At 32.5% G+C, this 58,157-nt stretch overlaps 6 protein-coding genes across 14 annotated transcripts; all 6 read right to left on the minus strand.

Moving 5' to 3' along the window:
* Positions 1-1,559: 1,559 nt before the first annotated feature.
* LOC137807886 (uncharacterized) lies at positions 1,560-5,555 on the minus strand. Of its 2 annotated transcripts, none has more exons than XM_068608720.1 (5): positions 5,339-5,555; positions 4,916-4,977; positions 4,164-4,279; positions 3,298-3,744; positions 1,560-2,330 (listed from the first exon to the last, which is right to left on the minus strand). In XM_068608720.1, exons 2-5 carry the CDS (start codon positions 4,940-4,942, stop codon positions 1,916-1,918), a joined length of 1,005 nt encoding a protein of 334 aa, XP_068464821.1. In that variant the 5' UTR covers positions 4,943-4,977; positions 5,339-5,555; the 3' UTR covers positions 1,560-1,915. The 2 variants fall into 2 exon arrangements, with proteins under 2 accessions (XP_068464821.1, XP_068464823.1); XM_068608722.1 differs by having other exon boundaries at positions 5,458-5,488.
* A 5,127-nt stretch (positions 5,556-10,682) lies between these two features.
* Positions 10,683-21,005, minus strand: LOC137807887 (protein MODIFIER OF SNC1 1). Of its 7 annotated transcripts, none has more exons than XM_068608723.1 (11): positions 20,714-21,005; positions 19,150-19,225; positions 18,518-18,601; positions 18,384-18,428; positions 17,908-18,283; positions 17,405-17,507; positions 15,575-15,646; positions 14,200-15,505; positions 13,849-14,113; positions 11,061-13,769; positions 10,683-10,980 (listed from the first exon to the last, which is right to left on the minus strand). In XM_068608723.1, exons 2-10 carry the CDS (start codon positions 19,179-19,181, stop codon positions 11,166-11,168), a joined length of 4,887 nt encoding a protein of 1,628 aa, XP_068464824.1. In that variant the 5' UTR covers positions 19,182-19,225; positions 20,714-21,005; the 3' UTR covers positions 10,683-10,980; positions 11,061-11,165. The 7 variants fall into 7 exon arrangements, with proteins under 7 accessions (XP_068464824.1, XP_068464827.1, XP_068464825.1 ...); XM_068608726.1 differs by having other exon boundaries at positions 17,908-18,271; positions 20,714-21,004; XM_068608724.1 differs by having other exon boundaries at positions 19,150-19,228; positions 20,714-21,004.
* Positions 21,006-27,075: 6,070 nt separating this feature from the next.
* On the minus strand, positions 27,076-29,010 carry LOC137807889 (uncharacterized). 2 transcript variants are annotated; one of them, XM_068608732.1, is made up of 3 exons: positions 28,651-29,010; positions 27,829-28,160; positions 27,076-27,762 (listed from the first exon to the last, which is right to left on the minus strand). In XM_068608732.1, the coding sequence occupies exons 2-3, from the start codon at positions 28,029-28,031 to the stop codon at positions 27,321-27,323; spliced, it is 645 nt and encodes a 214-aa protein (XP_068464833.1). In that variant the 5' UTR covers positions 28,032-28,160; positions 28,651-29,010; the 3' UTR covers positions 27,076-27,320. The 2 variants fall into 2 exon arrangements, with proteins under 2 accessions (XP_068464833.1, XP_068464832.1); XM_068608731.1 differs by lacking the exon at positions 28,651-29,010 and having other exon boundaries at positions 27,829-28,440.
* A 399-nt stretch (positions 29,011-29,409) lies between these two features.
* Positions 29,410-33,047, minus strand: LOC137807888 (CRAL-TRIO domain-containing protein C3H8.02). Its single transcript, XM_068608730.1, has 6 exons — positions 32,800-33,047; positions 32,480-32,632; positions 31,804-31,950; positions 30,992-31,144; positions 30,752-30,874; positions 29,410-29,868 (listed from the first exon to the last, which is right to left on the minus strand). The coding sequence occupies exons 1-6, from the start codon at positions 32,923-32,925 to the stop codon at positions 29,791-29,793; spliced, it is 780 nt and encodes a 259-aa protein (XP_068464831.1). The 5' UTR covers positions 32,926-33,047; the 3' UTR covers positions 29,410-29,790.
* Positions 33,048-37,358: 4,311 nt separating this feature from the next.
* LOC137807890 (probable apyrase 7) lies at positions 37,359-39,942 on the minus strand. Its single transcript, XM_068608733.1, has 2 exons — positions 38,443-39,942; positions 37,359-37,926 (listed from the first exon to the last, which is right to left on the minus strand). Exons 1-2 carry the CDS (start codon positions 39,575-39,577, stop codon positions 37,379-37,381), a joined length of 1,683 nt encoding a protein of 560 aa, XP_068464834.1. The 5' UTR covers positions 39,578-39,942; the 3' UTR covers positions 37,359-37,378.
* A 1,018-nt stretch (positions 39,943-40,960) lies between these two features.
* On the minus strand, positions 40,961-43,038 carry LOC137807891 (plant UBX domain-containing protein 10-like). The gene is made up of 4 exons (XM_068608734.1): positions 42,283-43,038; positions 41,697-41,870; positions 41,410-41,592; positions 40,961-41,316 (listed from the first exon to the last, which is right to left on the minus strand). Exons 1-4 carry the CDS (start codon positions 42,823-42,825, stop codon positions 41,074-41,076), a joined length of 1,143 nt encoding a protein of 380 aa, XP_068464835.1. The 5' UTR covers positions 42,826-43,038; the 3' UTR covers positions 40,961-41,073.
* Positions 43,039-58,157: the final 15,119 nt, after the last annotated feature.

Raw genomic sequence — 58,157 nt, forward strand, 5'->3', positions numbered from 1 at the left:
CCTTTCAGGTTTCGGTCCAGACCTTTCGGTTCTAATTTATCACTTTGATTATTGGACATGTAGTTCTCGGCCTATACCTCTCGGTTTTAGGCTACCAGTACAATACCTATGATAACATGATAGAGTTGTCTAACCAATCTTATCTCGCAAACTTGATATAATAGTCTATTGTATTATTATTTCTTCCAAAACCTTTATCATGATTATTGACTATCATTTTTTTTTTTGTTAAATATGTTCACAAAGATAATCACACGTAATTGGAAGAAGTGCAGCAAACACAAACTCTATAATCAAGAACTTAGGAACAGCATAGTAATAACACAGAAACGTCCAGAGAAAGAAGAAGAAGCAATAGAGTAAAAAGAGAAAATGAAATAGTTTCATTAATAAAAAAGTGTAAATGTGAGAGGTGTTAAAAAAGCAAATATAAAGGAAAAAGAAAAAGGGCCAAGCAGCCAAGATGAGAAAAAGCCTAAAAGACAGAAAGCCCAAAACAAAATAGATCCAAAACGAAATACATTTTAGGCAGTTTCTTCATGCACCCCACATTTTTCTTCCTGCACCCCCACAAGGTTGCGCAAAGGCAAAACTGTCCCTCTATAAACTGTATATTTATTTTTTTTATTCCGGATTATGAAATCCGGTAAATTTTCGGATTGGCGTTTCCGGTAAATTTTTGGATTGGCGCATCCGGTAATCTCTCAGATTGATGCTTCCGATAATACATGAATAATAGTGTCAATTCAAAATAAAAAAATGAAAAACATTCATAATTGAAAAAACCATTCTGGATCCGCCAATCCGTAATTCAAAATATGCATTCCCGATTCAGAAATCCATAATTAAAAAAACTCATTCCAGATCCACCAATCCATAATAGAAATTAGGCTTCCGGATTCAGCAATCCAGAAATCAATAATTTATGCAAACTTTGATTCTGGAACACCCCCTCATCCAGAATGCACCATGATTCACTTCCGGATTGATGAATCCGTAGCACACTCCCAAATTCCGAAATTGTGGGGGTCAGTTTCGAAATTTACAAAATTGTGGGGGTGCAGGAAGAAACTGCCTACATTTTAACATCTGTTTTCGCATACAATCAAAATTGGCCTGTAAATTCTGTATTGCGAGTTCATTTCATTCTCTTTCTTTTTTCTTTTCTAATATGTTATATGGTAGTTAGAGAGTCAAGAGAACTATCAATAATTTTTTTTTTATGGGCAAGAGATTATCAGTCAAGGCAGGTATCTTTTTTATACTTCTAAACTGTGTTTCAAGTTGAGTTAATCAACTTTGAGAATCAAAATAAACATTTAAGGTATTCTAAATTTGAAAATCATGATCATACACTATCATTTTTGTAAGTAGACTCGGGTGAGAGGACTCAATTTACTATTTAGCCCATTTTTGACCTTTTTGTTATAAAAAAAATATTGTTTTCAACTTAATTATTTTTCTATTTTAAAAATGAGACTCCTGTAGATAGTGGGAAAAAACATAAAGTATGTTTAAAAATTAATTTTTTAAATAATAAATTTAAAATTTTAATAATGTTAAAATCAATGTGAAAACTATTCTTAATTTAAGACTCCTTGTTGTAGTAGCCATATACATAATACACAACTTGCACAAGAAAAATGGTGGGGTGTTAAGGTTTAAAAAGAACCCCGCCAATGAGCCAATGATCAATTATGTACAGAATCAATTAGGCAGCAATACAGGTACAACCTAACCTAATACACAACCTCTGATACTCGCTCAAAACACCAAAACCCCAGCATAAAATGGGATTGGCCGACTCTCACTTGAAATCACAATCACTTCCTGCAACTTTCCCACCCCACCCACTAATATTTTTGCTAAGTCTTAACCTTCAATAGAAACACTAATCTTCAAATTACTTTCAACTTTAAATAAGATTAGCCCTCTTCAAAAATCTGATTGTCCGACAATAGTAGGGCCATATTGATTCCACAAAATCTAGATACTTCTCTACAATCCATTCTGACAATTCTTTCAACTTTTTTCTACCCAGCTGTTTATAATCAGTATTTGTTATGCTCAATGTAGGCTGCAAAATATGAGCATCGAAGTCTCCTTTGAGCTTGCCACAAAAGACATAGCTGTAGGCCAACATGAAGTAAGAGGGCAAATTCTTAATTACTTTGATAGTCTGCTTGAAGCTGAAGACATAGAGTGCACATAGCCACCGCCCCATCATGATGAAGAGAGCAACAATGAGTGGCCCCAAAACCCATAAAGGAGTTAAGTCCTTCGACACCTCAGCCCCATAAACTGCATTAACAGCCAAGTAGAAAGGAGCACTGCAGATAAATACGGAATCAGAAGATGCAGAAAAGCATCAAGCATTATTATTGTACACTGCAAACTGTTGACATTGCCAGTTAAATACGCTTTAATATATAAGGGAGAAAACGTTGGTGCTTGAATACATTTACTCTCTTTGCATACAAATAATCTGTCTAAAAGCAAGTACGTTTTGCAGTTTTTTGTTATATATCAGACTTCAAAGTGTTCCATGAGCCTCTATAAGAAAAAAGCAAACAGCATTAAAAATGGCAACTTCCTTTTTTTAAGCAAGCTTTCTGTGCTTCAAGAAAAAAATATTTCTTTCTTTTCTTTTCCAACATAAAAAAGATGTTCAAACATAAAAAAAAAAAAAAAAAGCTAATTATACATTCAAATGAAAAAAAGTCTTTAAAAGGAAAAAAAAATCCTATCAAAAGAATATACAAAAATATCTTATTCAAAACCTCGTCCAAACAAGTCCATTTTCTTTCTAGTTGACATTGTGTCCATTTGATATTGGCATATTGCATATATATTGATCCAAAGGATCCACCTGATAGTATCCTACCATTATAAAGGATTTCTATAAAACCCGAGATCAGAACCCTAAAAACAACTCTAGGAATTGTTTAAACATGAATAATGAAAACTTTAACATTTCTAAATTCTAACAACCAAGAAAAAATCACTTGTATAGAAGGTGTACAATTCTAATCCTAATTACCATTAAATCGACCACGTGAGTCATCCCCACCCACTTTCCCTTTCTTTATAAATTCTTATAACCTAAAATTTGTTTCAAACTAAAAGTCCAAGTAGACACCTTGTTAAATTAAATATATGCTTACTTGACAGCAATGCATATGATACACAATAAGAAACACCAACACATCCTTGTTTTCCTCAAACCCAGCAAACACGTGATGTAGGGAGAGGGGCAAATAACTTTGAGTGCAGGGATGGAAAAACTATCGTACTTACAATATTAAGAAAGGAATCTTTATTGTAGCGTCCAGAGCTAGAAAATAGGACCATGCTGCCTTCAAACTCTGACCTTTTACAGTCTTTTGCGTCCCTTGTAAAGAATTTGGTAAAACATCTGTAGGTGGTTCTCCCAAGATTTCCTCCTCCCCTTGATTTGGTGGTAGTGTGTGCAACATTGTATGCCACTTTTTGATAAGTTTATGAATACCAGATGATACTGCAAGGTTCTCATTTGCTTCAGAAGCACAAGAGAGTGGAACATTGTTGGCCTTTGGAAATTTTGATTTGACTTCGCCATTCTCATCCAGTCTGACAGAGGTCATGGGGTTGGGGACCTGCAACCCATTAGCACTGGTTACTGAATCATCACTTCTGGCACTGCCTTGGAAGCCTGAAATCTTCAAAGGTTTCAGCTTGGATCCGCAAATGTGAGGAGGCCCTACACTGGAAACAAGAAATCCTTTATCTTCATTTTAATGCAGGTATATAGCTGAAATTTTAAAGCCACTATGTAAAAGAATCCTAGGACATCTAATCAGTCTCTCTATCCCCAAATAGTATTTCGTTTCATAGTATCAACCTCCAATTCTATGAGTAGAAAACTATGGCCAGATGGCAACTTTATTATGTTAAAAATAATATAAATATAACTACATCAATCATGACTCGAAAGCTTTTTAACTCTTATTCAAGGAGGCTCCTTAAAGTGGCATTTTAAATTGACTTTGGTAAACCTCATACGATATAATCTACGACACTTCTATCATTATGTAAATATGTTCCACACATTTTTAAGTAATTGAAAACAGTGACCCGTATAACAGATCAAAATTTGCATCACAGTGGCACAACAAACTCTCCACCTTAGTATGTAATGCCAATCAGCTCTTCCAATCAAATGACATTTTGATAAACATTGCTTCAGCTTCAGCCTTTTGCTCCATAACAAATGCCTTGAGGAAAATGCCACAAACAAGCCCTGGGAAAATAAAAACAAATTATTATATTTCATATATCCTTATATTTGAAATCTTAACACGGAAAATCTCAATTGTAAACACAGAACGCCACTTAAATTAGACGAAACGCTTATTGAACTTAGTGTGTTTGTATTGACCAAGAAAAAGAATTTAGGCAAAATTGAAGTAGTTTTCCTCTCAGTAACCAAAGCTTTGGAAATTTTGAAACAGTGTTTACCAAAGAATACCAACAGAACTTTAAAATCACGGAAGAATTTGAGAGAGAAATAGAAATGTGCTGTAAAGCTTCATCTTCAAGTAAAATTGAATCTTCTGGATGACTGATAACTAATAAATGTTGACAACTCTCGGATGTTCAAATTACTAAATTTTATGTAACAGTTCAAGTGTTGCCACCAGAAAGCATCACTAGGACAGTAATAATACTACTCTACTGACTATACAAAATACAAATAGCATTGATACTAAAATCTGACAGCATCATAACACAATGTAAATTTATCCTAAACTCCTTAACCCTTCAATCGGCAAGTGATCATGTAAACAATCCTCAACATCCTTTAACAACGATAAATCCATATAAGGCTAAAATCATGATGACAATCCAATAGGAGGTCAATTTGATATGTAAGTACCTGCTGTTGATGAGCAACACAAGCCATTAGTCTTTAACCACCAAATTACCTACTGATAGGACCTATTGCCAAAAAACAAAACAAGGAAATCAAAGATAAATAAACACAACCAAAACAAGGAGTGACTCACAAGAAATCTTTAACAAAATTTGGTAAGTAATGTGTAGCACATTGACATTTCAACTTTGGAAGTTGAATGTCTTCGTCCAGCATACAAATTGTCATATAATTGAAAATGAATTTTAGAAAGCAACAGATTAAAATGTCAGCGACACCGACTCCGACTCCGACTCCGACTCCGACTCCGACTCCGGTGCTTCGCAGGGTTTCAGATAAACAAACCATAAATAGAAAGTAAGAGAAATTCACGTTACGGAAACAAAACGAGCTAGAATTAGCGAAACGAAACGATTGAGGAATTACTTGCAGGAATGGAAATAGAGAATTATGAATCGAATTTTGAAGCGGTGAAGAAATGAACGGAAATCGGAACTCTGGAAACCCTAAACCTAACAACGCTATGAACGATGGATGAACAGTACCACATGCTTATCTTTCATTTCCTAAAACTTCATCACATGTCAAAATTGCCGTTTGGCAAAGTTTATTAAGTTTATTTTTTGATAAACTTTTATAAACTACTTTTTACCAAATGAACTTTTTTTTATAAATATTAATTTATTTTGTATTTTCCCATTTAGTCTACAGAATATAACAACTCATGAAGTTATTTGACATGTGTCAACACCATAAAAGTTGGACAAAATAATTTCAAACCACCTTGTGATGATCATTTACTATATATAGATTTCATATGTTTTTGTATGTATGTTGTGTGTTTCATTCTATGTGTGCACATTCTCTTTTACTTGTCTCATCCTTGTGAAAATGTTAAATAAGTGTTTCTTCTCAAAATTCGACAGTTATCATAGAAGGCAACACAAAGGTTTTGTTTGAAATTTCGAGCCAAGTTTTCAACCATATTATAACATTTATATGTGTTCAGTCTTCGTCCCTATTTCTGCAACACCTATGAAGAAGCAATAAGAAAGCAAACGAGAAATAAAGAAAGGTAAGTATTGCACTATTTTTGCACTATATATATCTTTATTGGGTACTGATTTTTCAAAATATGTTCGCAAAATAGTTTGTAGGAATTGACATCCCACTACTCAATTCGTCCTTGTTTTTGTAATGCGTACGCATATACCATTTTCATATACGCGTAGATGCTCCTAATCGATTCACCATGTGCTTAGACCACCAGCGAATAACTTAGTCAATTGGTTTGCATGGATAATACTATATAGATGTGGAAGCAAATGATTCTCACTTACCTTCTTTCAGTGTCGACCACAAAAAAGATTAAGATCTCAAAACACTACAAATGTGGAATCAAAATGTCCAAATTTTGAGAAATCGTTGTTGTATTTTTTTTTTCTTTTTTTTAATGTTTTCTAAAAACGTGTACTGGGATGGACTTCTTTTTATTACTAATTTGAACAATTGTAAAGTGTTATTTAGTGGTTCATTAACAAATTTTTTCCATTTATTGTGTATTGATTTATGCATTAAAAAGTCTATGACCTTTCAAACCATATCATTCTATATACAAGTATTATATAATCAATTAGATTATCTAACTTATTAAACAGACTTTGAACAACCCACATGTAAAACCAATTAGACAATCTAACTGATATATAACAACTATTATATAGTCTAACAATGCATTATATTGATAATAAAAAGGGGTTAAAATCATCACTTGAATTGCCCAACACATATATGAGTGTATAAAGGGATTAAACGCTCTTCAAAAATCTCATATATCATCACTTAGACTATTTAGCACATATCACAATGTATAAAGACATTAGATAATCTAACAGTGTATTATATTGATGAAAAAAGGGACTAAAATCATCACTTGGATTGTCTAACACATATCCTGGTGTATGAAGGGATTAGATGGTTTTTAAACAACCACATATATCATCGGTTAGACTGCCTACAACATATCACACTTTATAAATGGATTAAACAATCTAGGTATAATTACCTTATTCGTCCCTACTTTCTGGGGCAATAGTCAATTTAGTATAGTGATTTTAAAAAAAAATCAATTTCGTCCCTATGTTTGTTTAAATGTGTGCAAAATGGTCCTTTCTGTTAAGTTGCACCAAACGTCGTTAATGGTTGCTTATGTGGCAGAGAGAGGTGTTCATGTGCACTGTGAATTTAAAGACACATCAAATTAGGTTGGTGTGAGGTGGTATGAAATTGGGTTAGGGTTTCTTCTTGTGACTTTGGATGGTGGGCTATATGATTTTAGGAGTAATAATCGTTTCTTAAGTGTAGAAGAAAGCATTGGCGGTTGTTTGCAATCATCTTCCCCATATCACCTTACTGCCATGGCAGATGAGATTTCTCTCATTTTTCTTCAAACCAAACACTTCCTTCTCCTTACAAACCCATTACCCTTCACTCTCTCCATAGTTTTTCTGAAACATTTATGGGTCTTCTCTGGCACCGTCTTCGGCACGAGACACTATCCACCACCCTCGGGCGCCCACACACGTGCGAACCCCTTCTATGCACAAACTCTGCGTCTGATTCCAACCGAGACTCACATACGTTGCACGCACGGGCACACGTGTGTCGCTCACACAGATTCACATCTCGAAAGTTCTCAGATCTGGTATGGACCTAAGCCTAAGGCCTGGGACTACTTCTTCCTTATCGCAGGAGTATTGCATCGCCTTTACTTGAAAAAAGAAATTGACTGCGTGCAAGGGTGAAGTGTGAATGAATTTGTGTTTTGTGAATGAATCTCATTAATTGAAGGTGTGAGATGAGACTTTGTGGCATTAGGCGAGGGTTAAATGGCCTAAAGAACACCCAAGAGTCTTCTTGCTGCCACCCCAATTGCAAGTCAAAAAACCCTAAATCTCCAATTGATTTTTCCTTAATCTCTCAACCCTGCTTATAATTTACAATTAAAAATTCATAACTCCTAATTCAAATTTCAAAAACCCTAATCCCCAATTCATTTTTCACTAAACTAATTTAACCATCCACGTCACTTGACACCTCACACCTCACACTAAACCCAATCACACTTCTCTCTGCCACATAAGCACTAGTTAACGTCGTTTGGTGCAACTTAACAGAAAGGACCATTTTTTATACATTTAAACAAGCATAGGGACGAAATTGATTTTTTTTTAAAACCACTACACTAAATTGACTATTGTCCCAGAAAGTAGGAATGAATAAGGTAATTATACCAACAATCTAATAGTGCATTATACAGATGAAAATAAGGGATTAAAATCATAACTTGGATCGTGTAACGCATATCATGATGTATAAAATGATTAGACTGTCTTTAAAAATTCTCATTTATCATTATTTAGACTATCTAAAACATATCATACCGTATAAAAGGATTGGACAGTCTAACTTTGTATTATACTGATAAAAAAAGATTAAAACTATCACTTGAACTAACACATATCTCATTGTATAAAGGTATTAGACAGTCTAATTTTGTATTATATAATGAAAAAAAAGATTAAAATTATCATTTGGACGATCTAGCACACATCCTTGTGTATTTTGGACTCGAGACCATCCAAATTTTTTACTTGAAATTATTTTTATTTGATTGAAATAAACATTAGATTGAATGTCATTCAAGTTCTTGACTTGAAATAGTTTTTATTTAATTAACTCGAGTATTGGACTCAACACCATCAAATAATTTTAAATGATATGTTTCTCTTTCGATGATATGTTTCTCTTTCTATTACTACACCATGAAAAGAGTGAAATTAAAACTATGAGGTTGGGAGCAAAGTTGAAAAAAGGAACACCACACACTAACAATTAAGAATGAAGAAGTATTGTGCTTTTCATACCAAACAGTTTCAAGGATTCCTTCCTATATCCAACGGACTTGGAACAATCATATAAATTTTATTACAACCGTTTATAGAACCAACTCCAATAATAGTCGTATAGAAAATATTTGTTAACACGATTGTCTTAAATTAACCATAAATAAAAGTTAAACTAATCATGGTAATGTATTTATGGTAAAATTTGCATTTTATGAGATCTTGTAAATTTAATTTTGAAAAAAAAATATAATGATCTCTAAAATAACATAATTAAAAGTTTTTTTAGACACAATAAATTTCAATAGATTTTTTTGTCTATTCATAATATTTTAATGAATTTTTACTTACATGAGTCATAATTATATACCAAATTCATTTTAATATTTAATTAATGTGTAATACTTTATTAATGTGAATTATTATACAAAAGAAAATGTTACATACATTGTAAGAGATGATATCATTGCAAACCAAACCATGGACTATATAATGATTTTCCATATTCAAAGAATTTTCTATTACGAGATTATGAAATAAAATTTAAATATATAGCATTCATACATTACTAACTTTTAAAAGTTTGGAAGTAAATTTTGGATAAAAGAATATACATGAATAGTTACACTCAAAGTGAACAATCCCCCCTAATCACATTTTTATATTTATGTTTAATTTTATTTAATACACTCGATTAGAATTCCATCCGATAAGAGTTGATGAATTTCAAATGTAATGAATCCAACCAAATCCAACTATACAATATATATATATATATATATATATATATATATTAATTAATTAAAAATAGTATATCTAATAATTTATATTTACGGTATGAGTATTATTTATGTATTATAATTAGCTAATAATTTATTAAAGAAACATTAGAAATATTCATTTTAAGATATTTTTTCGTAATATTTTTTTTCAAATTACGGAATGAATGACCTAACTTAACTCAATTTAATTCTAAAGAAGTTGAGTTGCTAAATAATATATATAAATTCACTCAGCTGAATCCAATAAATTTAATGAAGTTAATTAAAAAATTATATGAAACTCAACCGAATACAAATATGCCATCCTCATTTGGATTAACCAAGATATAAATAATGCATCTTTTTAAAATTATACATTATACATTTATATTTATATGCATATATAATCAAAACTATTCTTTAAAATACAAGCTCAAATAAAGTTTTATTCTAAAATACAATTTAAATAAAATCGTATCCTACAACATTAGTATATTTAAAATCATTCTAAAATTATTAAAATAAATTTCATTGGAAAGTCTAAGTTTATATAAAAGAATTTTAATTCCAAAATTCTAAATAAAATCACATAAATTAATAAAATCAAACTGAACAACTTTTATTGATGTTTTTCTTGTTAACTTGATTTTGTAATAAATTACATGAAAGCTTTTATATATATATATATATATATATATATATATATATATATATATATATATATATATAAACATACTCACAAGAATGTATAAATAAATCCCATTAAAAAATACGTAACTAAAATACCTAATAATTGCATATATACATTAAAAGTTGGGATAACATGAACTAATTCCTGCTGATACTATCTCATTGTATCCCTCCTATACACTACACATACATGTCCTACTTACTATTTTTCTCTTCATACCCATCTCCATTTTAAATTACTAAATGAAGTTTTCTGATTTAGTTTCAAATCCAGGACTTGAATCATTTTTACTCTTTTGAATAAATGTCCAACAAAACAAAAACAATACAATATGAACAGTATTTGGTAGCTTACGTCTTCGCTGAATTACTGACCAATCATTATCTCAACTCAAATAATTATATTTACTCAGATTGCGCAAAAGCGTGAGAACATATCATATATTTTCCAGCAAAAAAACGATGAGGAAAAGGGCACCGCAGAACACACGTTCTCTCTTTGGTATCCTAGTTATCCCTAGCAATAGACACGACGAAACATGTGTCAAGTATTCCATACTTCGATTAAGAAATAAAATGCCATCAAATTACTAATTTTCAATCAGATATCCTGGAAAAATAACAATCAACCATAGGGAACTCTATCCACGAAACCCTTTTATGCCCCCAGCCCCCCACAAAAACGGGGACATCATCTTCATCGCTCCTAGCCCTGCCGAACACATACAGATATCAGTACATCATTGATGTGACTACATAACGCAAGATATATGGAGTCTAAATTGCATGTACCTGAAAGCCCGGCTTAATATAGCAGCATAGTTGATGGGTGTGTGGCTTCTGAAGGAAGACAAAAAAGACTGCCTTAAGAAAGTATCTCCACTACTGATTCAGCGTCTAATCGTAAGATTCAAAACCACCCTGGCGTCCGTAAGAGTTTCCCCCACCTCGGCGTGAATGAGTTGGGCCTCTCTCCCTGAATCTTCTTTCACCATGGTTACCATTTTTAGGTCTTTCAAAGTTGTCCGATTTGCCATCATCACATGGGCTAAGAGGGTGATACTCGTGATGCATGCTTGGGCCCTGCCTTTCCCGGTTAGTAGGTTGATTATAATGTCTGTTATCCTGGGTTGGTGGCTTCAAATTTCCATGAGAATCATGTCCTCTTCGAAACCGATTCTGGTTCGCATTTTTTCCAGACCCAGACGATGGGCGTTGGTCCTGCAAAAGATCTGCACTTGTTGGGGCCTGCTCAACTGAAGTAACAGAAGCCACATTTGGGGAGTAGTGATGCCTTTTTGTTGGAGCATTTCTTCTCTCCTTTTTACCCTCTTGATTCCCTAAATGGTGAGATTCCCCAGCCTTGCTTTTCTCAGGGACTAGTTGATCATGGAAAGGTTGCGAGACGTGAGCATTGGAACTCTTGCCACGGCTCACTGGAAGAGATTCCCCATCATGAGTGGGATCCTTTTTGTTACCTCCAACAACTACTGAGCTAACATTTTGGTCACTTGATATATTCCATCTGTGATTATTAGATGCTTGAGATTTAGGTTGCCATTGAGACATCAAACGTTCACCCACACCTTGATTCTCTTTAGAAGCCATCCCAACATCTGGTTGACCATGCTCAGAGGATGAAATAAGGGTTTCAACTTTCTCTGCCTCCCAAGAATTTCTTTTGTTATCAACGTCACGGTTACCTCCTGCGCCCTTGTGTCCTCTGAAAGGAGCCCGCCTCCCTCTACCTGCATGATCTTTAACAGGACCTGAAGCCCAAGCAGCTGAATCATTACATTTATAATTGTTTGAACCATCAATTTCACCAGAGTCACTGAAATGCTTGGTTTGCCCTCCTTTCACAAAGCTTACTTCAGACTTCTGGTCATGATGATGCTCTGTTGGTTTCTGAGCACTTGGTTCAGAGTTTGAATCATGATCCAGTTCATCATGCACATTAGTTGATTCAGTTAGATTTCGTTGCCGCCATGACCCTTTTCCCTGCTTAGTATGCCTGCCGTCTCTAATTTTAGACTCCATCCCAGAACCCACTTTTCCAACAACTGGATTAGTATGCTGAATGACCTGAGGGCCCTGTGACCCAGAATCAACTCTCACAATGCTATCATCAGTAAGAGCCTGACTGCTTGATGAAGCTATCTGTAGTATATTCCCTTGCTGAGCCATTTCTTTTGCAACAGGTTTTGGAATATATCTCTCCATTTCAGCCCTCTTATTTTTTAAATTATGCACCTGCTGCTCATTCTTTACAGGATTAACTGCCTCAGTTTTACTTTTCTCCACCAATTCATCCATGACCTCACTCTTGTTCTGTGGTTTAACCGGTGCCCACATCACAGCATCAGTCCCATGGGATTTCTCTGCCGGTCTATTGGCCTGCATATTTCTTGGCAACCTGCGAGAATGCTGTGATTTCCACTGGCTATTTGTTCTACCATGGGATTCCTCATTTGCTGAATGTCTGTGTTGCTCTGGAAACTGACTTGGATCTTTAGACAAGGGTGCTGGCTGAAGTACACCCTGATCTAACTCAAAGTCAGAAGCCTTGGACTTGTCACTTTCAACTGAGCTTTTGAAAAGATTGGTTTCTTTTGGTATTGGTAGTACAGCCTGAGTAGAACTTTCTTCATGTTTCTGTTTGTTTTTGCTATTCCTAGTATTCTTCTTTTTCAGGTTTGCTGAAGACTCAAACACAGCAGCTGAATTCATGGGTAAGTCAGAGCCACAGGCTGAACCAACTTCGTTTGTAACCCCACCAGAAGGGAGAGAAACATCAACCCTTGCCTCATTCTCAACTTTCGGGGCAGTTGAGGTGGTAGGGACAACCTTGTCACTTGATGTTTTCTCAAATGGAAGATTTTGCTTCTGTTTATAGCTCATTCGCTTCTGCTTTGAGGCAACACTGTTATGAGCATGCAAGGGATTAGTATCATCAGCATTATTAATATCCTGATGCAGTGCCCCAACTTGATTATGCTTCAGAATAGGCTCTTTGCCAGAATTTTTAAGTGTCTCAACAGTTGGTTCACATGGCAAGACTGGAGATTTTTCCACTCTATTAATGCTAGGGCCATGTATCTGAAACATGGCATCACAATTTACAGCAGAATTGACAGCTGCAAATTTGCCTGCTGCAGTTTTTGACTCAGAAGGTTGTAATTCCTCTGGCATACTCTGGATGGCAGGATTTGTAATATACTCTTTCTGAGTTGATCCATCCCCTGCTTGAGATTGCTCATTTAACTCGTCCAACTTCGCAAGAGCTTTAGTTTTTTGCTTTCTTGTCCACTCCTCCTCTTCTTCCTGCTGTTGAGGATTTGTAATATACTCTTTCTGAGTTGATCCCTCCCCTGCTTGTGATCGCTTGTTTAACTCATCCAACTTCATACGAGCTTTAGCCTTTTGCTTTCTTGTCCGTTCCTCCTCTTCTTCCTGCAGTTGTCTAGTCCGCTGTATGGCCAACTCTTTCATTTTGGCACGCTGGTGTTTTTCAAAGTATATCATGTAAGTAATAAATGCAGAGTTAAGCTAGCAAGCACAGAAAAGGTACCCACGTTACCTGTGCATGGCTGTCACCAGAATCAGACAAGGTTTGAACAGATTCACCAATGTGCCTTGCTTGGTTATAGGATCCGGACCTGTCATAGGTCTGAACAGATATTTGATGATCACCCACAAGAACATTAGATGCTTCCAACTGTACACCCAATGAGGCTGAAGAATCTTCAACCACAGATTTCTTTCGCCAACCATCAGCATCTTGATTGTTTGATCTTCCTTTGTTACGATGGTCACCTCTACCTTGCATTCCATGAGCAGATTGCCTGTGAATAAGCACTTTAATACTTTTTACCAATATAAATGAACCATGATTACAGTAATAGACACCAAGTAGAAGTTTTTGCCAAACCTGGATGTGGCTGTTCCACTGAAAGATAAGGATTCAAAATTCTTTCCAGCACCAGCAGCACCCATTTCATGATGGGCAGGATTTATGATTTCTGTGGCATGAGTTCGTGCTGGAAACACGACATCAGCACCGACAGTATTTTCCGCATGGTCTATTGCAGCATTACTGGTATGAAATTTACTCCTTTGCTCCTCTCTAATTCTAGCAGATGAATTATCCCTGGCTTTTGCATTTAAACCCTCTATCTTTTGAATCAGACTGGCATCTTTAGGAGCAGATGGTTTAGGGGAGACTTCTAGCATACCAGAGGCAACACCATCCAATTTCCTTGCTGAATTATCATCAAATTTTATGTTTCCTGAACTTTCAGGAGTTTTACCCTTAATAACAGAAGAACTGGATACTTGATTTTCTGAAGTCTGAGAAGAAACTTCACCGTGGGTACTTGTCCTTAAATTCAACTCTTCATTCTTTCTGTAATTTGATCTCTGCTCATTCTCCCATACAGTCATCCTCGGTTGGCCCAGACCATCAACATATGCTGCATTTGTTTTCTCTGAATCCTCCCAGTTTGCTGATTCATTTTTCCCATCTGATTCAGGCTGCTGCTTAAGAAGAACTCTGTATGGTCCAGCAGTATCAGGAGGATGGCCAGATTCCACTTGCTCTGAAGTTAATTGCTTCCCAGCATTACCATATCCAGCTGATCTACCTTGTGAATTGCCAGGTTCAGGAGGATTAAGATTTGAGTACCTATTATAGACAGGTCCAGCAGCCATTCCCATGAAAGGAACATCTCGCTCATTTGCATTGCAATAGCCCATTGGAGGACTGTAATATCCCTCATAAGCCATTGAACCAGGATAAAATCCAGGTCTCATAGGAATGCCTGGACGAATAAAGCCATCGGCTATATGAGGCCTGTAGACATCTCCATTCTTATGGTGCCCTCTTGGTCCAGCTCCAGGAGGGGGAACTGGGGGTGGGCTCACAAGACCAGCAGGGGGCATATGTGGACGGTAATATGGAAATGGATCCATTGGAAAGCCACTTGGAGTAACAGGATTTCCAAATGGGGGACCACTGGGAGGACCCCTAAACCAAACACAGCCCTGAGGGTTATTTACTGGAGGACCATGCCAAGCATCATAGTGTTGAGGAGGAATACCGGCATTAGGATAATGCTGGGAGTTTCCCTGCCATTTCTCTATGCCTGGCCTCACACCTTCCTCGTTATAAACCTGATAATCTCTCCTCCAAGAATTTACAGTTCCACCCTTAATATTTGCATTTACATGATCATCATCTGAAAACACAAAAGATCATCAGAAAAGGAACAAAACATTAGTGTAAAGGCAAGAGCATGAATACATACCAATAACAGGGGTCTCACTTGTCTCTTTCCTGAGTTCAGAAGATGAGTCAGGGTGAGCTTGAGAACTTTGGTCTGCCATTGGTTGATAAAAAGAAAATTTATTAAAAAATCATTGGAAAGACCAGTAGTATGCCTAAAGATACTAATATAGTTTCTACATTGTATATTTTAAAGTAAAAAACTGACAACACTATATTGCAGTAAAACTATTTAACAATTAACAATAAAATTACTACAATCACGCTTAACCAACCTTAAAGCCAATGGGGCATAGACTGTAGGAGATGAATTACACACTCAAAACTTGCACAAATCACTCACTTTAACACACTTAGTGGTTTAAGAGATCTTAACTTGGATTTCACTGTTTATTCATGTTCATATATATTGTGTGTGTATACATACATCCATATATATACATACATATATATATATATACACACATATATATATAAGGATGAGAAGCTTAAGGAAAGAGGGAAAAAAAGCTTAAGGATTGACCATTAGCAATAAAAGAAGTCATATCATGAATTGTCTAATTGAGAAATGACAATTTATGGGAAGAATCATAAAGTCTCTGAATATCATTTGGAAAGATGCTCTAAGCCAGCTTCCAAAAGGATTTACATGTTTGGAATGTTGAGGGTCCCGAATATAAAAGGTTCCACATATTTCCATGGCAGAGCACAAAGTAGGAAGTCTTCTTCCACTGTTCAACACTTGATGATATTTCGTTGTTGTCCTTTTCAACTGATCATGTAAACCTTGGCCAAGAAACCAACATTCAACAAAAGCATACCAAGATGAATAATTGTTATCATTCAGTTTTTCTGAAGTAATTATTGGAGACCCAGAGAACAAGTGGGCAGGTCCAGCACATAAACCTTTTATGGCTCCAACAAAAGTCCAAAACAAATAAAAAAGGGGAAAAGCCACCTAGGGTTAAAGAGAACCTATACGTGAACAATGTCAAAAAGGAAGGTGACGATCAATACAGAGAAAGAAGATGCCAACTTAACCAATGGACATGGCACAACGATGTTTCAATGGCTGAAGAGCGATGCGTCAACTGCACGTTCTTGACAAAGCCACATAGAGAAGCATCGCATAAGGAAGAACTAGCTTTCACAACCGATTGGGCTGGGCTTCGCTTAGAGAGGCACTGCACATCCAATGGCTGCCAAAGAAAAACAGCCATGAACGGAGAAAGTAGGCAGAGGCAAAAAACGCCTTCTCAAAAGGACAAGACAGACAGAGCAGGATCGACCTGCTCATATACCAACTTCAAAAGAAAAAAGTGTTTTAAGATATCTTAACTATATATGTATATATATATATATATATATATATATATATATAAGGATGAGAAGCTTACAACATAAGCTTAAGGAAAGAGAAAAAAGAAACCCCTGGGATACTATGTTACTTATAGATACAACACAAAACAGCTTTTTTGCTCACAATAAAATATAAACTATTCTAACAAACACAAATTGGACACACAAAAAATATGTATTCATAAAATATAAGTCAACCCTCTTCCAACCATTCGAAATTTTACATATAAAAGGAATTTCGATTACAAAACCTGAGGATAACTGTACTGCCAAATAACCACACATTAAAAACTTTAAAGGGAATAATCAATATCCCTCTACAACATAAAAAAAACCATTTTATTGAAATTAAGTAACCAGTAAATAAAACGTGTTCTGAATTTAAGAAAATACAATCATAAAATGCAAAACTAATCTCTAGAAAGAAACAGTTACTCTAATTAATAAAGCAACCACCATAACAGTTATAGAGAGTATGAGTGTATGATGATACCTTGCAACTCAGAATTCAGAACAGACTTATCTTTATCAGAACCAAGGGTTGGAAAGTCTCCGGAGCTTAGAGAAAATTCTTCATTCTTGGGTTGTGCAACTCCCTACATTTGTACAATTGTACCAAACTATTATCAGCGGCAGGGGTAGCAATTCATGCAAAATAAAGGCAGACATTGACAGGTGGACCTAAGAATACATGGAAAAGACACAAATTTTGAATGTATTCCAGAATATAATATACATGTTTGGAATATCTATAACCACGTATTAACCAGTAAACCATAGTCATAGAAGGTGTGGATCATCCCCAAACCAACAAAAGGTGGCTAGGAAATGGAGTGTCTTTTACAAATGTAAAATTCCAGTGACAATTATTGTAAGACCGTAAACGGTAGATTGAATCAGTACATGATCCTATAAACAATGAATAGCAAAAGAAAACATTTATAAATTCTTCAAAAGTAACTAATAGTGGTACTCAAGTTTTAAGCAGAAGCCTACCAGTTTTTCTGTAGTCCTAGCAGCATTCCAAGCGCCTGAACTTTCAGTCAAGGGTTCAGCAAATCGAGACAGCTGGGAGCTACCAGGTCTAGTTTCTGCACTCCGAGGACGCAATGATGTCAATGAAGACTGATTTTTTGACAATACCCCAGATGCTGATGAAGGCCGAGAATTTGACCCCCATGAATTAGAAGTAGGCTCAAGAACCCTATCACTACCAGCAGTAGAAGGTCGTGTGCCACTTCCACCAGATGATGGACGGCCACTGAGGTGACTGGGAGAACTAGCACCACCATCGGTATTTGGGGACAGAGAAGAAGACCCCCATGCATTAGATGTAGAAGATGATGATCTACTACCCCAGCTGAGTGTACCCCTAATAAAAGAATATCAGACAGGCATCCATAATCTAAAACTACAAGAAAGCAAGCATCAGAAAAAGTCATAGCATTTGGGTCTACATAATATATACTCACTTAGGAACAATCTCCACATTTGGGTCCAGACCATGATTTTCTAACCTTTAGAAAAATAAGAGGTAAACTTTTCAGATGGCAACCCAATCAGAGTTAACTGAAAAGTTAAAAGTGTTCAGCCAGAACATAAATACCTCTGACTGGGTAAGTTGATAGGTTTTGGAACTGCAACTTTCCCTAAAACAGTCATACCACCTCTTCTGGAAGAAGAGGCCCATCTGCAACAGCATTAGCATATCATCAATTTCAATTTTCTTTTAATCACTTAATAAGTAAATATATTTATAATTCATGTGCACAATGAGGGGAACTATGATAATGGATAAGATACTGGGATATGGCCTAAGTAAGATAGCAAGGCATGATGGGACTTAGAACAACTACTGGATTTAGGCAGAATTCCAAAAGAAACATGTTTGAATTCCATATGCTTCATTACAAAAGGCAGTGAAAGGGTACAGGGGGTATTTTTATGTTGAGTTGGCCAATCAAGTTATTAGGTTAGTACAATATAGGGAAGAGGAGTGAACAGTGAGGTACACTGTTTTTTCTCTCAGCTCTTTAATATAATAACACTCATACACTGGTTTCTGGTCTTAGTGTTCAATCAACTTAACAACGGAACCAAATTGCCATATCTTCAGAAAAAAAAATCTCACTATATGATTTACTTCCCAAACCCTTAACACCACAGGACATGCACTGCCCAAACTCCTCACCATCAGTTCACTTTACTGGCTTCAAAAGCACTCAAATTTAAACATACCTCCGTTCCCCACTCAACATGCTTGAAGTCATAGTCTAGTTGCCGCCACACGGTCATTCAATCCTAATTGAAAGGCCTGCTTAAGAGAGACAAAGATACATAATTCAAAGGCCTGCTTAAGAGAGACAAAGATACATAATTGAATTAACGAGACACATTGTATTGAATTCATACAGGTGCAGAATTTAAGATGTATTATAAATTATAATGCCAACATTAAACCTGTGAACATTTAATAGATGTACTCTTCCATAAATTTCAAGGGAATAATGGGAGTTATATGAACTGGTAACTTTAAAATGTCTAAACTAGCTCAACATCCAATCCCGTAGTCAATTAGATTATAGTTCTAATTTTAGTATACCGTTCATCTATAACATCATTCTAATACATGCATTTCAGGCAGTCACCCAGGCCATTTAAATGCTAATTTACAGAGGCAGCAAAATACAGTGATGCTATCTTCATTATTTTCTCCATTTATTACCAAGTATCACCTGTCTGAGCCAATAAATAAAAAATATTTACATTGACGCAGTTCAACTACTGATGATTTTAAGTAAGATTATTAACTTACATGAAATTTAGACTCCCCTAAATCGCAAGGAACAGTTCAAGGGGTACATTAATTCTGTTGGTCATCGAAACAGCAGCAAAATACACGTGTATCAAGTTATCAACTATCAATTTTCCAATAAAGAATTATAACTTTTCATTTTACTCAATCGGCCAATCAAATGAAATAATATCCATGTTTGAAGTTTGCCCATCCACCTCATATACAAATGTTGTATTAAGTTTCTAATCATATTTTCCACCAGTACAATTAATATCAAGCAACTATATTTCAAAGTTGAAACAGCTACAAAAAGAGCCTGATCTTCATGCAACGAATCAACCAATACAAAACAGCGGTTCCTTCTGATCATGGTCAGTCAGTGTTTGTTTATAGCACCACTTCTCAAACATAGGTATAACCCTTTTACACTTAACTCACAACCATGTGTCTATATCAAGTCTATCAGATAACACATTCCAAAAGCCCATTAACAATTCGATTCCACCAGAACCAATCATGCGCCAATTCCATAGTTATCTTATCCGCAAACCAGAGATCCAAAAGCAGAGGTAACAAGCGCAACACAAACTTTCAACAATGAGCGCTCCTCAACCAGGCTAACACAAGTTACGCCAAAAATCACACATGCGCAACATCATCAAAAACTGAGAAAACAAGGGTCCAAACGAAGTTCACAGGCACAATCGCAATAAAAAGGCATTTGATCATTATATTCCTCAAAATAAAATAAAAAAATATACAGATATACAAATAAACGATTGTACAAAAACACTTTCGCCATTAAAAAAACATGTTTTACACCGTTCCATTTAATCTCTCGCAACAGAAAAAAAAAAAAACGAATGCATATCAAATCCCACAGCAGCTAAAGTTACAGTTGCAAAAATGCCAGTTCTAATCCCCCAATAAATACGTGTTTTTTCCTTCGTTTCCCCGGAATCAATCACGAATGAATTAGAGTTGGAAGTGAAAACGAAAGTGTACCGGATACAGTGGAAAATCCGTGGCCTCGGAGAAACCCTAGCGAAGCAATTGCAGAAAGCTGCGAACAGAAGGAGAGAGAAAAGGAGAAGAATATGCGTTCAAAAGGTTAGGGGAATTTCGCGGAAGGTGTTGAGTGAGGTTGAGAAAGAGAGATCTGTGGGAGTTAGAGGCGATGGGTTTCGGATCGGAGAGGGAGAAGGGTACGCGAGTGAACGAGAACGAAAATGAGAAAATGAGAGAGAGAAAGAGAAAAAGAGAGCTGAAAGACGTAACAGTTGAGTTACCTTACCATCCGTGAGAAAATTGTTTATTCATATAGGGTGTAGGCCCAACCTACAAATTACATTAATTAATCAACTTTATCTATAACATATACATAAAAGTTTATACAAAATTTATCAATAAATCAACACTGGAATAATATTTCATTGGGTGTGTAATGTGGAACTTGTGTGAGGAGTCTGAAATTGATTTCTTAAAAAAAAAAAATTGAAATTGATTTTAAATTTCAAAAAAACTTAAATTGATTTTTGTTCTTACTAAAAAAATAACATGTGATGGAGTAAAATAATCCCATGATAAATTGGCAGTTTCTTTATCTGTTTATGCATGTTGCTAATTATGGCTTACTAAAAATATTTTCTGCGCAAATGATAGAGTTTGTTGCGAAATGCAATGGAAGGATTAAGCATACCACACTTACAAAAGTATATAAATTAATTAATTTGGATTGGAAATATGATTTAGTTTACAAAACAGACCGTTTAAAGGTTTTTTTTTTGTTCGTTTGTTTTGTTTTTTTTTTTTTTGTCTTTGATGGACAAAAAAAGAGTTAAGAGAGTCCTGGGGAATGAAGAGATGTTAAAAGTGGATAAGAATAATTTTATTATTCGTAGTGGTCAAGTATGGGTCGAATAGTATTATTCAGATGTGTAATTTATTGTTTAAATATTAAAAAAAATGTTTATAGTTTAACATGAACCCTACTTTAAGAAAGTAGCTTCTTAGTAGAAGTACTAGTTATCAACTGAGAATATACCATAAAAAAAATAACCCGTATCAATAGTTTCATTGATTGTCATTTATTTTCCATGAATATTAGATGATTGAGATCAATTAATTATTAATGATAAATATAATGTTACACAATCATAAATTATTTTATATGATTATTCATTCAATTGGATAATAACTATCTTAAAAATCTTAATCACAATATTTTTTGTATCAGTCAAAAAAGTATGAAATTGTTTACAGTAACAACATTGTATAGTTATAAACTCTATAAATATTATGTATATAAATGTTCTTTCTAAATAATATAATCTAGAAAACAAAATAAAATATTTTGAATTTCAGCAATTAGTTTAAATAAAACTAAAATGACTAAAACTTTGTTTCTTTTTATTGTAAATTTCAATACATAATTTTCTTGCACTTGCCTTCTTCATTTTTGTAATATGTACTCTAAAAAAACATCAAATCATGAAAATTATTTTATCTTCTTTTATTAGTTCCCTACTTATATATATTTTCTTTCATCGGTGGGTTTCTTTCTGTCAATCCCGTTCACACATATAAAAAAAAAGTCGACAGTATCAAAAATAAGATTTAAATTACGAAAAACAAAAATAAATTTCGTCCTTATATTTTCAACACTTCATTGGGACGGTTTGGAAAAGAGGTAAAAAATAATAAAATATTTATAAAAATAATCGGTTAAAAAATACAATTGATTATGTATAAAATGCAATTGATATTTTTTTGTAATAATTATATTATTAATATATTTTTAAATTATAATAAAATAAATAAATACAAAATAGATAAAATAAAGTAATTTAATATTTTATCAGCATATGTTTTTATATTACAACAATACATAATTAAAATAAAATAAAAATATTAAAATAACAAGTAAAATAAAATTAACCATTTTAATATTTTATTAATATATATTTTTTATATTACAATAAAATAAATAATTTAAAATAAAAATATTAAAATGATAAATAAAATAAAATCAATTCATCAATATTTTTATGATTTATAAAGTAATTTATTTTAACATATTTTTATTTTAAAATATTTTTATTTATTTATTAAGATTTGATAATTTTTTAATTTAAGAATTTTTTTAACTCTAATTTATCATTTTTAAATTATTTTTTAGATTTATTAATATATAAAAATATTTTATTACAAAAACAAATTACTTACTAATTTTTCACTTAGTTGTCTCTCTACTTTTCCGTTACTTTACTTTAATTTAAACCACCCAAATTTTCTTTTTCTTTCTTCTTCATTTTTTTCTTTCTCTGTTCTCTTTTTCCTCATCTTAAACAAAGAAAAGTAAAAAATATTTTTGAAAAATCCATATATTCACCATTTCTAATAGAATAAGGTAAGATTAAAATAGTTGGAATCATGTAGGAGGTATATATATATAGCACTCTAACAAATTAACAAACTACATAATAAAAAAACTCTATTAAAACTCTTTCAAATTGAACCGTGAGTATCCCAAATATCCAACTCTGTAACAAAAATGTTAAAAGAAGTGTGATGAAGAGGCTTGCTAAAATAGGTTAGTTTGAAAAAAAATCTAAAAGTAAGTAAACTAACTCTTGTTGATTTTTCTCACAAACAACATGAGAGTCAATTTTAATGTGTTTATGACGTTCATAAAACATAGGATTATGAGCTAAGTAGATAGAATATTAATTATCACACTAAACAAAATTAGGATCTAATGAAATACGAAGATCACAAAGAAAAAAAATGTAACCAATGGATTTCACAAGTGAGGCTAGCCAAAATTTTATACTAAACTTCACATGAGGAATGAGAAATAGTAATTTGCTTCTTCGACTTCTAAGAGATCAAAGAATAACCAAAAAAAATACACAAACCAGTTATGGATTTTTGGGTATCTAAGCAACATGTCAAATTGAATCAACAAAGGCAAATAATGAATTTCGAAAAAGTTGAGAAAATTAATACTTGAGCATGTGATCCTTTTAAGTAGCAAAGAATCTTGATAGCAGTCTTATAATGAGTACCAAGAGGATTGGACATAAATTGACTTAACTGTCATGCAAAATAAGCAATATTTCGCTAGGTGATGGGAAGATACAAAAGTTTGTCAACTAACCATCTATAACCAGTAACATTTATCGTAATCAACTTGTAGTTTAATAAAAGGATAAAAAAGGGTCTTACCAGGTTTATAACCTACCAAACCAATGTCATCCAAAAGTTCAAGAGCATATTTTCACTGATTTGTGTGAATTCTAAATATAGACCATGCAATTTCAAGGCCTAAAAATATCTCAAAGATACAAGGTCCTTGATTTTAAATTTGTTATCTAAGATTTGTTTAATGTCGTCAATTTTTGCCATATCATTTCTAGCTAAAACAATGTCATCCACATAAACTAATAAGGAAGTAAATGAAGTATAAGTGGATTTAACAAACAAAACTTGATTGTATTTTAGAGAAAGAAGAGTGGTAAACAAAGTGTTATGTCATTGTCACTTGACCTATTTTAAACTAAAAAGTGACTTGTGCAACTTACAAACCTTAAAAGAACCAGACAAAAGTGATTTAGGAGGAGGTAACATATAAACCTTTGCATGAAGCTCTCCACGAAGGAAAGCATTACTAGCATACAATTGTTCTATGAACCATTCTTTAGTAGCTTACACAACAAGAAATACCCTTATTACAATTATTTTAATCATTAGAAGAAAAAAAGGTTGTGAAGATAGTCCACACATTTTAGGTGTGTGTAGCCTTTGGTCATAAGTTTGACCTATATCTTTTAATAGTTCCATTAGTATGATACATAACCTTGTAAACCCATTTGCGACCAATACGACTCTTACTTTGTGGAAAATTAACAAGAAAGCATGTTTGATTTTTCTATTTAAGCATGTAACTCGACATTCATTGTCTTTTTCCAACAATCCAATTTGGAGGCTTGGGTATAATAAGTAGATTAAAAAATAGTAGTAATAGAAAAAAATTAATTTATATTTAATAACATAGAAAAGAGAATAAGCATGAGTACCTGTAAAGGAATCATTGATATACTTAGAAGTAGTCACATGATTACAATGAGAATCTGCAAAATAAAAATGTTTGTTCGTAAATGCGGGTGGAATGTCTAATAGGTTGGGAAGGTGGATTTTGTGAAGATAAGCATGATGGGTTGGGTGTAGGAAGAGTTTGCTCACTCGAAACATTAAAAAGTGTTTTCAAAAGATAAAAAGGAAGTAACATTAGGAAAAAAATATTTCGTGATTGCAATATTGAAAGAAAAGGAGATTTAGGTTTGAGAATGAGGAGTTGATGTTGCAAAGGGATAAATAGTTTCATAAAGAATGACATTTCTTGAAATAAAAATTATGATGAGAATGGAGACCATAGAAAACATATTATTTAGTACCTTCCTTGTATCCTAAAAACACATTTTTTATTACTCTTCGTTGAAACTTAGTTTTATGAGACTCTAGAGTACTAGCAAAGTACTAACAAAGGCTAGACAACTAAAAACTTCAAGCTAGGTGGTTGAGCAAAGAAACCGTACCTAAAAACATGAGTTGTTTTTTGAAAGTCATGTGTTGATTGATGATTTCTACAAGTTATAATTTTTTTAATTTATTTTTTTTGTAAAATCATTCCATGGCACTTCAAATGCGTTTATGAGAAGAGAAGTTGTTCACACTTATATGCACAAAGATGGTTCAGCACAACTCACACAAACATTGAAACATGAGAATGAGACACTAGAATTTAGAGTTCAAGATTTTATGACTTTCATTGCTGGATGCAATGTAACCGAGATTAGAAGTAATGACTTATTTGTGAATTCGACTTTCTTAAAGTAGGAAACCTTTTATTATACTAAAGATTCCAAGTTGATTTTCCATGGAAGAGAGAGGAAGTTGTTGCACTCTTATTCAATAAAAAAAAAAGTTGCTATAGGAGAAGAATTTGAATACCACAATTTTTTAAAATATAAAAAAATCAGCCTAAAGAAATCATGAATTGACACAAATTTTAAAAGAATAAACTCGTGCTTTTTAAGCATAACTTGTAAAAACAAAAAAACAAAAAATTAAACTCGTTCTTTTGAATATGATTTCTCTAAAAAATAGTAAAAAAATAATACAAATGTGCTTTGAAACACACCAAACTTAATCTAAAGTCATGTTTTAAATCACGATTTTTTTTTTCCATTTTAATGTCGTGTTTAGTGTTTAAAGTTTTAAGGTGTATTTCAAAACATGATTTATCCATAAACCATTTTGTCCATGAACCATTTTGTCCATGAACCATTTATAACTTTTATTTTGGATCGTGACAATCTCAGCTTATATAAATAAAAATGTCATATTGCACCCCGTGTGTCATGCTAGGTAGCGTAAGCAAAGGGAACTTGCCAACCTTGTCCCATTCATATTGCAATAATACTGAACTGAAAGAGGCTCTGGATTGCAAGTAACTAGTTGTTATGGTTTTGAGCAACATTATTAAGAATTTTACGTTGAGGAAAGTTAATCACTTGACGTGTTATTTAAGTTTTGAAACCCTTTCTCCTAATGAACTAATATTTTAAATTTAACTTTTCTCTTAAAAGTCAATTTCCCAAGCTAGTTCATTTTATTGCATTGGTAAGAGTTTAATAATTTGTTTTCATTGTGCTTTTAATACTTTCTTTCCCAGCTTTCTTTAAGCATGTAAAATACGTGTTTATTGAAAATTACAACATCAATTTCAGCACAGAAAATGTTAGATGAAGCAAGCAATCACTGAACAAAGAAATGAGCAGTTTGGTTGGTGGCTTTATGTTACTTTCATCTTCTAATCCGTGCTCCAAAACTGTTCCTTCTAAGATCATCTGATGAAAACTTGAACAAGCAACAAAGAAACTTTCATCCTATCTTTGAAAATTTGACACCAAACAATTTCAATCTCTCAAATATAGAACATGAATATAGCTTCTGTTTATGTAATGGCTGCGAGGAACCTTGCAGACACTGGTAAATTTTAGACAACTTGACAAATGCATATGACGCAGAAAGTGCCTCCATAATGGCTGGTGGCACACCCTGGGCCGAACTCAGTCTCAGCTTAGTCTTACAATTAAGCCTGTGAAAGTTAGGAAAAAAAAACTTAAAATGGATCATAAAAAGTTGTGACTCGATAACCGGAGGATACAGAATAGGAACATCCCCATATTGTGTAGCCAAATCGGAATATACCCGGAGGAGGGTACAACTTCCCATCTTTTCCCACACTCCTCCTTCTCCAATAATCACTGTCACTAAGTTTAACAATTGATTTAGTCATAAGAGGAAAGAAAGTGATGTTTTTCTTCTATAGATCTCCATCATAACATAACTGACACAGTGCAAGTGAGTCGATCTGTTTTCCATAGACAGGATCATGTGAAAAATCTCACACAATCCTATTATTTACAGACACAAGTCTATGTTTCATGACAGTTACACAATATAAACATGTGTATAGACAGACCTGCACATGAAGCAGGCAAGCACACCTTCACAAGTATTAAACCATTCTTCCATACTCCTTGCATCAATACGCGGCAACAGCAACCGATTGACAGCCTAATTGAGGAGCATCAATGTCCACCCACACCTCGTTTTTACGCTTCACAATTCGGATGGGAGTATTGTACTGCGCGATCGAGTAACCACGGCGAGTCTTGGACTGAGCCCAGGGAGAGTTACTGAGGCTGGTGGCAAGCTTTTCGGCCTCCTTGACAATCCTCTCATCGTTGGCGAATCCAGAGAACTTTCTAACCGCAACGCAGTGGGTGGTGAATTGATAGGGCCTGATATTGAGTTCTGGAAGCGGCACTGGTGGGTTTCCTTGGAACTTAACGGGTAAGTATAAACTAACGTAGTAGCCTTGGGAGTGAAGGGGACCGGCTCCGGGGACGGTGGTTGTCAAGACGGGAAGGGTCATTGGGATTCGCGAGAAATTGAGGTTGGCGCCTTCTGTAAACTGGAACAACCTGGGAGATAGTAAAATCGGTTAGTGAGTTAGTTATTGTGAGCGGAAAGAAGAGCGGTTGGATTACCTGTGAAAACCGTCCCAGGTGGCTTTCTCGAAGGAGATGTCGAGAGCAGGAGCAGACATCCAAAGGGAGGTTCCATAGAGCCTGATCTCGAAATCGGACTGCGACTGTACCACACTGTACTGTGGGGACTCCGGCGCACTGCTAACCATAGCCAAACATATCGCGTTCACTGCTATGCTTAGTACAGTTACTCCCTTCTTCATTTTCCTTTCCTTTTCCCTTCTTCTCTCTTGCTGTTTCCTTCCACTTATACCTCGTCTCTTATCGATCACGTTGACTTTTGAGACAATTTTTTCTTCTTCTTCTTCTTCTGATTGATAATGATCACATACCTAATTCCAGATTTCAATATATCAGTTTCCTTTTGTAACGTATTCTACGCATCGCTCTTTGTACAAAAATGAGAATCACTTGTCTTCACCGCCACAGTTTGGATAAGAGAGGGTGAAAAACTAGGCAAGTAGAAGACACACAACAGCTTCACAACTTGTGAAGAAACCTAGCAGAATATATGTAATATTATAAAAATATTAAGTGTTTAGTAAAAATGTTTACTCAAACAGTAGAAAATTCTAGTTTCGTTTTGAAATTTTGATATCACTATTTTGACATTGAACTTTTTAGCATTTGCTTTGCTTTCCTACACGTAAAGCATTAAAATGACGCCAGCAATTCTGGTTGTTTGTCTGCACACACAACACACAATGCATTAAGAAATCATTGAGAGGTTGTCATTAATGTATTGCAATTTGACATCTCCAGAGATATTTACGAAGTGTTAAATAGCTATATGCACTCTTGTCACGAATCTAAGTTTTTAACCTTTGTTTTAACACTGGTTTCTGCTACTGGGAATATGCAGCGTCTAGTTGGAGAATTGAGCCCTTCAGCAGGTTTGAATTTCCGTGATGGATACCAAGCAACAGCTGTAGTCAAAGCTGTAGCTAATGGTGGAACATTCCTCACGTACGGCAAGAAGTTACCTCAGCATCTTGTGTTTGAAGAAGCAGATCATAAACCAGTTTGAGTTGACCACTTTCCTCAAAGAAAAGAACCTCAAACTCAAAGCATTAGGCATGTAGGGAAGGCACTTCAAGATTGTTTTCCTAGGAAACAGTAGTGAGTATTGTCAATATTTTCTCCCTTTATTATTGCTCACATTATGATTCAAAGCTCCATCATCTGCAGTTTTCATTCTAAGGTCAGTTCTTTGCGTAATGAACTATTTTCATTGAGGCCAAATATTGAAATTAAAGTAATTTCTCTCTTAATCCTTGATACTGTATGCTTTGGGAAATTTAATATCCAAGATTATTAAGATGTACCACTAATGTCGTTGTTTATAATGTTTAATAAGTAAAGCATAAACGTAGTTTTCTTAAGTGAGATATTTTCTTTAAGTATTTCCTCTAAAAAATGTAACCATTATTGAAAGGTGAAACGGAAAAAAGAGACATTAATCCCTATTCAAACTAAATTAGATGTCTGTCCCCTCTCTTTTTATTTCTTTCGAACTAAAAACAATATTATACTAAACAATTATAGAATTATATGAAGGGATACGTCCACTATTTGGAAGTATTGAAAAGAGCCAAAAAAAAATTAGTATGCATTTAAATCACAAGTACTGCTTGTACAATAGAAATTGGTAAAAACATGACAAAATGCCGAAACAAACAATTAACTGAAATTATTTTTTTTCTACGATAGGGTGCCTAAATCAGCACTGTTTTCCTCAAATTCCTTTCTTTAGCTCTTTTTAAGTTTTTAACATTAAGGGTACCTATATCAGCACTTTTTTTATTATCAAATTCCTTTCTGTAGCTCTCTTAAGTTTTTAACTAAATAAATGTTGTGTTGCTGTTGTCAGATCTACATATTGGTCCTTCAAAGTCCCAAGACAAACGCGCTTAATAAGAATGTGTTTGCAAAGTTTCCGTACTTTTTTATTCCATCCAACTTTCAATCTCTGAAGTTTGGTGGCAAAGTTTCTTCCGTAAAATATTCCTTCCTAACAGTCTCCGCAGAGCAAAATCTCACCTGTAAAATAAAAGGAGGGAGGGGCAGAAGAAAGAATTAGAAGAAAATGAAGAGGGAGCAGCACAAAGAATTGATATCTAATGCCAAATAGTGCTGTAATTAATCATTATAGTTTGTTCAACTTCAAAATATGAGCCAACAATCTTATGTCCCATATCACGGAAGCCCCATTACATTCAGCTAGTTGACTTAATCACCACGTAAAGCCAATCACATGATCGCCATCCCAAAGATATGAGCGAATTCGTGGATGGGAACATTGTGGTAGGAACAGTAGCAGCCCAGTACCTATTGATCCAGTCATTACAGAAGCTACATCTGAAGTTGGGCTCATTAGTGAGGAGGATATCAAGCCTAAACACAGCCCCAAAACATCCCTTAGGTTGGGATGCTTATCTGCACTGAAGATTCCTCAAATCTGGCCTAGATATTTAGTGCTGTGGTGTCAATCCGCTATGGGTTGTTATTATGTTTGTTATTACATTCCTCTCTTTTCTGTTATGCATTTGTTATTGCATTCCTTTACTTTTTGTTATGCTTTTGGTTATTCTCCCTTACCTGCCGTAGTGAATTATGAGGAATGAACAGAAAGAGTATTTTTCATCTCTTTTCTCTCATTATTCCTGGGAGGGGTCTTAGACATGAGCCCTCAACCTCAAATTCAGAAGGTGAATGCATGGTCAGCTACAACCACTACAATCACTCTTCAGCAGATTGCCTCCTATTTCTGTGATGTCAGATCAAATTACAATGAACAACACTTATTTTTACCTTAACTTAGAACCCAGTAAACCAGTTCACATTCCAAGGAAATTCACAAAAATTTAAAGGGAAAACAACTATTTTCATATTAATAAACACATTTAAGACGTGAAACACTTACCAGAGAAGTGTACGATTTTAACAAGGGTTTGACTAGCTGCCAAATTGGCTTAAAAACAAAAGGTGCATCCACAAATAGTACTTGACCCAATCGCTTAGGATAGTAACAATAAAATACATCAAACTGCCAAAAATAAAGAAATATATTAGTTGTCGTGCTGCTCTTTGCACAACCACATTAGGTGATGATAATGCTGACTTCTTAACTGAATTATGTTTGGCAGATAGTAAAAAGTATTACCAAGAATGTCAAGAATTTAAGATCAGCATTTTCTGTTCTGAAACCTCTGAGATCAACTATTCCAAGTATTTGTTCTTTCCCAGGTGGAAGCTTACTCAATGCCTTCTCAATTAAGAAAACACACAGCCTCTCATCATCTGCGGGGTCCAGTGCCTGTGACATAATTATTTGTCCATATTGTCATAAACAGTTTTCCAAAGGTCATGAGGCTGCTGGTTACATCTGAGGTTTATCCATAAACATAAATATGAAAATATAGTATGTAATATGTAATGCAGAAAGTGAGATAATGAACAAAAATTGACCTCAGTTGTGCCAAGTGACATCAAGTTGCACATACTTACAACCAGAAATTTGTACCAAAATTAGGTAATCACATTAATTCCCCAAAATTTAAGATCTATGATACAGAGTAGAAGTATCAATTGCAAGTGATGAAGTGCTAGGAGCAGAAAGAGGGGAAGCATGGCACGGAAGTTGTTGAAGCTAGAGAGTGTGTTTGTTTTACTCATTTCCCTCTTCCCAATGAACTTCCAACATCAATCCATGTCTCTATGGTCATTGATGTTCTAAACTAAACAGGTATTCAAACACAAAATCAGAGTACCAACGTCAAACTCTTAATTGCACAAATTTATTCTCAGAAAATTGAAAAACATATCCTTCACTGCAAAGTAAATTTTTGCTGCATGCCAGTATTAACATTTTCTCGCATCAGTTTCATTTCACGGAATATAAAAATAACAAGGAATATAAAGTAATAAAGCACAATAAAATACTAACAAGTTAACAACTACCACTTCTACTCTTACCATAGGAATATGCTTTGATCCAACCACCACAAGCACAGGTCTGCCATTAATATCTAGAAAGTCGTGTACATATCCTTTTCCAGTTTGAGCAGCATCTTTAACAGTTTCATCGGTCAATTTAGAGACCTCAAAATCTTGACGCCATTTCTTATAGAGTAGAAAGCAAATTAACAAGTTGAGTAGGCGGAAATTTGAATGAAAATTAATCCAATTAATACGAACAAGATTAATTATGATATATCCAAAATGGATCTAATTGACATGTATGAGGTGACCTTTTGACTTGGATTTCACTCTGGTGGGTGCTGACCATGGATAGCTTTGACGCAGTAGATTCCTTAATGATTTGAAAGTATGAGTGTCTTTTACAGGTACACACCCATCCCCATGGCGTGTCAGCCTTGCTGGAGTGTTAGCCAAACTCAAGACCTTGGACCTCAATTGCTTAGAGCACACCATGGTCAAAACGCATCAGAGCAAAACCCAAGTTTACAATCCACATTGAACACGTCAACAAGGTTCGTTTTCGGACAGATCAAAACACACAGGCATGTAGAAAGTAAAATTTGTCAAGTTCCCTTATTTCTCCACTCCTCAAACAAGCAGAATCTAAACAATGGTGGTGATTTCTTATGAATAAAATTGAACATTGATACAATTGGGAGAAGAAGGATACAATGGCTTTAGTCAACTTGGAAATAGCCTTTTCAACAGAAAACTTGCGATCTTTGAGAAACCACAGTATCATATCTTCGTCATCCCTTCCATTTTTTCCAACAGGGAGACTATGGTGTTCTTTTTCAAGCTTTTCCTTCACTGAAAGAACTAACTGCAAATTTTTTTAAAAAAAATTAAGAGAGTAATGAAATGACGAGGATATGCGGTAAATTAAAAGTTAAGCATTTGATTTGACGAAGCATTTAACTGTGATTGTGCACTTAGAGAGAAAAAAAGTGTGAAATGCGATGGATGGAAAATTGAAAAAGAAGTGGTTGCCTTGCGCGAGTCGAGTTGCGGTTGCGAGTGAAGGTTGCTGCATCGAACAGGGAAATTGGTCCTAACAGAAAAGTTTGAAAGAGGAGGAGCAGCGACGGTTGGGTACAGAGTACGCATGATCGTCATTCTCTGTGTTGCAATTCTTTCTATCTATTCTGTGCTGTTCCTTACTACCACGTTAGTGGTGGGTGGACCTTTTAAGGTTGCTCCACCGCTATACCACACCCCCTCCTCTCTATTTTTAATATATTATTATCTATAAATTTCTTATTATATAAATATATATATTAAATTCCACTCTTTCCCTTGTTTTCAATTTTTTTCCTATATTATATTTATATTAATATTTAATTTTATTAATGTAGTATGTACATAGCCATTTTCTATTTTTTTTAAAACATATCAAAACATTTATTTGAAATAGTAGCTGTGATGGTAGAACATGTTTTTTTAATTTATTTTTCTGAAATATATATTTCATTTATTTTTTATTTTCACGATGGTTCCTGTTTCTCAAAATTTGATTTTTTTTTGGATTTTATTATCATTTTTTCTTTTTTCTTTCTCAAATATTTTGAAACTCAATAACATGACGTTCATGCTCTTTGCGTATCTCATATTCTTTGTGTCTCTCATACATATAAATACACAGACATAAATCTATATTTCATTTATATACATATAATAATAATAAAATAAAAAATGCGGATGTACATGTGCGGGAACGCCGCTAATATATATAACATGATTAATTTCTAATTCTAATATCTCTAACTTAAAAGACAAGTTTTTATATACTGGAGTTATTATTTTTTATTTTTAATACTTATACATGAAACTAATGAAAACTATATTTAATTATAACTCATTAATATGTTTTTTTATGAATTATTAATTTAATTATAATATTTAGTAATAACTTGAATTTTTTTTTAAATTCAAAAACATGTCACTTTCAACGTTTATTTTTTGCAAGTTATATAAAAGATAAATTCATTTTGTTTAAATATTGTTTTTACTCTCTAATATTTATTTTATTCTATATATAATGAAAATATCTTATTTTTAGTCCAAGCATCATGTTTTCCTGCTATAAAGCAACTCACATGACCTTTCTCTCTACATATTTCATTGTTTACAAACTAATTGTATTATCTCTTTCTCTTTCGTGTGTGCTACATGTTTAGTGTGAAGTTATAACTAATTGGGTTGGACTGACTAGACACCATGTTTTAATGAGTGAACTTAATTATTGTGTCTCCTCTGTAATATATATTTAAATCTTATGTTGTTTATTTTCTGCAGTTGATTTGTCATTATATGTATTACTTCCGCGTGCATTTTTTTCCATCAAGTGATATCATGACTTGGTTCGTTTACACACTAGATATCTTATCAACATAAATGAATCGACGAGACGTGAAAATTGATACATTTTACCAATAATTTAAATATGCATTACATTATTTATGTACTTAGAAAGTGCGTAAGTATTCAAGTCACTCAAGCGGAGTATAGGAGTATGTTCGTTTACATTCAAAAAGTGTTAAATCTAATTTCTAAAATTTGAACATGTCATCAATAATTTTAAATTGTACTCTTTAATGCAGCACAACAAGTCTCCATCATCCTTATTTGATGAGTTTTTAGGAGATTTCTTTAAAGAAAATTTATGTTAAGAAAAGATATCTCTCCTTACAAGGTCAGAAAAGATTTTAGATATCCCTTTACCTACATAAAATCACACAAGTGGAAGTCTGACCGTAATGCGTAACGTTTGTAAATTTTATGGAGCAATTTTAATTTTGTAAATAATATTTAGTTGAGATGAAGCATAGAGAAAACTATTTCTATCTCAAAAGTAAATTTGTAATAAAAGGTAACGAAAAAGTTATATATATATATATATATATATATATATATATATATATATTCTTTTGGTCAATCATGCATTTAACCAGGTCTGGTAAAAAAAACCACAAATTTGTGTTTAGCATGTGCTTGACCATGAAAAAAAGTTATTCATATTTTTAAATATTCATTCTCTACCCTATCCAACAAGCTAAAAGTTCATTGAAAGCATTCAAAACAGTCTAATTAATGTTCTTGAACTTGTACATTTGTACTTCAAAGAAAAATTGATTCCATTTCAACTTTGCTTTCAAATACAACTATTATTCTGTGATTGTTTTGATGTTCAAGTTTCTCAGTCAATTGAGTTCAGTATGCTTTGATTATATGTACCCACGTCTGAGATTCATTCACAATGAACTTTACAGCTGGAACTGGAAGTACAGCAATGACAAAGGTTCAGCCTTTTCCTGTTTGCCTGAATGCACATAGAGGAACCAGTGTGCCCGATTTCATAAACTCCTCCTTTATAACCCATACTCCATGCATAATATCCTCTAACTAGCTACCTTGATCACCAGGGACCCTGTTGCCGAGAAGCGTGCCAAGGTGGAAACTTTGAGAGAAAAGGTAGAGGAACAGAAGACGAAACATGAAAAGTCAGGTTAGTGTAGCATGGACAATGACACTAGAACTTAGGAACCTGCAAATGGGTTGTCTGCATGTTCTTCGAGGGATGGTGGGTCATGCTGATTTTTAAGTCAGTATACAACAAAGCCAAATTTTCTGAAGAGGAGAATGTTTTAAGAGAAAATTACCGTGCGAAAATTGACCTGCTACAATATAGATAATCATGATGTAATAGATCATGACATTGACAACTGATACTCCTGCATACCACATTGGAGGCAGAAGCTCCAAACTATGCAAACCCATTTGTAATGTAGTAACAATATGAATCTGTGTAGTCAACTGAATATAATCAGGTTGGATTGAGTTAGTCTAGTTTAAGTAATTAACTAAAACCAATCTTTTAAAAGATTTAAAACCAACCCAAACAAGCCCGTAAGAGAATTAAACCATAACTTATGCATAGTCTTTAGTGTTAAGAAGATTTATAAAGTGAGATTCATTTCTTGTGATAAATAGAATCGTACCAGTAGATCGATCAAGTTGAAGGTCATTTCTCAAGGAAGTGATCAAGTTTTTCCGGCTCCCGATCTCAATTATGTTTTGAGAATATGTGACACGAACGAAAGATTTCTCCAGGATGATGTTTTTCGGAATGTTTTAAAAGAGCGACATGAGACTCTGTTTTTTTCAACTTAAGTCATTGCAATTTGTCCTAGTCTGTGAAAACTTATTCTTACTTAAATTCAATGTTAATGATAGGATTGGAAGAAGAAAATAATAAAAGGTTCAAACTTGAAGTAGCCATAGGAGCACTAAATTTGCCCTCAATGAATATAATATGTTGCCTCGTAAGATCGGGGTTCAGGGATTAATTCAATCCTCCATGAGGCACAACACTCCTTTCCCAGATTTATAAATAAGTGTGGCCAGGGGTACTTCACTAACTAGGAAAATTGGAATCAAATGCAACAAAGAATCAAGTAGATATATGGTTATAAAAAAATGTACTAAATCAAACAAGAAGCATTATGCTCTTTTGAACACACACATGTTCATGGGAGTGTCACCTACCAAATAAAGCGAGGGACCTACATCATTTAATGATGAGATGCCTGTGAATTTTGCTAAATAAAAGAAAGCGTGTAGAAAAGACTGGTGGCAGCATTCCTTCACAGAAAAATCGTCATGAATTTATATTTATAGCTAAATGTCTTCAACTACAGAAGATATTACAAAGCGTAAGTTTCTTCGTTTTTCTCTCTTCCACATAACATTGCTTTAAAGCTAACTCTAACTAGTCACTCCATGTAGGGGCGGGGTTTTTGGTAATATATGATGGTAGTGAACAGGAACATGTATGCACCTCATAATTCTTGGGTGGGTTTATGCCCTGTACTCATAGGATATCTTATGCTATCAAAACTACTGTTTTAATAAAAATTTCTCTTCAGCTATGAAAAAAACTTAAATTAGTCAGTCTAGAGGCCAAAGGAGTTAGCAGCCAGTGAAAGCTATCTTTCATTATCTAAGTCCCTGGATCTATCAGGTGACCCATAAAAATCAAGAAAGAAATAGAATGGGCAAAAGAAATATCAATTAAAGGAACTTAGAATGTTTATAGCAATTATATTTATACTACAATCATATTATATTTATTTCTTCTATGTTTGATGTTCAAACAATAATTTATACAAGCAAGGTAAGTCATTAATATCAAATGTTAACATTGTACAAGTACTGAATCATAGACAAATATTCATATAAAGAACATATTTTGGACTTCTTAAGCCATATTCTTAATTTCAGAATTCCCCAAATGTGACTTGGATGACTTTTAGGTACATAAAATACTTCAGGTTACATCAATTGAAAATGTAACTGCGAATACATGACAATCCCTCAACTATTTTTCATTAGTATTGTGCAATTGGTACCAAAACATTGGGGACAAAAGTTAGTTTCCTCTTATTAAAGTGTCAGTTTTAAAAATTGAGTGAGTCAAAGTAAATAAACATTGATTTCTAAAGCTTTCAATATCATGTCATTCTTCAAAAATGAATTATGCAAAGGACAGATACAAAAATGCCAAAATATATTAGTTAGATCGAAGTCTTACACGAGTATAAGATGGCAAAGATGAGCCAGGAGTAGAAACCCTTCTACTTGGCATTGGTAGCTTAATTTGACTACAATAAACAATCAATAAAAGTAATACGAGTACAGCAAAGAGAACAGTAGGAGAAGACATAACCTTGACATTCTTTAAAGTTGAAATAATAACATGGGCTTTGTGGCTTCTACTGTTTAACCACAAAAATTTCCCTTCAATCAATGCAGCTCCTAAAGTCCACGAAATGTCACCTGGGCCAAATACCATTTCAACATCACCAAGACACAGACCATAATCAATCAATGATGCCAAATAAGCCACCTGGAAACAAAATTGTCCAGCATAATTTGGATTATCAGAAACACTGCCCAAACCAGACCATAAATTTGAACATATTTGTTTGCCTGACTCCCAAACCATTGTTACGTTGGTTCTTGGGGTCAAATTTAGCTTATTGTAGACAAAAAAGAATCCAGATAAAGCATGGAACTTGATTGGGTGTGCAACAGCTGTTAAATTAACTATATCAGTGCCTGCAAGGTACGTAACGAAACACAGTAAGTTCATAGCAGCGCATAATAGAAACAGAACTTTTAACAGCACCCCTTCTTCCATGTTATCAGGGAGCTAGGGCTGTACAATGTCAACAATACCATAAAGAAAAGGTGGACAGCAGCCAACCTTAGTATAAAAAATGATATAGTTTCACACAATTAACAAGTGAACTTTTTGGTTTGATAATAGAAGGGATGGGATGATGTTTCCTTACTGTTTGATCTATTTTTCATTTCGATGATTTTACAAAGTAGAGTTTTGGAGAACAGGTAAGAGATTGAGAAAATGAAAGTAACTACATATAGCCACTGGTCACAAACCAAACCAAACCAAACCAACCGGTAAAATTTGCCGTAATGAAATTATTATAATTTTCAATTAACATATATATTCTATAGACTTCAAGAAGGACAAGATAAAATTTTATAAAAATAGTAAGGCGTGAATTGATAAAATAAGAAAACTACAAAGCAAACAAATGATTATACCCTTACCAAGACCAGAAAACGAACTAGCTTGGCAATTTTTGCTAACTGTCAGATGTGACACTTTGGAATCACTCGGGTTCATGGCGGCAGCAATAGCTAGTTCTTTGCATTGCTCCCAATCAGGTTCTCCAGTAAGACGTAAAGAATAAAGTTCACTTTCCTGGTGTTGGCTGTCATTTTTCTTATAAATGGAAGCCAATCCAGGGCAAGAATGACATGTATAGTTTTGTACATAAGTTGATACCAGACAAGGATGTCTGAGCTCAGAGATACTGGCAGTTCTTTCCTCACTTTGATTGTTTCTGAGCATAAGAACTGTCCTATCAAACGCATCATTTAGGCCAAATGCAGGCAATGAATATGCCATAATCCGATGCTCCATTGATCTGAGCCTTGATCTCATCACATGCACATCATCACCAGCACCATCTATCTCTACCACAATCTGCAATGATGAGCCACCAATATCAAGAAGTCCCAAAGTGGGAGACTTGGGATAGCTATCATCAAAGGAACCCATTTTGTAGTTCAAAGCCACCCACCCATAATAAGCTTCCTCCTTCCCACTCAAAACCCTTATCCAGCTCTTGCTCATCATAAAGCTATGAGCTTTCACAACAGCCTCAATATCTCCCAAGACCCTATTAGCGTCCTGCCTGGGGAGCCCCCTTAACCCAGCAGTAGCCAAGACAAAAGCAGGAGTATCGCCACGCATTTCTTGCGGCACCACTTGCTCGGCCCACACAATCAAGGGCTCCAAAGCTTGTCTCACTCCTAAAGAATCATTAACAAAGTTGTGTAATCCGGGTTCAGTTTGCATACAGTGATATTGACAAGAACTTTTCCAAAGTGAGCTCCTCCTGGTTGTATTATCAGGATAGGAGTGCAGCAGCACTGGCAAGTTCCCTTTGTTTATTCCCTTCACCCCTACCATCCACTCATACACATTCACCCGTGTCCCAGAGCTTCCACAATCCACAACCACGGTGTAATACGACGACGCATTGAGTTTGCCGGTTTCTGACTCGAGATAAAAACCCAGAAACAATAGCAGCATCACCAAAATGACTAAACCGAATTTTATGAGCCATTTGTGTTTGGCAATTCGTTTGTATTTGGAAGGGGATTTGGGGACTTCCATTAGAAAAATGATGTGATAGTCATAGAAAAACCCCTTCTAATCAAAAATCGGGTTAAGGAAAACGCGTACTTTGGCTGAGATGAGATCTACTTCCCTGGTTGTAGCTACTACTGAGTGCATAATTGAAGATGAATTTACCTGAGCTGTGGTTGTAAAGTTGCTGTTGTTTGATCCGAAATTATCTGATGGAATTTGGAAAACTCATAAACTGCTACTGAAGTGGCTATGATCACGACACTACCCAACTTTCAAATCTTTTTTTTTGGAGATTGCTTCCGTGACCTTAATCCTGGGAAGGTATTGCCATTTTTTTTTTCATTCTGAATAAGAAAAAATTGTAATTGTTTCTTTACACACTGTATCACGAATTAGAGTTTGATTTTGTCAGTGTTTTAAATTTTATAAATTGCAGAAAAAATTCAATGGAAAATTATTTTAATCCTTTATGTATATATATATATATATATATATATATAAACATAATGGATGACCAAAATAATTTTAAAGGTTATTTAACCATTAAAGTAAACGAGATTCTTTTACAGTTAAAAATAACGAGATTCTAAATCATAAATCACATTTTTAACAAGATTTGATGTTAAAAAAAACAGAGTATTATACATACCTGTAGTTTTCATTTTACAGTCTACGGAAAAAAACTAATAACTTTTAAACAGACAAACACAATAAAACTTACTCTGTTTAGGGAGAAAATCACTGATTCGTTATTTTTAACGAAAAAAATATGTATTTTTCGTTCCAATTATAACTTTTAAAAAAATTATATTATTATACTCTTATGATGTACTATTGTAATTATTTATTAAGGACGTAACATATACTTAGATATATTATTTCAAAATAATTGTCATATTAAAATAATTATTGAAAAATGTAAAATTTATTATTAAAATAATTGATGAAGTATATCAGTGTATTATGGTTATCTTATATTTAATTGTTTTATTTATTTTTCTTAAAAGAAGTTTCAATTCAATCATTCAAATACACTGCACGTCATTTATATATCTTAATATTTATTTATTTTCATTTTCATTACATTTAACCTTAACCTTTTGTACATTGTCATACATTTTTCATCTTTAGTCAATTATCTATATCGTGGAATTTATATATTTCTTAATCCTATCAGTCTTCTTTAACGAATTTAGTTCGTACTTGTTTTCTAAATGATGAAGGTATTTATGCACTTGGTTTTGGCAGATGAAGGAAAGAAATGAAGAAAATAATAAGGTATCGATGCACTCAGAATTTGAATTATTATGCGTTTCCTGAGAAGCAGAACAAGTTAAAACGGTGTTGAAATGATAATCTAAATGAAATCCAGAAATTGTGTTGGAGATGCAGTCAAATCTCAATCAATTTAAGAGCTGAAGTGAAGTTCATATAATAACCTTTTTGCTCTCATTTTGATTAATCCAAATTGAAATTAACGTTGGTAAACAGCAGAGTTGTGCATCTTAAATGGGGTTATGTTATGGGACTCTAGCTCCAAGAGGCTCTAGGAACACACTAGCTTTAGGATACAAGGAAGCCTCTTTGAGAGTCATTCTCATTTGGTCAACACCGAAAGCTCTTCTTGGGAAGTTTGATATCAATCTGTAGTTTCCAATCCCTGGCAATCCTAATGAATCGATGTATGAGAAAATGGATTGGATTTTGTCTGTGCAAAGGAAAGTGTGCTCTCTCCTCTCCCCGTTTGGAAACCTTATGAGTATCTGCAACATCAAATTTACACACAAAGTGAAGTTCAACAGAAGTTAAACTTTACATGCTTCTAGCTTTGTTGTGTAGTACTCAAGTATATGTACCTGCGTGGGTTGAGACTCCATTCCTTTACTTGCAACTCCCTTAGTGGACTCATTCACTCTGCTGTTCTGTTTAGTGACATTCATAGAACTGTTCATCACTTTCCCATAATTTTTGGTGCTGTGAGCTTCCACTTGTTTCTGACCTCCCTCTCTTGAAGGTAAATTATTGAGTTTTTCTTTTTCCTATATTTGGCAGAGTGTTAGTTAATCATTTTTTTTAAGGAAAGAAGCAACACTTAAAATGAAAGAGTATATTTAGATTAAGCTTAAATTGGTAGTTAAAATACCTTGTCAATTTGCAAAGCTGCAAGATATGCAGCATCCTGTTCTTCTCTAAGCCTACGGTCTGCTCGAATCTTTTCTTCCTGCTTAGCTTTAGCACTTCCAAAAGCCACCCCTTGTTCTTCCAATGTTCTTTGTAGAATCCCCACTAGCTCAGCAGGTGAAAGGGGTCCTTCTAGCTGAAAACCAAAAGAAAAATGCGTATAAAACAGGCTATAACTAATGGTGCAGTCATGGATCTACATAATTTCACCACAATCAATACAACAGCATAAAATACACAAGTACGTGATCAAGTAAAGTAGGATAGAATCTCTCATTTGACAAGTCATATTTTGAATCTTCTGAGTCTCCAAGGTTGGGTAAATGTAATTTCTCTCTAGATGTTTCATAAGCTAGGAAGCCTTCCTACCTTGGGTTTGGACTTAGGATATCACCTTCTCACCCTTATATTTTTATTACCAGAAAAGTAAATACAACAACATAGGCAATAACTAACTTAGCCAATTTCTTTAAAGCATCTTGCATATATGAGGAATAATGCATAATCCATACAAAAGGCATAAATGTGTGTCTCGAAAGTTAACCAACCTGTTGCAGAACTGCTATGCTTTCACCAGGAGTAGGGGCTATGACAGCACAACAGGGAAAGGTGTCAGGGCTTAGCGTTGCAACCATTTGCAAGCCCTCGCCTCTGTATGCAAGTCCTCCCCAGCAAACAAAATTCACGTCAAGAAACTGAATCACTGGCTCCGAACACAGCGTTTCCTTGCAGAAAACGTTTGCAAAAGGGTGGTCAGGTGAGTGGAGGTACATGAACAAGAACTTGTGGTCTTGTTCTGCTAACTTAATGGTTTCCCCGAGACGGCAAGCATAAAAGAAAGGGTGTTTGGTGCCATATTGCTGCTCAAAACTCTCTAGAAAACTCCATTCCTCTTGAACCACTACTTGATCATGTGATTGTGAAACATTTTCTTGAGCCTGCAAAGGAAAATTAGGATGTTGATTTCTTCTTCTTCCTCTTCCTATAAAGCCTATACCATCCTCCATTGCCCTTGAAATACCCTCCATTATGCTTCGAGGAAAGCTTGCCCTTCTGCGGACACTCCTGTGATCCCTCCCTGTTGATGCCATTTTTTTCAGTTTCTACTTTCCAGTTACCACTATTGTCCCTCCAAATTACTCATGCTGCAACTACAACCTTGAATTTCGATCGGGTGTTCTAATGTAACATAAACATGTGGTGAATGTGTAGCGTCCAATAGAGATGTTTAATTATCGACATAATATAGGGAATGAAGTTTACCATGCAATGCCTTTATTTGATGTCTTGTTCTGTAGAGAAAACACAAGGGAGTGTGGAAGAATTTTTAGATGCCATGCTACATTTATTTTTTCTTTTAGACAAAGTGTAAAGAAGATTCTTTGCTTAAGGCCGAATTCACCGTTCATTTTTATACTTCTGAATCAAATTATTACATATTCGTTATAGTTGGTACAATATTTTTTTGAGTTTACATTTAATAACTTGTTACGAGAAAATTAGTTAAGGTCAATTTCTTTTCCTACGTTCCTTTTCATTATCCCAAGACCAAAGTAAAGTAGTGAAATAGTAGAGGTATATATGCCCAATGAAAACTGAACTTTATGCAGGTGGTGTTGAGTATCACTTCCGACTGACAAAGCCCAACCACTGAATATATTTCATGCAAAATCTTTGATTCTTGCATTTGTGCAAAACAGCTCAAAAGAAGGATTCATTGCCTGAAAAGGCCATAGGGCTATACTGTTCCAGAATCTTACAAAAATGTGCTACTTTTTTTTTTGGCTCATTACATGCATATGCTAACAGACATTATGATCAGGGTTGCTTCCTGCACCTCCATAGGTTATTGCAACGTCCCCATAAATTTTATAATTCCAAAATTACCCTTATGTAAAAAAGTTATTTTTTTAAGGTTTAGTTATGGAGTGTGTTTTTCTAATTATTTTAATTTGATATTTTTTTAGATTACACAACCTAAAATTAATTAAAATATTTGTGTACATTTCATATTTAGACAATCTGAAATTTATTCCAAAATTTAATAAAACGTTATGAATTAACCAATCATGTAGATTTATATTTTGAATTACGTAATTAAAATGTGTTTAAAAAAATATATTCTAAATTATGTAATCCTAATTCTATAGGAGTGTTTTTCGGATTGAGTAAAATCTAAAAGAATTTTTTTTAAAGAATATATTATAAATTACATAATTTAAAAGTTTTTCTCAAATCTGAAAAATACTTCCGTAATGTAATCTATAATGTATTTTTTTCAAAAAATTACTTTCAGATTATATAAATTCAAAAAACATTCTCACATCTTAAATTGGCTTTTGAATTACATAATTCATAATATTTTTAAAATCCTAAAATGAAAAATCAAAGCAAGCAACAATGAGAAACCAGTGCAGTGAAATACATCTAAGAAACTATTATTTTCCAGCACAGAACCATAAAGGGCATGTCAAATGCTCTCAAATTGTGAAAAGAACCACCAGAAAATTTTCAAAGAGCGCAAATGGGATGTTGCGGATGACTAGGGTGAGTGTTGCTCTAAGAGAAAAGAGAAGAAGGAATAAGGTGTGCCGCGCTAAGAAAAAACAGAAGAAGGAATCAGGTGAAAATGGTGGCTCAATTCTCTATCTAGCACCATTTACATCTTCATTTCGCTATCTAGCACCCTTTTGTTTTTATTTACCTATTTAACATCCTTTTGTTTTTATTTTACTATCTAGCACTCTTTTATTTTTTATTTCCCTATCTAGCACCATTTTAAAAATAAATAAATAAATAATAAATTATTATTTTTTTATAATTTTAATTTTGAATGCATTAAAAAATAAATATTTTTAATGTTTAAAATAATTAGAAATATAATTAATGAATAAATAAATTATTTTTTACAAAATAAAAATAAAAAAGTAATAAATTCAAAATGTTTAGTTTAAAATTATTTTTTTTTAAATGAAGAAAATAAAAAATTAAACTCTACAACAACATAAAAGTTGAATCTATAAACATAAATTAGTATTTATTTTTATTATTATTGATTATGTAATCATGTTAATTTCAAGTAAAAAATACAGGACATATTTATAAAAAAAAACAAAGTCAATTAGTATTAATTAATAGTGGAAACATAAATAATATTGAAGTGTTTACCTAAATGCAAAATTCTAAAAAAAACTAATACAAACGTTACACTTAATGCTTAAAAAATGAGAAGAAAAAAATGCAAAAATAAATAAGTCTAAATAAAAACAACAACAATAAAATAAAAACAAAAACCATAAATAAATAAATAAATAAAGATTGACAGAAAAAATAATAATAACTAAAAACATAAAAGGTATAAAATAAAGGAAAAACAAAATAAGATAAAGATAAAAGATATAAAAAAAAAAAAAATCAAAACAAGATAAATATAAGAGATATAAGGCGATACTAAATAAAAAGAAAAATAAATGAGAGATGATCATTCATTTAATATGTTCTTCAATGGTACATTAAATAGTTTGTGCGAAATGAAACATAATTAATGACGAAAAGTAGACGGTCTAGTAATGTTGGGATACGTTCTTTTTGTGTGTCCTGATGTTTGACAATATTATTATTTTTTCTGCCATTCTTTATTTATTTCTATTTATGTTTTTATTCATTAATTATATTTCTAACTATTTTAAATACTAAAAATATATTTTTATAATGCATTCAAAATTAAAATTATAAAAAAAAATTACTGGATTGTGCAATTCTCGTCATTAATTATGTTTTATTTTGCACAAACTATTTAATGTACCACTGAAGAAAATATCAAATGAATGATCATCTTTTATTTATTTTCCTTTTTATGATCAACATATACTTATTTAATATCGCTTTATATCTCTTATCTTTATCTTGTTTGAATTTTTTTTATATCTTATATCTTTATCTTATTTTGTTGTGCCTTTATTTTATATCTTTTATGTTTTTAGTTGTTATTTTTTTTTCTGTCATTCTTTATTTATATTTATTTTTTGTTTTTATTTTATTGTTGCTGTTTTTATTTTCTATACTTATTTAGTTTTGCATTTTTTTGGTCTCATTTTTAAGCATTAAGTGTAGCATTTGCTTTAGCTTTTTTTTAGAATTTTGCATTTAGGGTAGACACTTCAATATTATTTATGTGTTCACTATTAATTAATACTAATTGACTTTGGTTTTTTTATAATTATATCCTGTATTTTTTACTTGAAATTAACATGATTATATCATCAATAATAATAAAAATAAATGTTAATTTATGTTTATAGATTCAACTTTTATGTTGTTGTATAGTTTAATTTTTTATTTTCTTCATTTAAAAAAAAAATTTAAACTAAACATTTTTAATTTATTACTTTTTTATTTTTATTTTGTAAAAACTCATTTATTTATTCATTCATTATATTTATAATTATTTTAAACATTAAAAATATTTATTTTTTAATGCATTCAAAATTAAAATTAAAATTATAAAAATAAATAAATTATTATTTATTTATTTATTTTTAAAATGGTGCTAGATAGGGAAATAAAAACAAAAGGGTGCTAGATAGGGAAATAAAAACAAAAGGGTGCTAGATAGGGAAATAAAAACAAAAGGGTGCTAGATAGGGAAATAAAAACAAAAGGGTGCTAGATAGGAAAATAAAGATTAAATGGTGCTAGATAGGGAATTGAGCCGAAAATGGTGGATAGGATTTTTTACTTTATTTCTTTTTTAATCGAAGGAAAAAGTAGTAATTTTATATTTAGTGTGGAGGTGTGGCAAGAACCTATACGTGCAAGAAGAAGCAGCCATTATCAGATGATGGCCTCTTTATTTTGGGCCGTACATACGGAAAATAGCCCAGCCTAGTACAACCATGTTAAGGCTTATAATGTCCAAATTGAGACTGTTTTTTTGTTGCACCACCATGTGTTCTTCTCTTATCCCATACCAAACGTAAAAATATATTTTTATCTTTCTTGTGTCATTTTTATAGAGTAACTTTCTAATTATGTAATCCGAACACGTATTTGAAAAATGATTTTTGAATTACATAATTCAGAAGCTAAAAAAGACTTTTGGATTACATAATTCAGAAGCTAAAAAAGATTTATGAATTATATAATCAAGAAATTAATCATGCATCTAAAAAAAACTTATGGATTATGTAATCCAAAAGCTAATTACAAATTTGAAAAAAGACTTTCAGATTACATAATCCAAAATATTACAGAAAACATTTTTGGAAATACTATGGAGGTGGGAGAAGAGGTGCATGAAGAAACAGTCCCAAATTGAAATTTCCCCTTCTTCTTAACCCACGTGTAGAACCTACTAGCTGATAAACATATTTGAATGAACTTTTCCACAATTGTTTAAAAACATGAAATATTTTTTATTAATTAAAACTAATTTATATATAAGTTCATGAAAGCATTTTTACAAATTAGTTTAACCACGATTTAAGTTATAGAAAAAATTATTTTAATTGTTTTTCATATAAATGCTTGGGGAGAATTATTTGTAAACATGTTCTGAACGTGTGAGTCGTTTGTTTCTGTTTCTTTTTCTTTTTCTTTTTTTCTTTTTCTTTTTTTCTTTACTTTTGTAATGTTTTTATAATTTAGATTAATAATATAGGAACACTTTTCTACATCAAATAGTTTATTAATTTTTATCTTTTTAATCTTATCATATAATTGATCATACTTATATTTTACTATCCTTTATTAGCATCTAGAAATTAACATTTTATAACAAGTTAATCTTTTAAAAAATACTTCAAAATTTGGAATATATTTGTTTTAAAAAAAAATCAATTATACAAATTCGAAATATTTTACTGAAGGACAAAAGTGTATTTTCATATTTATTATGGGTGATGTAAGCTGGTGCAGGAAGAAGTATCCTATATTGTTTAGTTAGGTGAAATCTATCACAACTTGGCACAAGGCCCATTTATCTTTTTTTTTTTCAAAAGCAAAGTTTTGTACGTCACAAGTTAGGGAACATATCCATTCCAATTTTACTCTATAATTTCTCTGGTTCTCATAATCTTAGTTTAGTAGTTAAGAATCCTTTCAACTAACTTCTAAAATTTATTTTTATTCTTATTTTGTTTTTTTTTTAGAGTTAGAAACTTGTAAGTGTTTTGATTCTTAGAGTTCTAAGCTTCTTGATTTTTTTTTGGGGTTCAAGTCAATTCAGGCTGATAAAAGTTTATAATTTTTATCTATTGGAGTTATTTACAGAATAGTAGTTGGATTTTACAGATCATTATTGATATATATATGTACAATGTTTTTTTTTAATGTTTTATAATATTTTCAAATTTTGACAGTTTTCAATATTTTTATAGCAGTGAACTTTTTAAGATTATGATCAACAATTTTATATTATATTTTATGTAAATTATTGGTTGATTCCAAATGGTGGTAGACCATTTATTTATAATTACATTTGTAATGTGAATTGAGATTTTAATTGTGAAGTAATTGAGTTTGTATTAAGTCAGAAAATATATTTTTATATACAAGTGTTTAGACCCCAACAAAAAATAAACTACATAAAAAAAACACCATACTACAATTGTTGTCATATACGCTTTCAATAAAAAATTCTACATTTTGTCTACATTAATTCTCATCAAACACAGTTTAAAGATATTTGAAAAATATGAATTATTAATGATAGTTTTTTTTGCTACGAATGCCATGTCAAATAATTCGACAAATATTACAATCATAGATGTAATGTTTAACTTTTAATGGTGACTTATCAATAACTATTGTTAAATTATCGTTATAAGTGAACTTTAAGCACTCTTAAAAACCATTTTTTGCAATGATACTTGATTTCTTTTTAGAAAGATGACCTAAATTGTTAGTCTATACTTTGTTAATAGGAAGGCTATACTTTGTTAGTCTTCATAATCTTTACATTTTCGTAGAAGGAATCATTGCTTGTGGTGCATATATAGTATCTAATTAGTCAAATGTGTTGAAAAAATGTTTCTTTAGTGCTATTCACACTCGAATAGTTTTGAGTCCTTTGTGTGAACAATTACTAGTTGGGTTGGTGCGTTTGCCTCTGATATTGCCTTTTGAAACTATTGTTGCCATCCACAATATAGGAACGTGTCTCCACCAATATTCAATAATTCAATTCTACAAGGAAATTACAAATTACTATATATATGCAAGATAAATTTGTTAAATTTCATCATAATTAAAGATATTTTAAACGTTATGTTAATGATAGGTTTTGATTTATTGAAAATGTTAAAGTATTTTAGAGAAACTCCAAGTTATAGAAGTCCATATATATTTGCGGCGAATTTAAGAAAAAAGGTTCCAAAGACTTTGATATATTCATTTTGACTTCAAAACAGAAACAGTAAAAGATTAAATGCGAAGGCACAACATGATCACATGGCTTCCACATTGAGGCAACAGCATCATGATCATCTTGAACCCACTATGAGCTGAGTGGGTTATCTGAATGGATTATCAAATGCAAACACACTCGCTTTCAAGAATCTATATACTCATTCCCTTCCTACAAATTGCCGCATGCTTTGAATATACTCACCAAAAAAAGTTTATGCTCCTATGGCCCAAATGCACCTCCACTTCCCAACCAGAACAAATTCTTCCCCCCAACTTAATCTTATTTTATTTTAGGCAACATGCTATATTATTCTTCGTTTGTGATGATATAAAAATATTTTCTCTGATGTTCTCACCTCAAAGTTCAATTACCATAATGCAAGTAAGTTACGTGGTTCTTTGATTGCCTCAATATTTATTCTCTGATATCTAATTACAGATGCTGATTCCTTTCAAAAGCACGCTCAGCCGTGGCAGCCTTTAGCAAAATCCAGCGAACCAATTCTATATTAATGCTTATGCCATAAAATCACACTTTTACGATAACAACTACGAATGAAGTTCATTCTAGGAATACTGCAGCATGTTGAAATTTGTAAAGCTTGTGCGGGAATCTGTTTTTTGAGACTCACTTTTCGAAAGGGCATGACCAGAAAATCTATGTATTATGGTGAGAGAGTGAGTGGGGATTTGTTAAAAGAAGAGAGGAAAATAAAGAATGGGAAGAAAAAGGAGAGGAAGTGTAAGTGGGAAGCATCACCATTGGCCTGTGACAACCCTAAAAAGATTATTAGCACTGCATGCATGGCCCCATACTTTTGTGCTTTCTAGCACAACAAACAACACAGTCACAAACTACAGCTAGCTTAGTGGTTTAGCCCAAGACAATTTTACTAGGTTCATTGCTAGCTACGTGCTTGCTAGATAGGAATATCTTCCTAATCCGTTTGCATAATTAACCATATGCTACATACATATCTGCTCATTATTTATCTCATCATCAAAACTTTATAACCCATACTAACATGCTGCCCTCTTACCAATCTCACGTAACTATTTTTTTGTTTAAATTTCAACACTTATGAAGTTGTGATTACGTGATAAATCACTTAACTTTAATAATAAAAAATAATTTAGATATCAACAATTTTTTTAGTCTCTATAAAAATATATTTAATTTAATAAATATAAAAATTAATTTTTTTATTTAAAATTATTTTTTATTTAATGATTTTTAGTAGGGAGTATATTGAGTTCCAAAATACGTTGTTACAAACAAAATAAAAATAATAGTAAAAATTGTTGGGACAAACAAAACATAGAATTGTATATTGTTTAGGGGAAATTCTTCTCCGTGAGTTTTCTTCCAACACCTCCATCCTCCGTAGAACACGTGAAATGAAAATTTTGTTATTTTCTTCATTCTTTTATTGACACTCCTCTTTCCCATTTTTCATATTTTAAAATTTTAAATTATAAAATTATATTTTGAATTTTAGAGTTTGAAAAATATTTTATAGATTCAAAAATGCATTCCAAAATCTAAAATTCGAAATACAAAATTATATTTTTGAACTCAGAAAATACATTCCAAACTTGTATTCAAAACTCTAGAGTTTGAAATGATTCTAAATACAATTTTTTTATTCTGAATTTTAAAAGACAAATCCTGCACCTTTTGTCCAAGGATAATTTTGAAGTTAAAAAAATTATGGAGGTGCATAAAAGAAATTATGGAGGTGAAGGAAGAAAGACACCTGGTTTAGTTAGGTGAAATCTATCACAACTTGGCACAAGGCCCATTTGTCCTTTTTTTTTCAAAAACAAAAGTTTTGCATGTCACAAGTTTGGGAACATATCCATTTGAATACTTTTTAAAACAGGAAGTTCAATTTTACTCTATAATTTCTCTTATTCTCATAATCTTGGTTTAGTAGTTAAGAATCCTTTCAACTAACTTCTAAAGTTTATTTTTATTGATATTTTGTTTTGAGTTAGAAACTTGTAAGTGTTTTTTATTCTTAGAGTTCTAAGCTTCTTATTTTTTTTTTGGAGTTCAAGTCAATTCAGGATAATAAGAGTTAATAATTTTTATTATTGGAGTTATTTACTAAATAGATTTTATATTTTAGAGTTTAATCAAAATAATGGAGATGATTAGATGAGTGTAATATTTAGTTTGACTTAGAAAATTTTCTATTGATCAAACGGTAGATTTGAAGTGGAAACATCTGGAATTCATAAATGAATGTTTGAATTATAATTAATGTGAAACTTAGCTAGAATGGTCATTTTTAAATTATATAATTAAATAATAACCATTAAATAGTATTATTGTAGATAAAATAAAATAAAAACACGAAAAATAAAATCTAAATCACAACAAATAACATATGAAATATTTTCATGCTAATAATTTGAATATTATTCTCAGAGATGTGGAACCTAATAATTTAAAATAGTGTAAAAGCAATCTCCATCTACTTCTCTTTTAGGTGTTAGACAACCCATTGCTTGAAATCGGATTTTGTTTAAGCTTTAGATTAAGTATAACGGTAGTTAATTGTCTCACTTAAAAATGTAACTAAACATTGGAAAAGAAAAAAGAATTGAACTAAGGCAAATTAAAGATCCAATCAATTCAACTAAGGCAATAATCTATTATGAAAGACTTATCCAACGGAAATTGTTTGTCCAAACTAAAAATTTACCAAATGAACACTTCAATAATTGATTCATAATTTAGTAATGCTTTCATTGATTACTCTGTTTCACCCACCTTTAACTAATATATAAATTGTATTTTAGTTAGTTGTCACCAAATATTTCATTTATCTTTATATTTTCTTTTATATATATAATTAAATATTATTACATAATACTTTATATTATACTTTATAATATACATTTATATACAACTCTTTCTTTATTTACATCATCTTTCATTTTAATTATAATTTTTTGTTTTAAAATTATAATTTGTACACTTATTCTTTTAAAGCCAATTATAGACTTATTCCCTTAATTTATTTTATCACTACGTATATATCAACCAAAATAACTTAATTTTTATTTATAATTTTTTAAACCATTTAATTAATATTTTTTTTATAAAAACCTCAACAATTCTATTAAAAAGATACCAACATTTAATTCTGGTATCAATATTATAATTTATTATATTTTTTTTATAAAAATATATTTAGAAATAATTATTATAATTTTATTCTTCAATATTCAAATTTATTATAAAAATACAAAAAAACAAAAAAAAAGTTCATTTATTTTTCCTATAACATTTAGTTACGTCTATAAGATATTTTATTTCATTCTCTTTGTATTAATATTATCTTTTATAAATTTATTATTTTTAATTTTTAATTTTCAAATTTTATATTTCTTTCTATTTCAATTTTATAAATATTTAATTTCACGACATAAAAAAATTTAATAATTTAACCTTACATAATTTAATAATGTTTTCTTCTCATTTAGAATTTATTCTCCCTATTTTTAATTAAATTTATCAAAACATTTCTTACTTACAATTTTTTTTTAAATTATTTATTATTTACTTTATTTTCTCTAAATTTATTTATATTTTCTTTCTTCTTTCTCATTCACTTCTAATAAAGCAAAAAATTCCAAAACACATTTGATCACCGCATAGTTGATTCTGGACAAACATTTATACACTAAAGTCAATTTTCAAAAACCAAATTTTGATCTCCACCGAACGACCTTCTTTCGATTGAAAAAAAAATAAATCTCAGAATTCAACTTCAAAATAACAAATTTTGGAAATTCTTTTTGCATGAAAAAAATAAAGATGAAAATTCAATTTAGTGAAACCCGAATTCTCACCGTAAATATTTTTCAGAGAGATAGTTGGAGAAATAAAGCACACAGGATTCTATTTAGGAGATTATTTTCCAAAATCGTACCACTTAAAAAAAACTCTAAATATACTACCATTGTAAAGTAAATTAATTATTTACTATTTATAACCTTAAATGGTAGTATAAATGTTGTAGTTGTTTCATGGACTATAGTTTAACTCAGAAATACAGAACTACATTAGAAATATATTGATAATGTACTTAATTTTTTTTTATAAAACTAAGTTTACTAGTGAATAAATTTACAGATCATTATTTCTGTCTCTATATATAATATTTCTTTATAAGTTTTATAATATTTTCAAATTTTGATATAGTTTTCAATACTTTTATATAGTAGGGAAGATTATGATCAACAATTTTATATTATATTTTATGCAAATTATTTGTTGATTCCAATTGGTGTTAGAACATTTCTTTATAATTATGTTTGTAATGTGAATTGAGATTTGAATTGTGATGTAGTTGTGTTTGTATTAAGCCTGAAAAAATGTTTTTTATATATCTGTTTTTATAATTTTTACAAAACATAAACAACATAACAAAAATGCATTTTTTTAAGACTAATCAGTTACGGTAACACCTACCCTAAACATTGGATAGCTGTTGACAACAATTATAATTATTATATATTAATAAAATAATAATTATCAAATTATACGTAATTATTGTATATAATTATTTTACGATATTATACATAATTATGTACATCATAATTAGCGAATTCTACCTAAATAATATTTGAACTTTAGACTGATATGAAATTTACTTAATAATTATTATAGGGAGTGTATTAGAAAAAAAATAAAGATGAATCCCACACAAAATTCAAAGAATAAGTTAGACACATGGAATCTCTCCTCCACAATTGCTTCCTTCAATATTCTCCTTAGAGGCAACACAAGAAAAGAGGAAAAAACGATGTTCATATCCAATTTCAAAAACATGGCACCAACTAAACTAAACTAACCTCAGAGCTACTGTTGCTGCTTAATTAATAAGAGCACGTAGGTTTGGGTGCGAGAGAGAAAGGAGCTGGTGCTAGTGCTCCCACTTTCTCCCTGCGAATCACACCCTACGATCACACTTCTGCTTCTTCTTCTCATTCAAGCCTCCGAACCCAACAACAATAAATTCGCTGAACTACTACTCCTCAGACTCATATTATGTAATACTAATTTTGTATTATTTGCAAGTGGATAGGTATTATCAATTTATTAAGTTAGGTCCTTTGAATATATAATTTTTTATTAAAAATAGTCAGATTAAATTTTTAATAAAAATAGTCTTTATTAACATATTAAATTATACGTAATTATTATATGTAATTATTATACATTATGTTATTGTACGATAGAATCATAGTAGATCCCTATATAACTAGGTATAATTTGGAAAAAGAAAAAGTCTTCATACAATATATTTACTGTACATGGGAGTTATGTATATAAATACACACAAGAGAGAAATCTTATCTTATTTTTTTTACCATCTTCTTATATGGTATCAAAGCACCGATCTTGGTTCTATGATAGTCTCTCTATTCTTATACCCTAGATAAGAGATCATGTTTGACAAAAACTAGTAACGAGTCTGATGGAAACTTGGTACAAGGCTTCACATCAAATTCAACCATTGATAAAGGCGGTTTACTCGCTCAACAATAATGGTAAAAATGACACGTTTATAAAAGTTGCAGGTCTGTTTGTCCATAACTCATCTATTAATTCTGTTTTTACAAAACCATCTATTTTGGATAGCGGAGCAACCAATCACATTGCATCTTATTCACAATTTTCACACACATTTCATCATTATTTATTCCAAATGTTAATTTGTCCACAACTGCGTCCATTTGATCTACGAGCACACTTAAATTCAATGACAATATCACTCTCAAAGATACGTTCTTTTTTTGTGTTCCTTATTTTAATTTAAATCTCAGGTTCCTTAATAAGATAATCAATTCACTAAATTGTTGTGTCGTTTTTACTCCACATGGTTGCCTTTTGCAGAACTTGGCTACAGGTAGGATGATTGACTCAGGTAAACAACACACAAGCCTATATTATATGTCCCCTCTTCCAAACCTAGCCCACACATCTCAAATTTCGACCGACCCTGATTTATGGCACAAACGTCTTAGATATCTTTCTCCAGCGCGTCTACAACTTGGATCTTCATTACTACCTCAGTAAAAATCTAATTTCCATTCATAATAATTGTAGTATTTGTTCCAAAGCTAAACAAACAAGACTACCTTTCCTTTAAGCACAATAAAATCTCATTCCCCATTTAATTTATTCATTGTGACATTTGGGTTCTCATAAAAGTCCAACTCATTATGGAAAACGTTTTTTTTCTCACTATAGTCGATGACTATACTAGATGTACTTGACTATTTCTTATGAATCACAAGTCTGAAATACAACAACTCTTAGAATCATTCATTACTTTTGCACAAAATCAATTTCAAACATCTATTAAAACCATCTGCGTTGACAACGAATTGAAATTTATTTTAATGTGTAATTTTTTTCTCAAAAAAATATTGAATGTCAACGCACTTGCGTTTACACTTCTCAACAAAAATGGAGTAGTAGAACGCAAATATAAACACATTTTAAACACAACACGAACCCTCATATTTCAGTTCCATTTACCATTATAATTTTGTGGGAATGTGTTTTAACCGCCACATATATCATTAATCGCTTGTCATCACCTTTACTAAAAAATAAATCAGCTTTTGAGATGATATATAATCGTCCACCTTCACTTTCTCACCTAAAAACTTTTGGTTGCTTTGTTATGCGACTGCTGTTTCACCTAAGCAAAAATTTGATCCGCGCACTCGACAATGCATCTTCATTGATTATCCTCTCAATAAAAAAGGATACAAATTATTTGATATAGATGCAGACATTTTTTTTACAAGTTGGGATGTCACCTTCCATGTAAGTGTTTTCCCATTCTGCCAATAGTTCCAACCGCAATCCTTACCTCCATTGATATTTTGTCTGCTATTGACATTGACTTACCCACTCCTGTCCAACATTCACTGAATCAACCTTCTTCTCCTACTCATCACAATGCACCTAAACCTCCAGCAAACCAACATTTTTCTCTTACTCGTCACAATGTACCTAAACCTCCAGCAGACCAACCTTCTTCTCCCACGCCAGGAAGTCTGACACCCATTATCAAACCTTCTCCAACCGACCTTCCTGTTTGACGATCTAGTCGCACATCAACCTCACCTTCATGGCTTCAAGACTACGTAACAGGACCCCCAAGCCAATCATTCGACCACTGCCCAAGACTGGCCAAATGGAACCAGGTATCCTATGCATCATTTTCTTTCTAATTCACGATTTTCTTCTACACATAATACATATCTTGCTAACATCACAGCCACCAAAGAACCTCACACTTATGCCCAAGCTATCCTTGATCCAAATTGGTAAAAAATCATGGAAGAAGAGCTTTACGCCTTGCAGCTAAATCAAACGTGGACCTTGACACCGTTACCCGCCAGACAGAAACCCATCAGATGCAAATGGGTCTATAAAATAAAGTACAACTCACATGGCAAGCCTTGACATATATAAGGTGCGCCTTGTTGCAAAAGGTACATTCAGATTAAAGATGTCTATTTTGAAACTTTTTCACCAACATCAAAATTAACAACTTTGAGGTGTTTTCTCACCATTGCAGCAGCCAGAAATTGGTTTATTCACCAGCTAGATGTGCAAGCATCCCGTACATGATTTTCAACATTTTCTAATGTGATTAAATTTGCAGGATTTCAACGTTCAAGACGAATTACTCTTTATTCACAAGAAAAAATAACTCATCATTTACTGCCCTTTTGATTTATGTGGATGATATTATTTTTATAAGAAATGATTTGACAGAAACTTCGTGTGCTAAAGACGGGTCTATTACAACAATTTAGCATTAAAATCTTCGGGACTTAAAATATTTTCAAGGGATTGAATTTTCCCATTCCAAAGCATATATTTACATGTCACAAAGAAAATATGTTCTTGATATTTTGCAGGATACAAGACTCACAAGTGCTCGTCCAAACAAATTTCCAATGGAGTAATACCTAAAACTCACACTGGACGATGGAGAGTTATTAAAGGATCCATTCAAATACAGGCGACTTGTGGGACGACTGATATACTTAACGGTTACTTGGCCTGACATAATATTTTCGTTTCGGACCCTAAGTCAATATACAGACTCCACGGAAACCTCATTGGGATGCCACAATTTGAGTCCTAAAGTACATCAAAGGATCATCGGGACAAGGATTGCTATTGTCATCCGAGAACAATCTGACATTGACAACTTATTGCGACTCAGACTGGGAGGTTGTCAGACAACTAGGAGATCAGTATCTGGGTATTGCATTTTTCTTGGTTCTTCTATTATCTATCAAGCGACAATACTTGTTTGGAGATAGTTTGGTTGTGATATCTGTTGCATGACTTAAAGGTGCTATGTAACTTGCCAACTCAATTTTTTTGTGACAATCAAGCGACATCAAATTATCAAATTATACGCAATTATATGCAATTAGTTTAATAATAATTAGTAGATCCCTACATAATTGACTTGTAATTTGGAGAGTGAAAGTCTCCATACATTTGCATATATTTCATGTACATGGAGTTGTGTAAATACACAAGTAAATAAAATATCTTCATTTTCTTACCATCTTTTTATATAATTTCCTTATATTATATGCACTTTTCGGTGACAAATTCTAATTTTTCCATTAATTGTCGTAAAAAATAGTTCAAAGATATTTTAAAAATATCAATTATTAATGATAATTTTTGTTAGGATTGTCATGTCAAATATACGACAAAGGGTAGCGTGAGAGAGGGCGAGGTATGAGAAGGTTTCAGAATAGGGAAAAAGAGAAGAGTAATGAGAGAGGGTGAAAGAAAAAATAAGAAAGGTGAGAGAGTTGGGACGAGTGAGAGAAGAAGGCAAAGTAAATTTAAAAGAAGGATATGTGTACTTCTCGTAATGTGTCACGTTTCACTTCACTTTTAGTTAAATGCAATTTTATTTTATTTTTTGGATTTATAGTGTGTTGA

This window comes from Phaseolus vulgaris, chromosome 3, assembly GCF_000499845.2.
Source record: "Phaseolus vulgaris cultivar G19833 chromosome 3, P. vulgaris v2.0, whole genome shotgun sequence".
NCBI classification, from domain to species: domain Eukaryota; kingdom Viridiplantae; phylum Streptophyta; class Magnoliopsida; order Fabales; family Fabaceae; genus Phaseolus; species Phaseolus vulgaris.

Bases quoted from the DNA above. Each gene is read 5' to 3' on its own strand.
- LOC137807886 (XM_068608720.1), bottom strand. From the start codon at position 4,942: ATGGCTTGTGTTGCTCATCAACAGCAG. The intron at 3,745-4,163 runs GTGGAGAGTTTG...TCTTGTTTCCAG, and splicing joins GATTGGCATTACATACTAAG to TGTAGGGCCTCCTCACATTT. The intron at 2,331-3,297 runs GTAAGTACGATA...ATTTATCTGCAG, and splicing joins AAGATTCCTTTCTTAATATT to TGCTCCTTTCTACTTGGCTG.
- LOC137807887 (XM_068608723.1), bottom strand. From the start codon at position 19,181: ATGACTTCAAGCATGTTGAGTGGGGAACGGAG. The intron at 18,429-18,517 runs GTATTTATGTTC...ATTTTTCTAAAG, and splicing joins ATCAACTTACCCAGTCAGAG to GTTAGAAAATCATGGTCTGG. The intron at 17,508-17,907 runs GTAGGCTTCTGC...GTACAAATGTAG, and splicing joins CTAGGACTACAGAAAAACTG to GGAGTTGCACAACCCAAGAA.
- LOC137807889 (XM_068608732.1), bottom strand. From the start codon at position 28,031: ATGAAGAAGGGAGTAACTGTACTAAGCATAGCAGTGAACGCGATATGT. The intron at 27,763-27,828 runs GTAATCCAACCG...ACTATCTCCCAG, and splicing joins ACCTGGGACGGTTTTCACAG to GTTGTTCCAGTTTACAGAAG.
- LOC137807888 (XM_068608730.1), bottom strand. From the start codon at position 32,925: ATGACGATCATGCGTACTCTGTACCCAACCGTCGCTGCTCCTCCTCTT. The intron at 31,951-32,479 runs GTATCCTTCTTC...CTACTCTATAAG, and splicing joins CCAAGTTGACTAAAGCCATT to AAATGGCGTCAAGATTTTGA. The intron at 29,869-30,751 runs GTAAGTGTTTCA...TTTATTTTACAG, and splicing joins TAAAATCGTACACTTCTCTG to GTGAGATTTTGCTCTGCGGA.
- LOC137807890 (XM_068608733.1), bottom strand. From the start codon at position 39,577: ATGGAAGTCCCCAAATCCCCTTCCAAATACAAACGAATTGCCAAACAC. The intron at 37,927-38,442 runs GTAAGGGTATAA...CGTACCTTGCAG, and splicing joins TAGTTCGTTTTCTGGTCTTG to GCACTGATATAGTTAATTTA.
- LOC137807891 (XM_068608734.1), bottom strand. From the start codon at position 42,825: ATGGCATCAACAGGGAGGGATCACAGGAGTGTCCGCAGAAGGGCAAGC. The intron at 41,593-41,696 runs GTATTTTAACTA...TGCCAAATATAG, and splicing joins CAGCTTTGCAAATTGACAAG to GAAAAAGAAAAACTCAATAA. The intron at 41,317-41,409 runs GTACATATACTT...TTGATGTTGCAG, and splicing joins TGGAGTCTCAACCCACGCAG to ATACTCATAAGGTTTCCAAA.